Below are 67,523 nucleotides of genomic sequence, written 5' to 3'. Positions count from 1 at the left end.
GGACCGACGCCAACATGCCTCCAAAATCCTGCTTTATTCAGACTTTTGAGGAGCAAACCAATCCTGCACGCTTGCCTCAATACCTCCAGGACGTGTGATGCCACCAGCCGCACCGACTGAAGCGTTCACAAGTGTCAGTGACAGATCCGGGGACAGGAATCGGAGGCCTACCGGACAACATTGGGATGCTTCAGCTCCTGCAGCAGGGACACCTCTCTGACGGCGGTGCTCGGAACCCCCTCTTCTTCACTCTCCAGACGGATCTTCTTCATGGCCACCACCTGGCCCGTGGTCTTGTGCCTGCCCTTGTAAACCACCCCATAGGTACCTGCAAGAAACCTACAGTCCGTCACCTGGAAATGAACATTTTATGTTCGATCAACCTCGAGCTGCACATCTGAAACTTTAAGACCAACCTTCACCAATTTTCTCTATTTTCAGGTAGTCCTCCATGATTTTCTGCGGGGAAGAATGCAAATGAGGAGTTTACATTGTTGCGTTTAATATGCTGCTAAATAGTGGCCCTTTAAAAAGACGTCAACAGGAGGTTTGAGCGTTAAATGTGTTATAGCATTTGGACCCAAATGACTTAATGTAAAGAAACGTTAATGCAACTGTTCATCAGCAACACTGAGCAATGTGGACGCTTCTTCTAAAGCGCCTGAGCCTGGTTCCGAGGCTCCATAATTCCGATATCCAACATCCAGGGGGACGCAAGTGTCACCCCCTGTTGGCCCTCGACACTAACCCAGAGTTTTAGCTCAGTCGGTGTTGGGCTCGTTAACGACAGCTTAAGCACAACATCCACGACTGCGATGACCAGGAGGTTTTAGACCAACGAGCTCCATGAACCATAAAGAAGTAGGACTGTTACCTGAATAGGCTTCGCTTCGGATCCCGTGTCTCCAGAGCACAAGCAGCCGCTAAAAGCTACAACTTCTTTTGAATCAAGCGCAGCGCAGCAACCGTTTAAAATCACCCAATGAGCTCCGGTAAAACACGTTTAAATCAACCAATCACAGGGCCGCATCTTGGCCTGAGCGGGAGAGGTTGAACCGGAACACGTCCCGGGATGCCCCTCCCCCTCCGCCCGTAGTTAGGTTGAACCCAACTTTACTTAATGGCCCGGTTAACCCACGGGAGCCGACGGGTTTGTTTGCGTTTCGTTGACAAGAGACCGGTGGACGGAGGAACCCTCACGCTTTGGAAACCGGGCCTCAGAGTGAAGCGTTTTGAAAATGTTTCTCTTTTCGCCCCCGTACAAACAGGAAGCGCCAGTTTGAATGAAAACGGTGACGCGTGGCGCATGCGCATTACGCTTAGGCGAGGTAGCGCCCGCCCGAGGATCAACAACGACCGCTACCGAGCAACATGTGCCGCTAAATGCTACGTTTGTTGTCGCTGCTGCAAGAAAATGTGGACTTGCTGTGTCAATACTCTCTTTTTAATAAAAGGACACGGTCTATATAAACAGGTGCCATATAAATAAAGATTAATGGATACTAGATACCACTACTGCAACAACTAATACTGAACATGGAATATCGCCACCTACTGGCCCGGCATGCTCGCTACAGCGCCTTCAGTCGTGAACGCGCCTGAGTTTTCCATTGAAAGGAAACGCTTTTATATTTCTGGTAACAACTTTGTCGTGGAAACGAGGGAAAGAAACAACAATAACAATAAGAAATAAACCAAAGAACCAGGGAATGTCAGGAAAATTTCAATCAAAATAAAAGACTGAGCAGTTGTTGTTTTTTAGCAGAAGTGATGGATAAAAACACAGTTCCAGAACGTTCCCAAAACAGGTTCCACTCTGGTAAACTTACATTTGTTAAGGACAGAGGTTTTTTAAATCTCAAAAGAACAAAGACATCAGGTGACAAGCGGTGGATAACTGTTGAACCGAGAAGGAGAAGACAGATATATTCATAATGATGAGGATTCAGAGGAGTGCATGAGAATGTACCTAAGACAGATGGAGCTTGAGTTATTAGGGAATAAAGTGAAGTGTCTATGAGGTCGGGGATACCTGTAGATGATACAGAGAGAGGCAACAGAAGCACATGGCTCCTGGGGGCCGTGGTCTGGGTCCTTTGGTCTTGGTATGTGGTGGCCCTCAGGTCGGGGGGTCTGCCCTCTTGGCCTTGTGGGGCCTCCTGTGCTTTTGTCATATCTGAGATTTATTTCAGTTACCTCTGAACCTTTTAGAAGGTTCCTATGATTGGAATGGGATGTTGCCCTTTTCTCTCCTCTTGTCTTCTGTCTTGGAGCAGAAGCCACCAGGAGGCCTCTGATCCTGAGAAGATTCTCCTGGAGGAACGTGGGCTCCTCAGCCTCCATGAGCTGTAGTTTTAAAGGTTCTGTGGGTCACTTGTAGAACCTCATCTCCTTTTCCTCATGGTTTTAACACACAAGTAACAATTATGCTCTTTCTTCTATCAGAGATTTCAAGTATAAAACTTTAGGATCAAAGATCAAAAAATACTTTTCATGCCTTCTTTTGATAGGATTTCCTCCATTAAAAACAGCTCAAAGGGCAAGAATGGTCAGACCGTTCTGAGCAGAGATGATGCTTTTATTGCATTTCAACATTTAAATAATTTCAGTAGATTTGTATGTATGTGTCGCCTGTTACAGGAACATTTCTAGATCTGTCATTAAAGTGTTTGTGAGAGCAGAAATAAAAACAGCAGAACTTGATTCCTCATTTTTCAACATTCCAGACACAAAAATTGAATAAACCTTCAAAACATAGTGAGATTCACCATCTAAATCAGCAGTATTTCACCACCTTTTATTAACGAGGACATTTTAAAGCCTTTTCATAATCCAGGAGTAAGAAGGGAAAAGCTTCTGTCACTGTGCTTCACGACTCCCCGATGCTCTTATGTGCAGATACATATATCCCACATATGCACAAAAGCTTTAAAATCCATTCATTTCTAAAATATATTAGCCAAACATGTATTTCTGTTAAAATATGTGAAGCAAACATCATTTTATAATGTGGCGCTCAAAACCATTATGTATATTTTACACTATATAAAGTAGTGATGCATAAGTTATTTTGTTAAGTATGACATAATTAAATTATGGCTCCTGTCTCTTTCAGAACCAGCTGTAGCTCTGGAGACCAATATCACCAACAAACCAATCCTTCCTGACAGCATTTATGCTGTAAAACATTAAAGCAAAAGGGAGCTTTCAGGGAAAATCCAAGCTACGAAACTTAGCATAAATATATCATTAGTCCCCTTGATCCTACCAAGACCCCCCATTTAGACCTGCATACACCAGAAGGCTGGACTGCTCCTGAAGGCAACATTGAGGCTCTGCAAAGAGACCAATAAGAGGCCTTACAAGCATTAAGCAAACACTAGTGCCAACACAAAGCAAAGGGCTTCAGGCTTGTTGGAGACAGACACACTTCTAGTGAGACGGTCAGATCACTTTTACTAGACGCCCAATAAACACCGATTATAATGAGTATCACGATTAACAGGCTACTGCAAACAGAGCCACAGTTCTAATATCACATCATCACCTGAAAATTCTCATTTTATAAAGAGATTCCGTTTCATTTAAATACAACAGGATTGACCAATGACAGGAAGTGACCGCAGGCAGCCAGCAGAAGGCGGGTGTGGTGAGAAACCCAAAACACAACCTGAACGACTCTTTTAAAGTTCTCCTTTCTGTCAGTTTTCACTTTTATGTGCTTGAGAAAACATCTTTGGTAAATTAATGCCACATATTAGGGTCTGGTGGTAAACTAGGGCAATTAAATCTCATCAAAACCAACACAGTAGGTTATGACTAGTTTATAACTGTCATAGCCGCCAGTTATAAACCAGTCATAGTCTACAGTTATAAACCAGTTATAGCCTACAGTTATAAGCCAGTTATAGTCTACAGTTATAAACCAATTATAGTCTACAGTTATAAAGCAGTTATAGCCTACAGTTATAAGCCAGTTATAGTCTACAGTTATAAACCAATTATAGCCTACAGTTATAAACCAGTTATAGCCTACAGTTATAAACCAGTCATAGCCTACAGTTATAAACCAGTCATAGTCTACAGTTATAAACCAGTCATAGCTTACAGTTATAAACCAGTTATAGTCTACAGTCATAGCCTACAGTTATAAACCAGTTATAGTCTACAGTCATAGCCTACAGTTATAAACCAGTCATAGCTTACAGTTATAAACCAGTCATAGTCTACAGTTATAAACCAGTTATAGTCTACAGTTATAAACCAGTCATAGTCTACAGTTATAAACCAGTCATAGCCTACAGTTATAAACCAGTCATAGCCTACAGTTATAAACCAGTTATAGTCTACAGTTATAAACCAGTTATAGTCTACAGTTATAAACCAGTCATAGGTTATTAGCCAGTAATAGCCACCATGGTCACCATAAGTAATTATAATGTTTCCCCTGTTTGTTACTTTTATTCACAATGGTTGATACAATTTGGATTTAGATTTGGGAAAAAGCACGATAATTAATGAAAAAAGACTGAAATTAGAATAAGTGTTGGCATAAATATTCAGCCCCTTCAGGTCAGGGGTGTGTGTGTGTGTGTGTGTGTGTGTGTGTGTGTGTGTGTGGTGTGTGTGTGTGTGTGTGCGCATGTGTGTGTGTGTGTGTGTGTGTGAGAGAGAACCATTTCTTTTAACTGTTTGGGGTCGTAGCCAGAAAATAAACCTCCTCCAGGTCCTGGGTCTCTGCAGACTGAGTCAGATGATCCTCAGGATATTAGTGAGCATTGGTGGTTCTCCTGTACTCCTACAGGACCTTCTGCTGACCCGACCCCAGAGCCTGCACCATCTGTGGGGCACCTTTACTGGCCCTGTGACCGTTCTTCTAGTCTCGGTTCCAGCCTCAGCCCAGGCCTGCAAAAATGTCCACGTCCTTCAATAACGAGTCTTTAGCATAAATCATGGAGCACTCGTCCTGATCTGGTGTCAGGTCACATGATTCCAATGTGAGAACATAGTCTGAAACCATTTTATTAACTTTGTGTCAGCAATAATGTGGTTTTAATGCGTGGTTTGAAACCCGTGTGATCATATTCCCCTCTGCTCCTGCTAGGATGAGTTATTTGCTGTGTAAAGTACTTTTGCCTTCTTGTCATTTTGCTCTACTTTCATTACCAACACAATGATGAAAAAGATCATCAGGAACAAGCAGCTTCCTGATAATCATCAATGATATGCTTTGATGTCTTTTCATCTCACACAAATGACTAAATCAGAGCGTTGGAATCCACATTAACTACAGATGCACAGTATTTACAGTAGCTTAAACAATAAGGTCAAAACATGAGAAACCTCCAGATGTGACATCACGAATGGCAGATTGTCTCCTACATACGTGTCTCTGGTGACCTGAGGAAGATCTCATCAAAGCACTACAAGTGAGATGAGGTGGAGAAACACAACTTCAGTGTGTACGGGTTGGATCCATCTGAGAGCAGAGAACACAGAAGAAAATAATGGGACAGATGCAGCAGAACCCTCAGGCACTGATGTTCTCCTACCCCTCCAGCTTCTCCAACCTTTTCCAACCCTTCAAACAAACCTCTGAGCTTGTGAGTCCAGCAGCAGAAGCTGGTTCCTGGTTCTTGGCAGAAGAGACACTGAGGTGCATCTAACACACAAAGGCTAAAGCTCCTCTGGAGACCTCTAATTTAAACCTGCTTATAAAACTGCCTCCACACCTGTGTGTGTGTGTGTGTGTGTGTGTGTGTGTGTGTGTGTGTGGTGTGTGTGTGTGTGTGTGTGTGTTGTGTGTGTGTGTGTCTGTCTGTCTGCCGAAAATCTACCAGATCATAAAGATATATAGATTTTATAAAGCTGTGAACTGGTGTGAACAGGTGTGAACAGGCGTGAACAGGTGTGAACAGGCGTGAATAGGCGTGAACAGGTGTGAACTGGTGTGAACTGGTGTGAACAAGTGTGAACAGGTGTGAACAGGTGTGAACAGGTGTGGACAAGTGTGAACAAGTGTGAACAGTGTGAACAGGTGTGAACAGGTGTGGACAAGTGTGAACAGGTGTGAACAGGTGTGTGAACAGGTGTGAACAGGTGTGGACAAGTGTGAACTGGTGTGAACAAGTGTGAACAGGTGTGAACAGGTGTGAACAGGTGTGGACAAGTGTGAACTGGTGTGAACAGGTGTGGACAAGTGTGAACAGGTGTGAACTGGTGTGAAGTGGTGTGGACAAGTGTGAACAGTGTGAACAGGTGTGAACTGGTGTGAACAAGTGTGAATTGGTGTGAACAGGTGTGGACAAGTGTGAACAGGTGTGAACTGGTGTGGACAAGTGTGAACAGGTGTGTGAACAGGTGTGAATCATTGTGAACAGGTGTGAACAGGTGTGAATCGGTGTGAACAGGTGTGAACAGGTGTGAACAGGTGTGAACCGGTGTGGACACGTGTGAACAGGTGTGAACTGGTGTGAACCGGTGTGGACACGTGTGAACAGGTGTGAACCGGTGTGAACTGGTGTGGACAAGTGTGAACAGGTGTGAACAGGTGTGAATCGGTGTGAACAGGTGTGAACAGGTGCGAACTGTTGTGAACAGAGAAGACTGGAGTGTTGCTACTGGAACTTACTGGGTATCCTGATCTGGTAATGGTTGAGCACAGTGAGAACTTCCACAGCTTCAGTCTTACTGTCAAACTCCAACAAGCCAGAGATGGTTTTAGAGGAGGCTGAGAGATAAAAGGGAATTTAGGAGAGGAAGAAAGATGAAAGCACAGGACAGGCGACAGATCAACACATCCACTGTCTACGTCTGCAGATGGAAACCATCATCAGAAAGAATCGGATATTAATCTTCACTTACGTTTAGCATCAAACATCTTGAATTTGACAAATCCAGGCACGTCGTGCTCCGTGCACAGCTGAAAAACAACAGCAGATATATCACCATCGTTTCAGCAGGTCAGGAAGTGGACGCGTGGACTGGTGTCCACATCTGCTCCTCCTACAGCAGCACCGGCTCCTAAGGCCAACCCTAACCCTAACCCCTGCTCCTAAGGCCAACCCTAACCCTAACCCTAACCCTAACCCCTGCCCCTAAGGCCAACCCTAACCTAACCCCTGCCCCTAAGGCCAACCCTAACCCTAACCCTAACCCCTGCCCCTAAGGCCAACCTAACCCCTGCCCCTAAGGCCAACCCTAACCCTAACCCTAACCCCTGCTCCTAAGGCCAACCCTAACCCTAACCCTAACCCCTGCCCCTAAGGCCAACCCTAACCCTAACCCTAACCCCTGCCCCTAAGGCCAACCCTAACCCCTGCCCCTAAGGCCAACCCTAACCCTAACCCTAACCCCTGCTCCTAAGGCCAACCCTAACCCCTGCCCCTAAGGCCAACCCTACCCCTGCCCCTAAGGCCAACCCTAACCCTAACCCTAACCCCTACTCCTAAGGCCAACCCTAACCCTAACCTAACCCCCTGCTCCTAAGGCCAACCCTAACCCCTGCTCCTAAGGCCAACCCAAACCCCTGCTCCTAAGGCCAACCCAACCCTAACCCTAACCTAACCCTAACCCCTGCCCCTAGGCCAACCCTAACCCTAACCCCTGCCCCTAAGGCCAACCCTAACCCTAACCCTAGCCCCTGCTCCTAAGGCCAACCCTAACCCTAACCCTAACCCCTGCCCCTAAGGCCAAGCCTAACCCTAACCCTAGCCCCTGCTCCTAAGGCCAACCCTAACCCCTGCCCCTAAGGCCAACCCTAACCCTAACCCTAGCCCCTGCTCCTAAGGCCAACCCTAACCCCTACTCCTAAGGCCAACCCTAACCCTAACCCTAGCCCCTGCCCCTAAGGCCAAGCCTAGCCCCACCAGTCCTGAAGTGCCACCACCGTATGAGCATTAATAAGTGAAAGGTAGCCACCCTGAGTAACTGCTCCTGTGATATGCACGGAGGAACGTTGTAGTAGTGCAGCACGGCCGATGGAGGCTGGATTATGTTCTTGGAGGCCTGGCCAGCACTGCTGAAGCGGTTGTTCCTGGTCATGGCGAAGTCCTTATAGCTACTGCTTCCATCGTCCAGCTCGAACACCTGACTGGGAATGACTGCATGCTGCTTGGAGACGCTGGACACAAGAAAAGCCAATAAAAGCTGTCGGTTCTACGGTCCCAACCTCTCAAGCTCCCCCTGAGATCAGCTTAGAGCTGCCACTTCTCACTCAACATTGAGAAAAGACTAATATTACCTGAATTAAGTGATTAAAGTAACTCTCAGTTCATAAAGCTGCCGCCCAACAAGCTCAGGCTGTTGCCCCGGAAACAGTCTTCTACCCTTCTCCTGCAAGCAGCCTGGCTCTGGCCGCTGCCTACAGCCCCCCATCACCAGACCTGAGGCCATGCTGAGACCGTGTCTAAATGTGAGCTGTCTGTTCATGTCTGGGGACGGAGGCATCTGCTCACAGGAGACCATGCAGCTGGCCTCGCTGGGGGCGGGACACCTGTGGAACACCTGTGTCACTGTGGAACACCTCCGTCATGCCGTCTGTCTCTGTCCAGGGTCTGAACGAGGGTACGAGATCCAGACTCATGTCAGGGGTGGTGTATCGAGCTGACCTGAAGCGTGTGTGTGTGTGTGTGTGTTGTGTGTGTGTGTGTGTGTCCTACCACACGTTGAGCCTCTTGCCGAACACCTTGATGCTGTTCAGGTGTGTGATGGCTCTGTCCACAGCGTACTCGTCTCCCATCTCCACCAGCGCCGTACCAGGAACGCTCTTCATAAACTTCACCTGCCAACACGGGAAAGCAGCCCAGTTAATGTCGCTGTACAGGTTTACGTGAGAAAGGCGGACCCCTGACCCCTGACCCCTGACCCCTGACGTAGCCCTGACCGTCACCAGGTCTGAACACTCAAATAGTCATAACAAAGTGAGGACATTTTGGTAGTAGAATGTGGACACACACACACACACACACACACACACACACACACACACACACACACACCACACACACACACACACACACACACACACACACAGTTACCTTCTCAATGTTTCCATAAAGGCAGAAGAGGTTGAAGATGCGGGTGCAGTTCATCTTGGATGGATGGAGGCCACTCACCATGGCAACGGAGCTGGGTATGTGTCCAGAGTAAGAATAGGACGAAGACTGGGGCAGAGGGTAGGACACCATGTCGGGAACGTCCAAGGAGGCCAGCTTGTACCTGGTGTTACTGGGCAGAGGCAGCAGGGGGCAGGGTGGACCTGGGGCAGCGCACAGTTGAAGACAGTGGTCAGGAATCAGGGAGACACTCATCAAAAGCAACAATCTGGACAAGCTTGAGGGTCCTAATGAACCCACATCCTGAAGGCCCATCTCACCGTATCCGTTTTCACTGTAGGACGATGGATGTTCTCCCAGAATGGCTTGTCTTTGCCTCCCTTTACCACGGTCTGAACACACACACAGGGACAGGGACAGGGACAGGGACAGGGACAGGGACAGGGACAGGGACAGGGACAGGGACAGGTCTTAGGTAACTGTGGTCTGCAGCGGTTCGATGCTGAAGACTGGACCTGGTGACAGAGCAGCCAGAGCACCTCCAGGCAGGAGCTCCAGGCAGGAGCCTGCAGGCAGGAGCCTCCAGGCAGGAGCTCCAGGCAGGAGCCTCCAGGCAGAGCACCTCCAGGCAGGAGCTCCTGCCTGGAGGTGCTCTGGCTGCTCCGTGTTCCCTCTGAGATGATGTAGCTGGATGTTTGTGTGGGTGTTCCCTGTTTCTCTGGTCAGAACACTGTAAAAAATGATAGTTTGGATTCCAAAGTGTTTTTGTCCAACAAACAAACCATCAAATCAAAGACAATCATAAAAAACTCTCCTGTCATGGAGTTTCTCTTCCAAACAGGTTTTCATCTATCTGTTAGCTTGGTTAGCATCACTTTAGAGACGTGTGTGATCAATACAATAAAACAGACACTTCCATGATGGCGTTCTCCCGAAGAGCTGAAGAAGCTGTTGCCGTGGTTACGTCTCCAGCGACCAACGCTGCTGCTCTTTCCTCCAACCTCCTCTCCTGCTTTAAGAACCCTTTTACAAGTTTTGGACCTTCACGTTTGCCACACGAGCAGCTTCTTCAGCTCTTCTGACAGCAGATTTCTCTCAAATTACAGAAAATATGGGAGGCCTCAAAACTGAGACTCTCCTTCAGCATGGCAACGTGCACGTGACGTGCACGTTATGATCCATAATGGAGTTGTTCTTCCTTTCAAATGAGTCAAAGAAACGCTACAGTCCACCAGCAGAGCATGAAGAGAGGAAGCTAACGATGAGGAAATGACTAGCAAACCATTGGACTGTGACAATCGGTGGTTTTACAAACCACTTTATCAAAAAAAAAACCTACATTGTAGAATTAGTGGTGGGGATGGAGGTGGTGGAGTGTCAGGAGATATGAGACACAGTACCTGTGGCGCATCAACCTTTGCCTTTTGTTCTCCTTCAGCACGTAAGAACATCAACCTGCATTACATCACCATCATAACAGTGAAACATTACCATCACATCAACACACAGCACAGCGCGCCCGTCCACAGGCGGCTCACGGCGCCGTTCAGCCTGTGGCCCGTCCACAGGCGGCTCACGGCGCCGTTCAGCCTGTGGCCCGTCCACAGGCGGCACACGGCGCCCTGCAGCCTGTGGCCCGTCCACAGGCGGCACACGGCGCCCTGCAGCCTGTGGCCCGTCCACAGGCGGCACACGGCGCCCTGCAGCCTGTGGCCCGTCCACAGGCGGCTCACGGCGCCCTGCAGCCTGTGGCCCGTCCACAGGCGGCTCACGGCGCCGTTCAGCCTGTGGCCCGTCCACAGGCGGCTCACGGCGCCGTTCAGCCTGTGGCCGTCCACAGGCGGCACACGGCGCCCTGCAGCCTGTGGCCCGTCCACAGGCGGCACACGGCGCCGTTCAGCTGTGGCCCGTCCACAGGCGGCACACGGCGCCCTGCAGCCTGTGGCCCGTCCACAGGCGGCACACGGCGCCCTGCAGCCTGTGGCCCGTCCACAGGCGGCTCACGGCGCCCTGCAGCCTGTGGCCCGTCCACAGGCGGCTCACGGCGCCGTTCAGCCTGTGGCCGTCCACAGGCGGCACACGGCCCCGTTCAGCCTGTGGCCCGTCCACAGGCGGCACACGGCGCCCTTCAGCCTGTGGCCCGTCCACAGGCGGCTCACGGTGCTGCTGCCCACCGGAGACACGCTGACGCCACACAGCAGCAGCTTGTGGAGGCCAGAGCGCAGCAATGCTGCTCTGCAGCGCCACGGCTTCAGCCAACAAACTGGAGGTGTAGAGCAGCAGCGTGCCTCCAGTCAGACCAGTACAGGCTGCAGACCACTTCACATCAGAGGTTGGAACCAGCTCAGCGGGTCCCCTTAGGAACCATCACAAGTGTTAACCTGCACACGAGCAGGACCTGCTGCAGGACCTGCTGCAGGACCTGCTGCCGGACCTGCTGCAGGACCTGCTGCAGGACCTGCTGCTGGACCTGCTGCTGGACCTGCTGCAGGAACCACTGATGTCCTCTGACAGAGGAGGGTCAAAAGAATCCCGAACCCTTAACATGCTGGAACATGTATGAGATATATGACATAAATGAGAATTACAGTATTGGCCCGAATATAAGACGGTGTTTTCTGCTTTGAAATAAGACTGAAAAAGTGGGGGTCGTCTTACATTCGGGGTCTAGACGTCAGACCCATTCCCAACGCTAGATGGCGCCAGATAGCTTTAAAGCGAATGCTGAACTTAACTCCCCAGGCCAAAGCGAACCCCTGTCACGAAGAAGAAAAATAAAAAAGAGAAAAGAGAAGAAAATAGAAGAGATAACAGTTTTTTCAAACTTGAGTCTTGAAAAAGAGGGGGACGTCTCATAATCAGGTCGTCTTATATCCGGGCCCATACGGTCCATCACAAAACAATTCAACATCTCATCAATAGTTCATCATGACTGAGTTTGGAAAAAAACATTCCCGAAAACGATGTGTGTGTGTGTGTGTGTGTGTATGTATGTGTGTGTGTATGTGTGTGTAGGTCTATGTGTGTGTGTGTGTGTGTATGTATGAATGTGTGTATGTGTGTGTAGGTCTCTGTGTGTGTGTGTGTGTGTGTGTGTGTGTAGGTCTATGTGTGTGTGTGTGTGTGTGTAGATCTATGTGTGTGTGTGTGTGTGTGTAGGTCTATGTGTGTGTGTTGTGTGTGTCGATCTATGTGTGTGTGTGTGTGTGTGTGTGTGTAGGTCTGTGTGTGTGTGTGCGTGTGTAGGTCTATGTGTGTGTGTGTGTGTAGGTGTATGTGTGTGTGTGTGTGTAGGTCTATGTGTGTGTGTGTGTGTGGTGTGTGTAGGTCTTGGTGTGTGTGTGTAGGTCTATGTGTGTGTGTGTAGGTCCTATGTGTGTTGGTGTGTGTGTGTAGGTCTATGTGTGTGTGTGTAGGTCTATGTGTGTGTGTGTGTGTATGTGTATGTGTGTGTAGGTCTATGTTGTGTGTGTGTAGGTCTGTGTGTGTGTGTGCGTGTGTAGGTCTATGTGTGCGTGTGTAGGTCTATGTGTGTGTGTGTGTAGGTCTATGTGTTGTGTGTGTGTGTGTGTGTGTGTGTGTGTAGGTCTTGTGTGTGGTGTTGTGCGTGTGTAGGTCTATGTGTGTGTGTTGTTTGTGTATGGTTGTATGTTTTTGTAGGTGTCTGTGTGTGTGGTTTTTGTTTATGTCTATTTGTGTGGTGTTTTGTTGTGTGTGTATTCGTGTGGTGTGTGTGTGTCGTGTGTAGGTTCGATGTGTGTGTGTGTGGTGTGTAGGTTTATGTGTGTGTATGTGTATGCGTGTGTCTATGTGTGTGTTGTGTGTGTTGTGTTCTATTTTCTGATGTGTGTGTGTGTGTCTATTGGTGTTGTGTGTGTGTCTGTTCTATTTGTGTGTTTGTGTTCTGGTTTTGTGTGTGTGGTGTGTTGTAGGTCTATGTTGTGTGTGGTGTGTGTGTTTGTGGGTAGTCGGTGTGTTTGTGTTTTGTGTGTAGGTCTAGGTGTGTGTGTGTGTTGTAGGTGTATTGTGTGTAGGTCTTTGTGTGTGTGTGTGTGTGTAGGTTCTATGTTGTGTTTGTAGGTCTATGTGTGTGTGTTTTTTAGGTCTATGTGTGTTGTGTGTGTTTAGTTCTGTGTTGTGTTTTGTGTGTGTGTGTAGGTCTATGTGTGTGTGTGTGTGTAGGTCTATGTGTGTGTGTGATATTGTGGGCAACAATCACAGATGAAAGCAGACCTGACAGCAGGAGCCCTGCAGGTTTTGACGTCTGGTCCACCAGATTAAAGGTCCACATGCTCCCAATCAGAACCTTTGATCCAAGGCAGCAGGAGGCAGAAGGTGCCCCAGCAGGAGGCAGAAGGTGCCCCAGCAGGAGGCAGAGGTGCCCCCAGCAGGAGCAGAAGGTGCCCCAGCAGCAGGATGCTCCTCTGGTGGACTGTGTGGACCAGACCTCAACCTGCAAGACTCCTTCAACTGTGAGTCAGTGGGACTGGAGAAGATGTGAGTGGGGTCCTGCAGGCGGGGGGGCTGGGGCTCCTGGGCATGTTGAAGAAGCAGCTGCATGGTGGTCAGAGGTGCCGCTCTCCTCCTCTCTGTGCTGCACGGGGTGAAGATGGAAGAGAGCTGCTGTGCATGGTCAGCCTGCGGTCCACGGCTCTGCGCTACTGTCTCTGTCCCTCAGTGTTTCCCAGGTGCAGGGCCATGAGGCCCATGGGGCCCATGGGGCCATGAGGCCATGAGCCCATGAGCCATGAGGCCATGAGCCCCATGGGGCCATGAGGCCCATGGGGCCCATGGGGCCATGAGGCCATGAGGCCCATGAGGCCATGAGGCCATGAGGCCATGAGCCCCATGGGGCCATGAGGCCCATGGGGCCCATGAGGCCCATGAGGCCCGTGAGGCCATGAGGCCCATGAGGCCCGTGAGGCCATGAGGCCATGAGGCCCATGGGGCCATGGGGCCCACGGGGCCCATGAGGCCCACGGGGGCCATGGGGCCCACGGGGCCCATGAGGCCCATGGGGCCATGAGGCCCATGGGGCCATGGGGCCCACGGGGGCCATGAGGCCATGGGGCCATGAGGCCCATGGGGCCCATGAGGCCATGAGGCCATGAGGCCGTGACACCGTGCGTGGTAGAGGAGACTGAAGATGCTGAAGCAGGAGTGCGAGAGTCTTGGTGGGAGAGAGGTCTGCAGTCCAGGCTGTTCACCAGCGCTGATTGATGGCAGTATGTGCTGCGCTGTTTCCCCAGATGTGTCTGATGCTGCGTCAACAGTAGCAGCAGCAGTAGCAGCAGCAGCAGCAACAGTAGCAGCAGCAGTAGCAGCAGTAGTAGCAGCAGCAGCAGCAGCAGCAGTAGCAGCAGTAGCAGTAGCAGCAGCATAGTAGCAGTAGCAGCAGTAGCAGCAGTAGCAGCAGCAGTAGCAGCAGCAGCAGCACAGTAGTAGCAGCAGTAGCAGCAGTAGCAGCAGCAGTAGCAGCAGCAGTAGTGCAGCAGCAGCAACAGTAGTAGCAGCAGTAGCAGCATAGCAGCAGCAGTAGCAGCAGCAGTAGCAGCAGTAGTAGCAGCAGCAGCAGCAGCAGTAGCAGCAGTAGCAGCAGTAGCGCAGCAGTAAGCAGCACAGCAGTAGCAGTATCAGTAGCAGTAGCAGCAGTAGCAGCAGCAGTAGCAGCAGCAACAGTATAGTAGCAGCAGTAGCAGCAGTAGCAGCAGCAGCAGCAGCAGCACAGCACCAGTAGCAGCAGTAGTCAGCAGCAGCAGCAGTAGTAGTAGCAGCAGCAGCAGCAGCAGCAGTAGCAGCAGTAGCAGTAGTATAGCAGCAGTAGCAGCAGCAGTAGCAGCAGCATAGTAGCAGTAGCAGCAGTAGCAGCAGCAGTAGCAGCAGCAAGCATAGCAGCAGTAGCAGCAGCAGTAGCAGCAGCAGTAGCAGCAGTAGCAGCAACAGTAGCATCAGCAGCACAGTAGCAGCAGCAGCAGTAGCAGCAGCAGCAGCAGTAGTAGCAGTAGCGCAGTAGCAGCAACAGTAGCAGTAGCAACAGCAGCAGCAGTAGTAGCAGCAGTAGTAGCAGCAACAGTAGCAGCAGCAACAGTAGCAGCAGTAGCAGCAACAGTAGCAGTAGCAGCAGCAGTAGTAGCAGTAGCAGCAGTAGTAGTAGCAGCAGCACAACAGTAGCAGCACAACAGTAGCAGCAGTAGTAGCAGCAGTAGCAGTAGCAGCAGCAGTAGTAGCAGCAACAGTAGCAGCAGTAGTAGTAGCAGCAGCAGCAACAGTAGCAGCAGCAACAGTACCGTAGCAGCAGCAGCAACAGTAGCAGTAGCAGCAACAGCAACAGTAGCAACAGTAGCAACAGTAGCAGCAGCAGCAGTAACAGTAGTAGTACCGGTACTACTACTGCTGCTGCTGCTACTGTTGGTGCTGCTACTGCTACTGTTGCTGCTGCTGCTACGGCTACTGTTGCTGCTGCTACTGTTGCTGCTGCTGCTACTACTACTGCTGCTACTGCTACTACTGCTGCTGCTACTGCTACTGTTGGTGCTGCTACTGCTGCTCTGCTACGGCTACTGTTACTGCTGCTACTGTTGCTGCTGCTGCTACGGCTACTGTTTGCTGCTGCTACTGTTTGCTGCTGCTACTACTACTGCTGCTACTGCTACTACTGCTGCTGCTACTGCTACTGTTGCTGCTGCTACTGTTGCTGCTGCTGCTGCTACTGCTACTGCTGCTACTGCTGTTGCTGCTGCTACTGTTGCTACTGCTACTGCTGCTACTGCTGCTACTACTGTTGCTGCTGCTGCTGCTATTGTTGCTGCTGCTGCTGCTACTACTGCTGCTACTGCTTGCTGCTGCTGCTACTGCTACTGCTGCTACTACTGTTGCTGCTGCTACTGTTGCTACTACTGCTGCTACTACTGCTGCTACTGTTGCTGCTGCTGCTACTGCTACTGCTGCTCTGCTGCTACTGTTGCTGCTGCTGTCTACTGTTGCTGCTGCTGCTGCTACTGCTGCTGCTGCTGCTGCTACTGCTGCTACTGTTGGTGCTGCTACTGCTACTGTTGCTGCTGCTGCTGCTACTGTTGCTGCTACTGCTGCTACTACTGCTGCTACTGCTGCTGCTGCTGCTGCTGCTACTGCTGCTACTGCTGCTACTACTGTTGCTACTGCTGCTGCTACTGCTGCTGCTACTACTGTTTCTGCTGCTGCTGCTACTACTGCTGCTGCTGCTACTGCTGCTGCTGCTACTACTGTTGCTGCTGCTGCTGCTGCTACTACTGCTACTACTACTGCTGCTACTGCTGCTGCTGCTGCTGCTGCTGCTACTGCTGCTGCTACTACTGTTGCTGCTGCTACTGCTGCTGCTGCTGCTACTACTGTTGCTGCTGCTACTGCTGCTGCTGCTGCTGCTGCTGCTACTACTGCTGCTGCTACGGCTACTGTTACTGCTGCTACTGCTGCTGCTGCTGTCCTCCCAGGCTACTCAGACCTGGTTATAGAGCTACACCCACTAGCTGCATGCTGCTCTGCTGTTAGGTTGGGGTTGTGTTGGTGGGGGAATCAGATTGTGGTCACATGATCACATGAATGTGAGCGTTTCACTCACCACCTGCTAATCTCACCTGTTGCTACGTGTGAGCAGCCCGTAGCCGGAGGAGCAACATTATTAGCTATCACTGCAGAACTGACCCCACGTCAGCTTCTGTTGGGTTCTTAGTGGTGTAGAAGAGAGGAACGGAGATGTCCTACCTCGTCTGACCAGGTACGGTTTAGTGTAGTCCCAACTCTCGTTGTCGTTCTTGATCACATTCAGGCGTGTGGGCTGTAGGAACACAGGCAGCATCGGTCAGACTGGGCCCAGTGGATTCTGGGCTCCATGCCGGTTCTGGGCCTGTCGGGCCGCTACCGCCACGTTTTAATGGCATGTTCAGCAACTGTTAGCGGACCAAGGAAGATGTTGGCGATGGTGCCGATTCTGGAGGGACCTGGGCCTTTGCTAGGGGCCGGGGGCCAGGACGGGGGCCAGGGGCCGGGGGCCAGGGACTAGGGGCCAGGGCCCAGGGACTGGGGGCCAGGAGCCAGGGGCCAGGACTGGGGACCAGGGGCCGGGGCCCAGGGACTGGGGGCCAGGGGCCAGGGCCCAGGGACTGGGGCCAGGGGCCAGGGACTGGGGGCCGGCCCAGGGACTGAGGGCCGGGGGCCAGGGGCCAGGGGCCAGGGACTGGGGGCCAGGGGCCAGGGACTGGGGGCCGGAGCCCAGGGACTGAGGGCCGGGGGCCAGGGGCTGAGGGCCGGGGGCTAGGGGCCCGGGCCCAGGGACTGGAGGGGTTTGACAGCGTGAAGTTGCCTCTAGAGTCAAGAGTGCTGTGGTGTCGTCCTCACCACCTTCACCCCCGTCTATCATGATCCGATACCAAAGCTCTGTCCAGGTACAGGTGCCCCCCCGACCAGAAGGGAGCTGCTGGGTTCCAACAGGTCGTGTTAATGGGGCTGAGGGACACCTCGTTAGAGCCTGTCCTGAAGCCAGGACAGAGAACGCCGGCGCTCCGGGCCCCAGCAGGAGGTGCCGGAGATCTGGGTTTGAGGATGGGGCCGGAGAGAAATAAAGATGTGCTAAAGGTCTCTCTGCCTGCCAGCACCTGCAGGGGTTCTGTGGGCCTGCGGTGGTTCTGTGGGCCTGCGGTGGTTCTGTGGGCCTGCAGGGGTTCTGTGGGCCTGCGGTGGTTCTGTGGGCCTGCGGTGGTTCTGGGGCCTGCAGGGGTTCTGTGGGCCTGCGGTGGTTCTGTGGGCCTGCAGTGGTTCTGTGGGCCTGCAGGGTTTCTGTGGCCCTGCGGTGGTTCTGTGGCCCTGCGGTGGTTCTGTGGGCCTGCGGTGGTTCTGTGGGCCTGCAGGGGTTCTGTGGGCCTGCGGTGGTTCTGTGGGCCTGCGGTGGTTCTGTGGGCCTGCAGGGGTTCTGTGGCCCTGCGGTGGTTCTGTGGGCCTGCGGTGGTTCTGTGGGCCTGCGTGGTTCTGTGGGCCTGCGGTGGTTCTGTGGGCCTGCGGTGGTTCTGTGGGCCTGCAGGGGTTCTGTGGGCCTGCGGTGGTTCTGGACTCACCCTGGCGTACTCAATCTTCAGGGTGCAGCAGCCAGCATAGATGTCGGCTCCATTCAGGGCAGCTTTGGCCTTCTGAGCACAATGAACAGACTCAAACCTGCAGAGACCAGAGTCAAGGAAACCACCTCCTCCACCTCTGACACCTCCTCCCCTCCTCCTTCACCTCCCCCCTCCCCACAGCTCCCTCCACCTCCCACCTCCCTCCATCTTCCCCCAGCTCCCTCCACCTCCCCCCAGCTTCCTCACCTCCCCCCACCTCCCTCCAGCTCCCTCCACCTCCCTAGAGCGCTCCCTCCACCTTCCTCCACCTCTGACACCTCCTCCATCCTCCTCCAGCTCCCTCCAGCTCCCTCCACCTCCCTCCACCTTCCCCACCTCTGACACACTCCTCCATCCTCCTCCAGACCTCCAGCTCCCTCCACCTCCCCCACCTCCCTCAGCTCCTCCCCACCTCCCTCCACCTCCCCCCAGCTCCCTCCAGCTCCCTCCACCTCCCTCCACCTCCCCCACACCTCCTCCACCTCCCTCCACCGCCTCCACCTCCTCCAGCTCCCCCCACTCTCTCCACCTCCCCCCAGCTCCCTACAGCTCCCTCAGTCCCTCCACACACCCACCACCCTCCCTCCTCCCCCAAGCTCCCTCCACCCTTTTCCCCACACATTCCCCCCACCTCCCCACACCTCCCTCCGCCAGCCACCTCCCCCCCTCACCTCCTTCCACCTCCACCAACCTCCCTCCAGCTCCCTCCTCCTCAACCTCCCCCCCACCTCCCTCCACTCCCCCACCTCCCTCCACCTCCCCCCACCTTCCTCAGCTTCCTCCACCTCCCCCCCCTCCTCCTCCCCCCAAAACCTCCCTCCACCTCCCCCCACCTCCTCCACCTCTCCAGCTCCCTCCACCTCCCCAGCCCTCCACCTTCCTCCACATCCCCCACTCCCTCCACCTCCCTCCACCTCCCTCCACCTCCTCCAGCTCCCCCCAGCTCCCTCCACCTTCCTCCACCTCCCTCCACCTCCCCCCACCTCCCTCCACCTCCTCCAGCTCCCCCCAGCTCCCCCCAGCTCCCTCCACCTCCCCCCAGCTCCCTCCACCTCCCTCCACTCCTCCAGCTCCCCCCACCTCCTCCAGCTCCCTCCTCCTCCACTCCCCCAACTTCCCTCCTCCCTCCACCTCCCCCCACCTCCTCCAGCCCCTCCTCCTCCACCTCCCCCACCTCCCTCCACCTCCCTCCACCTCCCCCCACCTTCCTCCAGCTTCCTCCACCTCCCCCAACTCCCTCCACCTCCCCCCACCTCCCTCCACCTCATCCAGCTCCCTCCAGCTCCCCCCAGCTCCCTCCACCTCCCCCCAGCTCCCTCCACCTCCCTCCACCTTCCTCCACCTCCTCCAACTCCTCCAGCTCCACCCACTCCCTCCAGCTCCCTCCTCCTCCACCTCCCCCCACCTCCCCCCACATCCCTCCACCTCCCCCCACCTTCCTCCAGCTTCCTCCACCTTTCCACCTCCTCCACCTCCCTCCTCCCCCCACCTCCCTCCACCTCCCCCCACCTCCCCCACCTCCCTCCAGCTCCCTCCTCCCTCCACCTCTCTCCACTTCCTCCCAGCTTCCTCCACCTTCCTCCACCTCCCCCCACCTCCCTCCACCTCACCCCACCTCCCTCCACCCCCCAACCTCCCTCCACCCTCCACCACCCTCAAACTCCCTCCACTTCCTCCACCTCCCTCCACCTTCCTCCACCATCCTCCACCTTCCTCCACCTTCCTCCAGCTTCCCCCACCTCCCTCCACCTTCCTCCAGCTCCTTCCAGCTCCCCCCACCTCCCTCCTCCCCCCACCTCCCTCCGCCCTCACACACAGGTCAGGATACTCCACCATTGCCTGGATTCCGTTCCGTTTAAAGATGACGATCCTCAGGACGTTCCCGATGGGGTTGCACACGGTGTAGAGAACATCCTGGAGCAAAGGGATCAAACCAAATCATAAATTACAACAACAACAACTTAGTTTTGTGGGAGACTAAAAGTGACCCGTTAAACTCCAGAGAGTCCGGTACGGGTGCTAGCGTAGCAGTGGGAGGCTGACAGCATGTGGTTTGTCATCAACATATGCATATCAACGAGTGTTGCCATGGTTACCGTGGTTATTGGATAGAGGGGGTTCTGTATGGACAGGAGGAGGACCTTGTTTCCACTGTTGGGGTTGTCAGCGTTGGTGGGCCTGGTGATCCTCTTGGATGTCGAGTAATTAAAGTACGCTTGCTGGCCTGGTGAACAGATGAACACACGCACGTTGGTGTGTGCACGTACAGACGACAGACTCCTCAAGGTGGTACCTGCGATGTAAACGGGCTCCTTGGCTCCACAGGAGACGCAGCGATCAGCACTCTGGAGCTCCGAGAACTCGACCAGGGCCTGTCGCTTGAAGGGCATCATCATCACATAACTAAGAAGACACCAACGGAAGCATTCAGGGCTGGAACATCAGCTCAGGTACAGAGGAACCATTGCTGTGGTTCCACCTCAGTGAGGTCACTAGAAACGGCTTCACTTCTTCAGTCAGACGTTCGTGGACCAGGGTCCCGACACAGAAATGAGAGCTCATATAAGAGCTTCAGACAAGGGGTCCGACGGGCGGACGCAGTCTCACCATATGGGTCCAAACTTCTCCAGAGCATCTATCAGGTCTGCCTCCACCACAGCCTCACAGAGACCTCGGACGTGCACCACGGGGCTGGGAGAGATCCGGTGGGAGTCTCCATCATTGTCCTGCAACACACACAAAGGTCTCTCACACACCGCTGTCACAGTCACATCGAACGCCGGGGTTTCCTCAGGAATGAAACCGCCAATGACACCAACGCCGTCTGTTTACCGTCGGCAACTTAAATCGACCTGAGGGTAAAAGAACAACCGGATGGGAGGTTCTTCAGGTCCAACAGCTGTGAACCCCTCGCTCACAGTAGTCAGAGCCTTGCTGGAAAACCCTCACATTATCCAGATGGAAACCACAGACCCACACCCAGCCTTCCTTTTACCTCCATGGTTCTGGAGAAGGTGCTGGAGAAGGTGCTATGAAGGCAGAGGTAACAGAACAGTCAGACAAACTTTAGGTTGCTCTTAAAGACAGACAGTCTGACCACCTCAGACCTCCTTGTTCTCCTTCCTTCAGACCAAACTGAGGTGATTGTGATCAGATCAGATGTTCTCCTGACTGCAGGATCATCTCTGTAGTTTGTCTGGGAGGAATGTTGGAGTGACCCCCGACCTGGATCTGACCTTGAACCCTCATTTCATAGGTCTCCAGGAGCACCTTTTTAAAGCGTGTACCATCACTCTTTGGTCCTGGTAGGAGGAGCTTTTGGTGAGCTGTTACATCTACGACAATGCGTTGGCGGAGAAACGCGTGTGAGCTTGTTTCTGATGCCGTTCCCCGAGTCCAAATATGGCGTGAGGCCACAGCAGCAGCACGTGCGAGAAGGTAGCCCTCGTGCAACAGCTCGCAGCTAGTAGCATTGGGTTTTGTATATTTATGGTTCCAAAGTCTCAATCCAAACGTCAGACAGGAAACGTTTTTAGGTTTAAACTGCTTAGACAGGAAGTGAGACTGGAGCAGAGTCGGCGTGACGTTGGGTGACTTAAACGGTGAGTCGACCACAAGGCTGCGAAGCTGCAGAGGCTTCAACAAACAGCTGGCGAAACACGTTGAGGAGAGATAACGTTAGTAGGCCAAAGCTAGTCCGGCTGTAACAACCAAGTCAGGCTGCCAAGTTCCTGGTGCAGGAACTTCAAGGTCGACATCAGTGACACTGAGGGCTTCGTTAGTGGAGGACGAGCTCACGCTTAAATGTGTCAAGAATTGGAGAAGGTTCCTCACGTGTGTCAGGCTGAAACCTCTCAGGTTTCCACTGTTAGGTTAGGGTTAGTTGGTGACCTGGGTATGAAGGTGGTGACCTGGGTATGAGGTTGGTGACCTGGGTATGAAGGTGGTGACCTGGGTATGATGCTGGTGACCTGGGTATGAAGGTGGTGACCTGGGTATGAAGGTGGTGACCTGGCTATGAAGGTGGTGACCTGGGTATGAGGTTGGTGACCTGGGTATGAAGGTGGTGACCTGGGTATGATGCTGGTGACCTGGGTATGATGTTGGTGACCTGGCTATGATGCTGGTGACTGGGTATGAGGTTGGTGACCTGGGTATGAAGGTGGTGACCTGGGTATGAAGGTGGTGACCTGGGTATGATGCTGGTGACCTGGGTATGATGTTGGTGACCTGGGTATGATGTTGGTGACCTGGGTATGAAGGTGGTGACCTGGGTATGAGGTTGGTGACCTGGGTATGAGGTTGGTGACCTGGGTATGAAGGTGGTGACCTGGGTATGAAGGTGGTGACCGGGTATGAAGGTGGTGACCTGGCTATGATGTGGTGACCTGGCTATGATGTTGGTGACCTGGCTATGATGCTGGTGACCTGGGTATGAAGGTGGTGACCTGGGTATGAAGGTGGTGACCTGGGTATGATGCTGGTGACCTGGGTATGAAGGTGGTGACCTGGGTATGAAGGTGGTGACCTGGCTATGAGGAGTTGAGGCTTCTGGAAACACACAAACCTGTTGGAGAGCAGCTAAGGGGGTGACCACAGACTCAAAGAAGGGACGGTGCAGCACCCCACCTGCGACTAAGAATGAGGAACTAGGAACTAGGAACTAGGAACTAACCTCAGAGCACCTACAGACGCACCTTCAGCTCATAAGGAGCAAAGTTTCTTTATATTCACTCACAATATACGGAAAAGTGCCCAGTCATCACTCTGAGTTCCTTCTGCAGGCTGGAATTGAGCAAGTGAAAACACCCAGCAACCCTCTGTAGGAGGAAGCTGCAATACCTGCACGCAACAGACGCGCGCGCGCGCGCGCACGCGCCAGACAACTTCGACGTAAGCCTTATTCGGAGACATGAATACAGAAATGCGCGGATGCTGCTGGGAGGTAACCTGATGGACACCCTCCTTACCTTGCGCCCTCCGCGGTACTGGCTGCCGGTCCACGGGCCCGGTGGTCCACGGCTGGTTCTCCCTCTCCAGGAAGCGACCCGGAGTCCGAGTCCTCCCCCTCCTCCAGCTCATCCTCCCCCTCCTCCCTTTCTTCCGTCTGCCGGACCGCTGTTTTCAGCCTCTTGGACGGTCTCCGGTACTCCTCCTCGTCCTCACCGTCGCTGTGCGGAGGTGCTGCGGCCGCCGACATGCTTCAGCCTGCGGGGATGAGGTCTGCGCTGCTGAGCCACTGACGAAGCGTCCGCGTCCGTCTGTCTGTCCGTCGGTTTATGCGACAACACAGATTTTCTGTGGAGGTGTGACATGTCCCGCCCCTGCTGCTCGCTGATTGGCTCGTGCGGGTCTGCGCCTGCCAGAGGCGACCTGTGATTGGTCGAGTGGACGCACTAACAGACGCGCTGCTGAGGAGCTGGAAGGATGGAGGAGGAGGAGGAGGAGGAGGAGAAGGGTGATGAGGAGGAGAAAGGTGATGAGGAGGAGAAAGGTGATGAGGAGGGTGATGAGGAGAAGCAGGGTGAGGAGGAGGAGAAGGGTGATGAGGAGGAGGAGGGTGATGAGGAGAAGCAGGGGTGAGGAGGAGGAGAAGGGTGATGAGGAGGAGAAAGGTGATGAGGAGGGTTGATGAGGAGAAGCAGGGTGAGGAGGAGGAGAAGGGTGATGAGGAGGAGAAGGGTGTGATGAGGAGGAGGAGGTGATGAGGAGAAGGAGGATGAGGAGGAGAGGAGAAGGGTGATGAGGAGGAGGAGGGTGATGAGGAGGAGGAGGAGGATGAGGAGGAGGATGAGGAGGAGGAGGAGGAGAGGAGAAAGAGGAGGAGGAGGAGGAGGAGAGGATGATGAGGAGGAGGAGGATGAGGAGGAGAGGAGGAGGAGGAGAAGAGTGATGAAGAGGAGGATGAGGAGAGGAGAAGGGTGATGATGAGGAGGAGGAGGAAGGTGATGATGAGGAGGATGATGAGGAGGAGGATGATGAGGAGAAGGATGATGAGGAGGAGGAGGAGGAGGAGGAGAAGGGTGATGAGGAGGAGAAAGGTGATGAGGAGGAGAGGATGATGAGGAGAAGCGGGTGAGGAGGAGGAGAAGGGTGATGAGGAGGAGAAGGTGATGAGGAGGGTGATGAGGAGAAGCAGGGTGAGGAGGAGGAGAAGGGTGATGAGGAGGAGGAGGGTGATGAGAGAAGCAGGGTGAGGAGGAGGAGAAGGGTGATGAGGAGGAGAAAGGTGATGAGGAGGGTGATGAGGAGAAGCAGGGTGAGGAGGAGGAGAAGGGTGATGAGGAGGAGGAGGGTGATGAGGAGGAGGAGGGTAATGAGGAGGAGGAGGATGATGAGGAGGAGAAGGAGGAGGAGGAGGAGAAGAGTGATGAAGAGGAGGATGAGGAGGAGAAGGGTGATGAGGAGGAGGAGGAAGGTGATGATGAGAAGGATGAGGAGGAGGAGGATGATGAGGAGAAGGATGATGAGGAGGAGGAGGAGGAGGAGAAGGGTGAGAGGAGGAGAAAGGTGATGAGGAGGGTGATGAGGAGAAGCAGGGTGAGGAGGAGGAGAGGGTGATGAGGAGGAGAAAGGTGATGAGGAGGGTGATGAGGAGAAGCAGGGTGAGGAGGAGGAGAAGGGTGAGGAGGAGGAGGGTGATGAGGAGGAGGAGGGTGTGATGAGGAGGAGGAGGGTAATGAGGAGGAGGAGGTGATGAGGAGAAGCAGGGTGAGGAGGAGGAGAAGGGTGATGAGGAGGAGAAAGGTGATGAGGAGGGTGATGAGGAGAAGCAGGGTGAGGAGGAGGAGAAGGGTGATGAGGAGGAGGAGGGTGATGAGGAGGAGGAGGGTAATGAGGAGGAGGAGGATGATGAGGAGGAGAAGGAGGAGGAGGAGGAGAAGAGTGATGAAGAGGAGGATGAGGAGGAGAAGGGTGATGAGGAGGAGGAGGAAGGTGATGATGAGGAGGATGAGGAGGAGAAGGGTGATGAGGAGAAGGAGGATGAGGAGAAGGGTGATGATGAGGAGGAGGAAGGTGATGATGAGGAGGATGATGAGGAGAAGGATGAGGAGAGGATGATGAGGAGGAGGAGGAGGAGGATGAGGAGGAGGATGATGAGGAGGAGGAGGATGAGAAGGGTGATGATGAGGAGGATGATGTGGAGGAGGATGACGAGGAGGAGGAGGAGGAGAAGAAAGATGGTGAGGAGGAAGGTCATGAGGAGGAGAAGGATGATGAGGAGGAGGATGAGGAGGAGAAAGATGGTGAGGAGGAGGGTGATGATGATGAGGAGGAAGATGAGGAGGAGGAGGAGAAAGATGGTGAGGAGGAGGGTGATGAGGAGAAGAAGGAAGGTGATGAGGAGGAGGAGGAGGAGGAGGATGATGATGAGGAGGAGAAAGATGGTGAGGAGGAGGGCGATGAGGAGGAGGATGATGATGAGGAGGAAGGTGGTGATGAGGAGGAGGAGGAGGAGGAGGAAGATGATGAGGAGGAGGAGGAGGAGAAAGGTGATGAGGAGGAGGAGGGTGATGAGGAGGAGGATGAGGAGGAGGAGGAGGATGATTGGGGGAGAGGAGAGGAGGGGGGAGAGAGAGGAGAGGAGAGGAGGAGAGGGGGAGGGGAGGAGAGGAGGAGAGGGGAGGAGAGGAGAGGAGAGGAGAGGAGAGGAGGGGGGAGGAGAGGAGGGGAGGGGGAGGAGAGGAGGAGAGGGGAGAGGGGGAGGAGAGGGAGGAGAGGGGGAGGGGAGGAGAGGGGAGGAGAGGAGAGGAGAGGATGGGGGGAGAGGCAGAGATCATGATGATGATGATGAGGGCAGACAGTCAGTCTGAGGTCAGAGGGGGTCACAGCTGTGCAGTTTGTATTCCTGACCTTTGACCCCTCAGCCCTGTCTAATTTCAGACCTGTTGCTAAGCTACCAGCTCCATCTGAGGCTGTAGAAAGACATTTTTTCCTGCTCCTTCCGTTGATGGAACATTCCAGGCAGGTCTGGAACCGCTCCACCTGGCGGGGTCGTTCTCGCCGAGGTTCTGAACGACCCAGGAAACTCTGCTGTCCTGCTTCTCCTTCAGCCAAATGATGCGTTGGATCCCGGAGGTTTCCTCCCTCAGCTGTGTTGGTTCTGGTTCTGAACTTTCATGGTTTCAACGCTGCCGGAGCGATCAAATCCACCTCCGGGGGCCCCCCAGGGCCGGCTCCTGGCCCTGTCCTCTTCCTACTACATCCTTCCTCCAGGCCCCTACTGTCATTTCTAGCTTTAAAGTGTGATGACTCTCATTAAAGATTGGAAAGTTTGGAAGGACAAAAGGTCCTAGAGCCTGATGGCAGCGCTCCAATAAACCCTCGACCCTCGACAGCACCTTTAAACTGGACTCCGGGTCAGTCCTGTTCTCTCCAACCAACCAGAGGTTAAAGGTCACCTAAGGTCTCCCCCATGACATCACGGCTCCATTGTTCCCTGTAAGCCCATCCTGACTTCCTGACCCGTTCCTGGTTCATTAGCTGCTGGAGTATTTTGGGATTGATTTTAAAATGGCGTCTTTGTAAAGCTTCACACATAGACCAGTATTTACCCGAACCTTTATGTTCCCAAACATCTGTTGGGGGTAGGGGGGTAGGGGGGGTTGGGGTTAGCTCGGACCAGGCTGAGGTCTGAAGGAGGCTGAGCCTTTAGCGTAGCCGCTAGCTACCACATTCGTCTGTGAGTGTGTGTATACATAGAGACGGACTGTGTTTATTGTATATTTTATTGAAGAATAATCCCCAGAAACACAGGAGAGAAGAAGAGGAATGATTAGGTGTTGGTGCCAACTGGGTCTCTGCCCCCTGGCTCACGGGGCTGTAGTGAAGCTGAGCCGGGTCACGTGATGGTACTGCTCACCAGCCTGCAGGAGACAGTTGGGGAATGTGGGCTGAACACACAGACAAGGAGGGCAACATTAGCGTGTGGTTCCACCCTACTTCATGCTGACAAGACCACTGAGATCCTCATGAGGGTTACGAGTCCCCGTGGGTCGGCTGCCGTCACAGTTGCCGGGCAACAGACCCGGGTTCAGGGTACAGCGTTCCCTACCAGCATACCTGGTTGACGGCATCAGGCCAGTTCTGAGTCTCCAGACAGAAGGAGCTGTGCTTCCCGTATGGAACCCCTCCCTTCCCCACCACGGAGCCATCCAGGTAGTTGGCTGTGTAGAACTGGAGCCCTGGCTGACTGGTCCAGACCTCAAGCACACGTCCACTGGCTGGATGAACCACTCTGAGACACACACACCAAAGCCAAGATATCAGTCCAGTCCTGCACGATCTGTGGTGCCTGGTGGGTCTGAAGACCTGATCCAGGTACCAGGGCACGCCAGGGTTAGGGTTGGGGTTAGCATTAGGGTTAGGGTTAAGGTTAAGGTTAGAGGGTTAGGGTTAGGGGTTAGAGGGGTTAGGGGTTAGGGTTAGAGGGTTAGGGTTAGGGTTAGGGTTAGAGGGTTAGAGGTTAGGGGTTAGGGTTAGGGGTTAGGGTTAGGGTTAGAGGGTTAGGGGTTAGGGTTAGAGGGTTAGGGGTTAGGGTTAGAGGGTTAGGGTTAGGGTTAGAGGGTTAGGGGTTAGGTTAGAGGGTTAGGGTTAGGGTTAGAGGGTTAGGGTTAGGGTTAGGGTTAGAGGGTTAGGGTTAGGGTTAGGGTTAGAGTTAGAGGGTTAGGGTTAAGGTAGGGTTAGGGTTAGGGTTAGGGGTAGGTTAGGGGTTAGGGTTAGAGGGTTAGGGTTAAGGTTAAGGTTAGAGGGTTAGGGTTAAGGTTAGGGGTTAGGGTTAGGGTTAGGGGTTAGGGTTAGGGTTAGAGGGTTAGGGTTAGGGTTAAGGTTAGGGGTTAGGGTTAGGGTTAAGGTTAGGGGTTAGGGTTAGGGTTAGGGGTTAGGGTTAGGGTTAAGGTTAGGGGTTAGGGTTAGGGTTAGGGTTAGGGCTAGGGTTAGGGTTGGGGTTGGGGTTGGGGTTACTCTGGACCTGAGCTGGGACCCACCTGGCAGCACGCCGTTCCTTCCAAACGTCTTTAGATGCACACAAGCAGAAATTGTGATCAAATCCTGGACCAGGGAGTTCCTTCAGTCGGGGACCAAGCAGGACAGGCTTCCTGAGGTCAAACAGCGTCCCCTCTACTGGTCTGATGTCTCCTAGCAACAGAGGAACATGTAGACGAAGATGACTACACTGCTGAAGGTCCTCTGAGCTGAGACAGCGTGATGCTCATGGTTCACCTGTAGGAATGGAGGTGTCATCCACGGGGAGATACCACTGAGCACTGATGGACACCTGATGGTCGTAGATGTCTGGAGCACCCTACAAAATACAAAGGGAAGGAAATCCACCTGCATTAGTGGCCCTTCTGCTCAAGGACAGGCTGGAAGAAGGTGCCAGGACCCTCCTGAAGACCAGACCAGACCAATGTGTCAGTGCTTTAGCATTTAGCTTTAGCCGCAGGGCAGAGACTTCTACAGTCTACGCTGCTCTCTGTGCTTCTCTCAGGGTTCTGTGGTTCTCAGGGCTCTGTGGGTCTCTCAGGGCTCTGTGGGTCTCTCAGGGCTCTGTGGGTCTCAGGGTTCTGTGGGTCTCTCAGGGCTCTGTGGGTCTCAGGGCTCTGTGGGTCTCAGGGTTCTGTGGTTCTCAGGGTTCTGTGCTTCTCTCAGGGTTCTGTGGGTCTCTCAGGGCTCTGTGGGTCTCTCAGGGTTCTGTGGTTCTCTCAGGGTTCTGTGGGTCTCTCAGGGTTCTGTGGGTCTCTCAGGGCTCTGTGGGTCTCTCAGGGTTTTGTGGGTCTCTCAGGGTTCTGTGGGTCTCTCAGGGTTCTGTGGTTCTCAGGGCTCTGTGGGTCTCTCAGGGCTCTGTTGGCTCTCAGGGTTCTGTGGGTCTCAGGGTTCTGTGGGTCTCAGGGTTCTCCTGAGGACCGTTGCATGATGGGAAGGCTGGAGTGTGGGTCTCTGTAACCTTACCTGCCCCGCCAGGTTAAAGTAGGCGTGGTTGGTCAGGTTGATGGGGGTGGTTTTGTCCGCCTGGGCTCTGTATTCGGCCGTTAGCGTTCCCTCCTGAACCCACAAAGCAAATTTCAAACCATCAACCTAAAACCAAATCAGGCCCATTTAAATCTGCAGATGCTGGTTTTAGTGGCCGTCTTTAAAACTTCCTCTTCACGGTTCATTTATCATGTAGATGCAGCACTAATATACGTTTACGCTAATATCCGTCTATGCTAATATCCGTTTACGCTAATATCCGTCTATGCTAATATCCGTTTACGCTAATATCCGTCTATGCTAATATACCTTTACGCTAATATCCGTCTATGCTAATATACCTTTACGCTAATATCAGTTTATGCTAATATATGTTTACGCTAATATACGTTTACGCTTATATACATTTACACTAATATCCGTTTACGCTTATATACATTTACACTAATATCCGTTTATGCTAATATACGTTTTCGCTAATACTCGTTTACGCTAATATATGTTTACGCTAATATACGTTTACGCTTATATACATTTACACTAATATACATTTACGCTAATACACGTTTACGCTAATATACGTCTATGCTAATATACGTTTACGCTAATATACATTTACGCTAATATCCGTTTACACTTATATACATTTACACTAATATCCGTTTCCGCTAATATCCGTTTCCGCTCTGAGGTCTGATCAAAGCTTTCTGAGAAGAGTCAAAAAGTTCTGGTTGCCTTTAAAGTGTACGTGAGCGAAACCTGCAGCTCTCCAGGATAGCCTTGGTCCCCATCAGGGCTCGTGAGACTCAGCTGGACACCAGCGTCCACAGCTTCAGCGCGCCAGAGGGCCTGAGGACACACAGACACACACTCACCATGAGTGCAACCCTGCAGGATTGACAACAACAACACAACAACAACAACAGTTGTGGTGGAGAGCAGAGCAGAGAAGATGGAGAAGCAGCGACACAATAGTGATGCCATGTTTCCTTTGACCACTCTGAACGTGCACTGTGCACATTCACCCCTAACACTCGTGCACTGAGGGCAACAGCCGTTCCAGAGACATAAAGACACGTCCACACTGTGGAGACGCTGCCTCCAGGACTCTGCTGGGTTCTGACCCACTCAGGTGTCCTCTGGGTTCCTCAGGGGGCACCTGGATTCATTCAGAGTGCTGTTTTTCTCTCGGTGGGCAGCTGCTGGGAGCTTTCAGATCTATCCCATAATATGGGCCACATCAGACTGGGAGCCTTCCAGCAGCACCTATCAGGTCAGGAGGGGCATCAGGACTGACCTTGCTGAAGCCCTGCAGCCCCCCGTGGATGGCGTTGGGGCCATTGTTGGTGTCCAGCTTGTACTGGACCCCATCCACCACGAAGAGTCCCTTTGCTATGCGGTTAGCCACACGGCCCACGGTAGCTCCGAGATAGCGTCGATCTGAGAGGTAACCTGCTAAACACAAGGCAGCTGTTGGAGAACCAGCCCATCCTGCTTGGATGAAACCGCCACCAGAACAAAACCCAGACGAGCAGAACCGACACCAGGCCCTGAGGCGGGTCGGAGAGGCCGCCAGACGGTTCCCGTCTCAACAGAAATAATAATGTAGCAGCACGTTGGGGAGGGCCAGCTCTGCTCTGGGAGTCCACCTGTGTCCCTGGGTCACCTGGGTCACCTGTGTCCCTGGGTCACCTGTGTCCCTGGGTCACCTGTGTCCCTGGGTAACCTGGATCACCTGGGTCACCTGTGTCCCTGGGTCACCCGTGTCCCTGGGTAACATGGATCACCTGGGTCACCTGTGTCCCTGGGTCCCCTGTGTCACCTGTGTCCCTGGGTAACCTGGATCACCTGGGTCCCTGGGTCACCTGTGTCCCTGGGTCACCTGTGTCCCTGGGTCACCTGGGTCACCTGTATCACCTGTGTCCCTGGGTCACCTGTGTCCCTGGGTCCCCTGTGTCACCTGTGTCCCTGGGTAACCTGGATCACCTGGGTCCCTGGGTCACCTGTGTCCCTGGGTCACCTGGGTCACCTGTGTCCCTGGGTCACCTGGGTCACCTGTATCACCTGTGTCCCTGGGTCACCTGTGTCACCTGTGTCCCTGGGTAACCTGGATCACCTGGGTCCCTGGGTCACCTGTGTCCCTGGGTCCCCTGTGTCACCTGTGTCCCTGGGTAACCTGGATCACCTGGGTCCCTGGGTCACCTGTGTCCCTGGGTCACCTGTGTCACCTGGGTCACCTGTGTCCCTGGGTCCCCTGGACCACCTGTGTCCCTGGGTCACCTGTGTCACCTGGGTCACCTGTGTCCCTGGGTCACCTGGGTCACCTGTATCACCTGTGTCCCTGGGTCACCTGTGTCCCCTGGACCCCCTGTGTCCCCTTACCCTGCAGGTGGTCGTAGCCCAGGACCACATCAGCACTCCGGCCGTCTCTGCCTCTGCTGAACACGGACTTGATGGTGGCGCCGAGCGTCAGAATCTCCACCTGCAGCTGTGGTGACTGCAGGAGCCACAGGTGGACCACGCCCTGTCCAGGGACCTCTCCCCACGGCGCCTGGCTCACCTGTGTCATCTCAGATAGACTCAAGCATTAATACTCGAGGAGAAACGCCGCGCGCGCGCGCACGCGTGCACGGATACTAGCCGCGACAGTGACCGCTTTAGCTCCGGGTACAGTAACGCTAACGTTAACTTTATTCCAATAAATCGATGGCGTGAAGTTTGTTCCCGAGTTGACACGTGAAGACATGATGGAGCCTCGCGGGCAGCTCTGGTGTCACGCACGCGTAAACGGAGCAGTTTGCAGAAACATCAGGACAGTTCTCACCTCAGCTCAGCTTCCAGACTTCCCCTGTCAACACAACTCTTCCGGTACGCTGACCCTCAGACACGTGACGACGGTCAGCCAATCACAGCGGCCAGGAGGGAACGCCCACTTTTCTGGTTGACTTCCTGTCAGAATAACAGCCAATCACAGCGGTCAGGGCGGGAACGCCCCTTTTCCGGTTGACTTCCTGTCAGAAGTTTCTTCTTCTTCCGCCTCAGTGCTGCCTCCCACCGGTGAGACCCCGCAACCACCCGGTGAGCAGTCGGAACCGTCCCGATAAACCGGGTAACAGAATAAATAAAAGTCCATCATAATTAATAATAACAAGAAGGTTTTTTCATTTTTACAAACACACTTTATGTTTCGCAGGTCTCACAAGACATTCTAAAATTACTGAAACGAACAAACAAACAAACAAACAAATAAACAAACAAACACTGGGAGGAGCTCCAGCAGACTGGGAGGAGCTTCGGCAGACTGGGAGGAGCTTTGATTCTCTTTGATGATGCTAATATTGCTATTTTTGCTTCTTTCATGGTGAAGGATAAGAGTGAATAACTGGTCCTTAAATTCCTGCTTTAAAAACAATATTTCACATGATTTAGTTTAAAATGAAATGTGCTTGACTTGACTCATAAACGTTATTCAGTGTGAATCGTTTGACTATAATTCACTTTTCAATCCTTCATTCATATTGTTGAAATATTATTAATAAATCAAGTTCTTTATTAAATAAATATAGTAAATATAAACAGTAAATATAATGATGCCATGTGAATCTAAACCCATTTAATTGTTTTATTTTGCTTTTCCACCTTAATGAATGAACTTCTGTCCCTAAACCAGCTAACTAACCAGCTAACGCTAACTTTGACCAGCATTCGTCCTGAAACAGGACGTCCAGATGTGGACGTGAGGGAAGAACTCCAACATAATTCCTTTAAAAATCCATTTAATCTGCGATCGTGGTGACACATTGTTCATCTGGACGAACGTCCAGAACGCTGAGACGAGCATCCGTCATGATTCGCGACGTTGCCATGGAAACCGGGAGATGTACACGTCTCAGCACTTCTAAAGTGGGTCAGGACCGTCCATCAGGGTCCAGCTCAGTCCCCAACCATGATGAACATCTAGCTGAAGAAGAAAAGGTTTAAAAGCAACGCTCTGACTAACCAAGTCCTCCGTCTCTCTACCCGTCCCCAACCTAAGCTAGTAGCTCTGTAATGCTACAGTAGCTTTTCTACGCTAATTTTACAGAATACTTTAATCAGCTGTTGCCGTTTTAGGGTTTTTTTCCAGAAGAGTCAGTATGGAGGCGGCCTGAGAGGAGATGTTGCTATTGCTGTGGTCCAGCAGCTTGGAGAGCCTCTCCTGGATGCTGCCAGAGTCCAGCTCCTCCTTCATGGCCCCTGCAGCACAGCAGAGACGGAAGAAAGATGAGCGGGTCGGCCCAGACGGAACAGAACCACCAACCAGCTCCTCTGGAGACCAGATACTTACTGGAGTTAGCAAGACTGCCGAGCAGCCCCAGAACACTCAGCTGGACCTCTGGGAGCAGCTCAGGGTCCTGGAGCAGGCTGCCAAGCACAGGCAGCAGCTGGGACCCTCTGGAGACCTCCGTCATGCTCTCTGAAGGGTTCGCACACGTGCACGCACACATGCACACACACGTGCACACACACACACACACACACACACACACACACACACACACACACACACACACGGAGCTGAATCTGCATATGCACCAATCATATTCAGGTATACGGTGTTATAAGCCCCTCCCCTTCCTGTACCAAGGTCAGTGGCAGCTGCTATCGTCAGGGCAACCAAGGCTTCATTTTGCATGATGACGTGTTCACTTGTTGCCATGGAGATCAGGTGCTGCACGCCCCCTCCATGAAGGACAGCCCTCACGACGTCCTGTGGGAGAGACAGACGTGCAGTCAGTAAGCTAACGTTAGCTAACAGACAACGTTGTGGCCGATGTGACTGACGGGGCTCCGGCTGTGGCGGATCAGGGCGGCCAGCAGGCGACAGGCTTCTCCTCGGACCCCCGCGTGGTCCTTGGCCTCACACCACTCCATGACCCGGGCCAGAAGGACCGGGTCTCTGCCCAGGATCAGGGTGGCTTCCTCTGACACAGGAACAGATCAAATATTAACAGAGCGATACTGAAAGATGGCTGGCTGGCTGGCTGACTGACTGGCTGGCTGGCTGGCTGGCTGGCTGGCTGCTGGCTGGCTGGCTGGCTGGCTGCTGGCTGGCTGGCTGGCTGGCTGGCTGGCTGGCTGGCTGGCTGCTGGCTGGCTGACTGACTGGCTGGCTGGCTGGCTGGCTGGCTGGCTGGCTGGCTGGCTGACTATTATTTCATTATTCTATTTTAATGCATTTTTTCTCCATCATGGGAGGACTAACTATCTAACTATCTAACTATCTAACTATCTAACTATCTACCTGTCTGACTCATTCCCAGGACCTTGTTCCCTCAGAGTCCTCAGGACCGGTCTTAGTCTCTGGAGGCTTCATTGAAGCCCCCTCAAGGTTCCTGCTCTGTATGTTGGGATTTCTGGGTTGTGTCTGTCTTTGGCCTGCAGGGGGCACCTGTGGGCAATAACCCTAACCCTAACACCTGTGGGCAATAACCCTAACACTAACACCTGTGGGCAATAACCCTAACCCTAACACCTGTGGGCAATAACCCTAACCCTAACACCTGTGGGTAATAACCCTAACCCTAACACTGTGGGCAATAACCCTAACCCTAACACCTGTGGGCAATAACCCTAACACCTGTGGGCAATAACCCTAACCCTAACACCTGTGGGCAATAACCCTAACCCTAACACCTGTGGGCAATAACCCTAACACCTGTGGGCAATAACCCTAACCCTAACACCTGTGGGCAATAACCCTAACCTAACACTGTGGGCAATAACCCTAACCTAACACCTGTGGGCAATAACCCTAACACCTGTGGGTAATAACCCTAACACTAACACCTGTGGGCAATAACCCTAACACCTGTGGGCAATAACCCTAACCCTAACACCTGTGGGAATAACCCTAACACTAACACCTGTGGGCAATAACCCTAACACCTGTGGGCAATAACCCTAACCCTAACACCTGTGGGTAATAACCCTAACACCTGTGGGCAATAACCCTAACCCTAACACCTGTGGGCAATAACCCTAACACCTGTGGGCAATAACCCTAACACTAACACCTGTGGGCAATAACCCTAACCCTAACACACTGTGGGCAATAACCCTAACACCTGTGGGCAATAACCCTAACCCTAACACCTGTGGGCAATAACCCTAACACCTGTGGGCAATAACCCTAACCCTAACACCTGTGGGTAATAACCCTAACCTAACACCTGTGGGTAATAACCCTAACCCTAACACCTGTGGGCAATAACCCTAACACCTGTGGGCAAAAACCTAACCCTAACACCTGTGGGTAATAACCCTAACACTAACACCTGTGGGCAATAACCCTAACACCTGTGGGCAATAACCCTAACCCTAACACCTGTGGGTAATACCCTAACAATAACACCTGTGGGCAATAACCCTAACACTAACACTTGTGGGCAATAACCCTAACACCTGTGGGCAATAACCTAACCCTAACACCTGTGGGCAATAACCCTAACCCTAACACCTGTGGGCAATAACCCTAACACCTGTGGGCAATAACCCTAAAACCTGTGGGCAATAACCCTAACCTTAACACCTGTGGGCAATAACCTAACCCTAACACCTGTGGGCAATAACCCTAACACCTGTGGGTAATAACCCTAACCCTAACACCTGTGGGCAATAACCCTAACACCTGTGGGCAATAACCCTAACCCTAACACCTGTGGGTAATAACCCTAACACCTGTGGGCAATAACCCTAACACTAACACCTGTGGGCAATAACCCTAACCCTAACACCTGTGGGTAAACCCTAACCCTAACACCTGTGGGCAATAACCCTAACCCTAACACCTGTGGGTAATAACCCTAACACTAACACCTGTGGGCAATAACCCTAACACCTGTGGGCAATAACCCTAACCCTAACACCTGTGGGTAATAACCCTAACACTAACACCTGTGGGCAATAACCCTAACACCTGTGGGCAATAACCTAACCCTAACACCTGTGGGTAATAACCCTAACACCTGTGGGCAATAACCCTAACCCTAACACCTGTGGGCAATAACCCTAACACCTGTGGGCAATAACCCTAACACTAACACCTGTGGGCAATAACCCTAACCCTAACACCTGTGGGCAATAACCCTAACCCTAACACCTGTGGGCAATAACCCTAACCCTAACACCTGTAGGAGAAGGTATGAGGCATTGGGTCATACGGTTTCTTGTCGGGTCAGGGTTCCAGGGATAGGTACAGGGAGCCCACACGTTGGTCCGTCACTCTGGTGCTCTGCCCCAGACAGAACACTGGGGGAGGACTCTCTTTACTCCCTGGTGGATCTCTCCCGGCAGGTTGCCAGGTTCTGTGAGGTTCTGCCAGGTTCTGTGAGGTTCTGCCAGGTTCTGCCAGGTTCTGCGAGGCTTTGCTCGGCGGTCCTGCTACGTTGCCCCTCGTGAGCTTCGCTAACGCCCTGACTGAGTTAGCAGTTGCTAATGATTATGTTTAGCAGGTGGTTTTAGGCTTCTGCTCATGTTTGTATTTACATTAAGCACAAAGGTTCATTGGTTTAGTTTATGAGTTTAGGAGTTTAAGAGTTTAAGAGTTTAAGGTTCCGCCGACACAGGTGAACAACACCCACCTTGTCCATCCACCATCATGCGTAACGTCCCCAGAAGTTTGAACTGGACCGGCGGCATGTCGGAGCGCAGCAGCGTCTTGATCCTGTCGGTCACCCCATCGTCCAGCATTCGCACTTTGTTGGTGGCTGAAAGACACAACTCATGTGAGGACATGTCCTGCCCAAGGACCATGTCCTGCCCCAGGACCATGTCCTGTCATGTGAGGACCATGTCCTGCCCCAGGACCATGCCCTGCCATGTGAGGACCATGTCCTCCCCCAGGACCATGTCCTGCCCAAGGACCATGTCCCGCCCAAGGACCATGTCCTGTCATGTGAGGACCATGCCCTGCCATGTGAGGACCATGCCCTGCCATGTGAGGACATGTCCCGCCCAAGGACCATGTCCTGCCCCAGGACCATGCCCTGCCATGTGAGGACATGTCCGCCCAAGGACCATGTCCTGCCATGTGAGGACATGTCCTGCCCAAGGACCATGTCCTGCCATGTGAGGACCATGTCCTGCCCCAGGACCATGCCCTGCCATGTGAGGACCATGCCCTGCCATGTGAGGACATGTCCTGCCCAAGGACCATGTCCTGCCCCAGGACCATGTCCTGTCATGTGAGGACATGTCCTGCCCAAGGACCATGTCCTGCCCCAGGACCATGCCCTGCCATGTGAGGACCATGCCCTGCCATGTGAGGACATGTCCCGCCCAAGGACCATGTCCTGCCCCAGGACCATGCCCTGCCATGTGAGGACATGTCCTGCCCCAGGACCATGTCCTGCCATGTGAGGACATGTCCTGCCCAAGGACCATGTCCTGCCATGTGAGGACCATGTCCTGCCCCAGGACCATGCCCTGTCATGTGAGGACCATGCCCTGCCATGTGAGGACCATGCCTGCCATGTGAGGACCATGCCTGCCATGTGAGGACCATGCCCTGCCATGTGAGGACCATGTCCTGCCCCAGGACCATGCCCTGCCATGTGAGGACATGTCCTGCCCAAGGACCATGTCCTGCCAAGGACCATGTCCTGCCCCAGGACCATGTCCTGCCATGTGAGGACATGTCCTGCCCAAGGACCATGTCCTGCCCCAGGACCATGTCCTGTCATGTGAGGACCATGTCCTGCCCAAGGACCATGTCCTGCCCAAGGACCATGTCCTGTCATGTGAGGACATGTCCTGCCCCAGGACCATGTCCTGCCATGTGAGGACATGTCCTGCCCAAGGACCATGTCCTGCCATGTGAGGACCATGTCCTGCCCCAGGACCATGCCCTGCCATGTGAGGACCATGCCCTGCCATGTGAGGACATGTCCTGCCCAAGGACCATGTCCTGCCCCAGGACCATGTCCTGTCATGTGAGGACATGTCCTGCCCAAGGACCATGTCCTGCCCCAGGACCATGTCCTGTCATGTGAGGACCATGCCCTGCCATGTGAGGACATGTCCCGCCCAAGGACCATGTCCTGCCCCAGGACCATGCCCTGCCATGTGAGGACATGTCCTGCCCCAGGACCATGTCCTGCCATGTGAGGACATGTCCTGCCCAAGGACCATGTCCTGCCATGTGAGGACCATGTCCTGCCCCAGGACCATGCCCTGCCATGTGAGGACCATGCCCTGCCATGTGAGGACATGTCCTGCCCAAGGACCATGTCCTGCCCCAGGACCATGTCCTGTCATGTGAGGACATGTCCTGCCCAAGGACCATGTCCTGCCCCAGGACCATGTCCTGTCATGTGAGGACCATGCCCTGCCATGTGAGGACATGTCCTGCCAAGGACCATGTCCTGCCCAAGGACCATGTCCTGCCCCAGGACCATGTCCTGTCATGTGAGGACATGTCCTGCCCAAGGACCATGTCCTGTCATGTGAGGACCATGTCCTGCCCAAGGACCATGTCCTGTCATGTGAGGACCATGTCCTGCCCCAGGACCATGTCCTGCCCCAGGACCAGTACCTGGGATGGCCAGATTCCTGAGTGCGCTCAGGCCAGCATGCTGGACGGACACGTCTCCTTCGTCCACGTGTTGCTCCAACATGGTGAGGATGTGAGGAACCACCCCGAGGTCCAGCATCTTCACGCAGTTGCTGTCTGAAACCAAAGCAGGAACATCTCATGAGGCGACTTTAGCCCCACACGTCACGGGAGGGTTGGTTTTAGTTATAGGTCGGTTAACTACAGGTAGGTTAACAGTTTTACTGAGAGGGACCCCCCCACCCGTTGTGGACCCTCCCCGTGACCCAAGAGGGATGAAGAGGTTGAGAAGAAGAGATGAACCAAGTTACCAGTTCAGTGTTGGACAGTCATTAAGCTGGTTAAAGTGTTGACTAGTATCTTACCGTTCCTAGCAAAGTTAGCGATAGCCAGCGCTCCAGACAGCTGCAGCTGAGTGTTGGAACACTGCAGCCAGGATATGACATCACGATACACCGGGCCAGAACCCTCAGCAAAGCACTTCTGCATGGATTCATCTACAACACAGAACCAGATCAGACACAGACGGTCCTCCATGAGGGGGCACACAGGTGACCCACCTCCCAGCAGCAGGTGACCCACCTCCCAGCAGCAGGGACACGATCAGGTTGGAGGCTATTTTGATGCTGCACAGGTCGTGGGGATCGGAGCCCCCCTGCAGGTCCTGGATCATCTCAGACAGAGCCTCCGGGACCGCCGACTCTGAGAACTGCAGCTTCAGAACATCTGACACACAGTCACAGGATGGAGCGTGTAGTAGCAGCGGTAGCATGAGCATTAGCATTAGCAGTGGTAGCATTAGCGGCAGCATTAGCATTAGCAGCGGTAGCATTAGCATCAGCGGTGGTAGCATTAGCATTAGCAGTGGGAGCATTAGCATTAGCAGCGGTAGCATTAGCATTAGCAGTGGTAGCATAGCATTAGCAGTGGTAGCATTAGCGGCAGCATTAGCATTAGCAGCGGTAGCATTAGCATTAGCAGTGGTAGCATTAGCATTAGCAGTGGTAGCATTAGCGGTGGTAGCATTAGCGTTAGCAGTGGTTAGTGGTAGTAGTAGCATTAGCATTAGCAGTGGTAGCATTAGCATTAGCAGTGGTAGCATTAGCGGTAGCATTAGCAGTAGTGGCAGTGGTAGCATTAGTAGCAACATCAGCAGCAGTAGTAGTAGCAGCGGTAGCATTAGCATTAATAGCATTAGCGTTAGCATTAGCATTAGCGGTGGTAGCATTAGCGGTAGCATTAGCAGTAGTAGTAGCATTAGCATTAGCAGTGGTAGCATTAGCGTTAGCAGTGGTTAGTGGTAGTAGTAGCATTAGCATTAGCGGTGGTAGCATTAGCAGTGGTAGCATTAGCGTTAGCAGCGGTAGCATTAGCAGTAGCATTAGCAGTAGCATTAGCAGTAGTGGCAGTGGTAGCAATAGTAGTAGCATCAGCAGTAGTAGTAGTAGCAACATCAGCAGCAGTAGTAGTAGCAGCGGTAGCATTAGCATTAGCAGTGGTAGCATTAGCGTTAGCATTAGCATTAGCGGTGGTAGCATTAGCAGTGGTAGCATTAGCGTTAGCATTAGCAGTAGTGGTAGTAGTAGCATTAGCATTAGGAGTAGTAGCAGTGGATCATCATAGCATCATAGGCCGCCTATAGTCAGCTGAGGGTTCTTGGTTCCAGCCCCAGTGCAGACAAATAATGTTAGTTCTGGTAGTGGGGGGAGGTGCCAGAACACCTTCTGAGCACTGCCCGGTACCCTTGCAAGGTACTGAACCCTAAATGCTGATATAGGGCCCGGTGACCCATGAAGGGGGACCTGCCTTCACCCATTGTGGACCCCCCCATGACCCTGAAGGTGTAAAAGCCTGATTCCTCTGGTGGGTTAGGGTTGGGGTTAGGGTTAGGGTTGGGGTTGGGGTTAGGGTTAGGGTTGGGGTTAGGGTTGGGGTTAGGGTTAGGGTTGGGGTTGGGGTTAGGGTTAGGGTTAGGGTTAGGTTGGGGTTAGGGTTGGGGTTGGGGTTAGGGTTAGGGTTGGGGTTAGGGTTAGGGTTAGGGTTGGGGTTAGGGTTAGGGTTAGGGTTGGGGTTGGGGTTGGGGTTAGGGTTAGGGTTGGGGTTAGGGTTAGGGTTAGGGTTGGGGTTAGGTTAGGTTAGGTTAGGGCTGGGGTTGGGGTTGGGGTTGGGGTTAGGGTTGGGGTTGGGGTTGGGGTTGGGGTTAGGGTTGGGGTTAGGGTTAACATTAGGGTTAGGGCTGGGGTTGGGGTTAGGGTTAGGGTGGGGTTAGGGTTAGGTTAGGGCTGGGGTTGGGGTTAGGATTAGGGTTAGGGTTGGGGTTAGGGTGGGGTTGGGGTTAGGGTTGGGGTTAGGGTTGGGATTAGGGTTAGGGCTGGGGTTGGGGTTAGGATTAGGGTTAGGGTTGGGGTTGGGGCTAGGGTTAGGGTTAGGGTTAGGGTTGGGGTTAGGGTTAGGGTAGGGTTAGGGTTAGGGTTAGGGTTGGGGTTAGGTTAGGGTTGGGGTTAGGGTTGGGATTAGGGTTAGGGCTGGGGTTGGGGTTAGGATTAGGGTTAGGGTTAGGGTAGGGTTGGGGTTAGGGTTAGGGTTGGGGTTAGGGTTAGGGTTAGGTTAGGTTAGGGCTGGGGTTGGGGTTAGGGTTAGGGTTAGGGTAGGGGAATGTACCCTGCCTCCCATACGAGACAGGGAAAGCACGGTCCTTCCTCCCAACCGACCTCCCATAACCCTGAAACCCTTGTTGGTGACGATGGGCACGCTGGCGACCCCTGCCATAGCGCACCTCCGTCCAACCCGGCTCCATAAATTAAGGTAAGTTATTTATTTCAGAAAGTTTTTTGAACTAAAAGCGCTTTCCAAAAAATAGGAAAGGAAAAAGGTAAGTATTTTAATGTTTTTTTAAAGGGTAAGTATTTTTTTCTTTTTCTTAAAAGGTAAGTAAAATAAAACCAAAATTCAATAAATGTATTAAATAACTAAGGAAGAGTGTGCCAAAAAACGACGTTTCGACCCCCTATGGGTCTTCTTCAGGTAGGGCACACTAAATAACCAGAAGCTGGCTCGCTGTATTGGCTGTGGACGATGTGTTCCGTACGCTGGTTGAAAAGCAAATGGTCCCTTTTTGCGAACTCGCGTCCCTTATATAGCGCCTGCTGTGGCATCGCTTTTTTAAAAAAACGCGATATACGCGATGTTTTTCCTTTTTTCCAACCCTGCCATTTTAACCCCCTAAATGCCAAATTAAATTAGCTTGATATCAAATGTAATATTTAATAATTGGGTTAGGATTTAGGGTTAGGGTAGGATTAGGGGTTAGGGTTAGGGGTTGGGGTTGGGGTTGGGGTTAGGGTAGGGGTTGGGGTTAGGGTTGGGGTTGGGGTTAGGGTTAGGGTTGGGATTAGGGTTGGGGTTAGGGGTTGGGGTAGGGTTAGGGTTAGGGTTAGGGTTGGGATTAGGGAAAGGGGTTGGGGTTAGGGTTGGGGTTAGGGGTTGGGGTTAGGGTTAGGGGTTGGGGTTAGGGTTAGGGTTAGGGGTTGGGGTTAGGGTTAGGGGTTGGGGTTAGGGTGGGGTTAGGGTTAGGGTTAGGGATTAGGGAAAGGGGTTGGGGTTAGGGGTTGGGGTTAGGGGTTGGGGTTAGGGTTAGGGGTTGGGGTTAGGGTTAGGGATTAGGGAAAGGGGTTGGGGTTAGGGTTAGGGATTAGGAAAGGGGGTTGGGGTTAGGGTTGGGGTTAGGGGTTGGGGTTAGGGTTAGGGGTTGGGGTTAGGGGTTGGGGTTAGGGTTAGGGTTGGGGTTAGGGTTGGGGTTGGGGTTAGGGTTAGGGTTAGGGATTAGGGAAAGGGGTTGGGGTTAGGGTGGGGTTAGGGGTTGGGGTGGGGTTAGGGTTAGGGTTAGGGGTGGGGTTAGGGTTAGGGTTAGGGGTGGGGTTAGGGGTTGGGGTTGGGGTTAGGGTTAGGGATTAGGGAAAGGGGTTGGGGTTAGGGTTAGGGATTAGGGAAAGGGGTTGGGGGTTGGGGTTAGGGGTGGGGTTAGGGGTTGGGGTTGGGGTTAGGGTTAGGGATTAGGGAAAGGGGTTGGGGTAGGGTTAGGGATTAGGGAAAGGGGTTGGGGGTTGGGGGTTGGGGTTAGGGGTTGGGGTTAGGGTTAGGGGTTGGGGTTGGGGGTTGGGGGTTGGGGTTAGGGTTAGGGTTGGGGTTAGGGTTAGGGGTTGGGGTTAGGGGTTGGGGGTCTTTAAGTGAGGGTTAGTGTTAGGGTTAACCAGGGTTAGTGTTAACCAGGGTTAGGGTTAACCAGGGTTAGGGTTATCAGCGTGACTGGGGTGTAATGTCTTTAAGTGAGGGTTAGGGTTAACCAGGGTTAGGGTTAGTGTTAGGGTTAACCAGGGTTAGGGTAACCAGGGTTAGTGTTATCAGCGTGACTGGGGTGTAATGTCTTTAAGTGAGGGTTAGTGTTAGGGTTAACCAGGGTTAGGGTTAACCAGGGTTAGGGTTAACCAGGGTTAGGGTTATCAGCGTGACTGGGGTGTAATGTCTTTAAGTGAGGGTTAGGGTTAACCAGGGTTAGGGTTAACCAGGGTTAGGGTTAGGGTTAACCAGGGTTAGGGTTAGTACTAGGTTTAACCAGGGTTAGGGTTAACCAGGGTTAGTGTTATCAGCGTGACTGGGGGTGTAATGTCTTTAAGTGAGGGTTAGGGTTAACCAGTGTTAGGGTTAGTGTTAGGGTTAACCAGGGTTAGGGTTAACCAGGGTTAGGGTTAACCAGAGTTAGGGTTAACCAGGGTTAGGGTTAGTACTAGGTTTAACCAGGGTTAGGGTTACCAGGGTTAGGGTTATCAGCGTGACTGGGGTGTAATGTCTTTAAGTGAGGGTTAGGGTAACCAGGGTTAGGGTTAACTAGGGTTAGGGTTAGTACTAGGTTTAACCAGGGTTAGGGTAACCAGGGTTAGTGTTATCAGCGTCACTGGGGTGTAATGTCTTTAAGTGAGGGTTAGGGTTAACCAGGGTTAGGGTTAGGGTTAGGGTTAGTGTTAGGTTAACCAGGGTTAGGGTTAACCAGGGTTAGGTTATCAGCGTGACTGGGGTGTAATGTCTTTAAGTGAGGGTTAGGGTTAGTGCTAGGGTTAACCAGGGTTAGTGTTAACCAGGGTTAGGGTTAACCAGGGTTAGTGTTATCAGCGTGACTGGGGTGTAATGTCTTTAAGTGAGGGTTAGTGTTAGGGTTAACCAGGGTTAGGGTTAACCAGGGTTAGGGTTAACCAGGGTTAGGGTTATCAGCGTGACTGGGGTGTAATGTCTTTAAGTGAGTGTTAGGGTTAACCAGGGTTAGGTTAACCAGGGTTAGGGTTAACCAGGGTTAGGGTTATCAGCGTGCCTGGGCCTGGGTGCCTGTAATGTCTTTAAGTGAGGCCTTCATTTATTTGGCTTCATGCTGTCCTGCCAACATTTGTAGACACGGTAAACACACCGGTCTTTCCTCGTCTCCCACCGTAGTCGCAGTGAAGCCAAGCGCTATAAAGGCTTCGTCAGATTTCCTCGTCTGAGCTTTCGGGAGACTTTCGTTTGTCTCATTATCTCCGTCTCTCTCCGCCTTTCTTTTCATCACTGTTAAGTATTTTTTCATGGTCTCTTGAGGGTTTGTTCACTGCACTTCATATCTCTCTGTGCTGCTCTGTGCTGCTCTGTGCTGCTCTGTGAGGCTCTGTGCTGCTCTGTGCTGCTCTGCGCTGCTCTGTGCTGCTCTGCTCTGCGCTGCTCTGTGCTGCTCTGCTCTGTGCTGCTCTGTGAGGCTCTGTGAGGCTCTGTGCTGCTCTGTGCTGCTCTGTGAGGCTCTGCGCTGCTCTGTGCTGCTCTGTGAGGCTCTGTGCTGCTCTGTGAGGCTCTGTGCTGCTCTGTGAGGCTCTGTGCTGCTCTGTGAGGCTCTGTGCTGCTCTGTGAGGCTCTGTGAGGCTCTGTGCTGCTCTGTGAGGCTCTGTGCTGCTCTGTGCTGCTCTGTGCTGCTCTGTGCTGCTCTGTGAGGCTCTGTGCTGCTCTGTGAGGCTCTGTGCTGCTCTGTGCTGCTCTGTGCTGCTCTGTGAGGCTCTGCTGCTCTGTGCTGCTCTGTGCTGCTCTGTGAGGCTCTGTGAGGCTCTGTGCTGCTCTGTGAGGCTCTGTGAGGCTCTGTGCTGCTCTGTGAGGCTCTGTGAGGCTCTGTGCTGCTCCGTGAGGCTCTGTGCTGCTCTGTGCTGCTCTGTGCAAAGTATTTTTTCATGCTGTCTCTTGGTGGTTTGTTCACTGCGCTTCCTATCTCTTGCTCTGTGGTGTGTGCGCGCGGGATGTGCAATTACACTTTATTCTAGTACGGCAAAAAAAACAAAAACATGTTCTCCGGGGTAACCCTGCCCCACTATTTGAGAAGCGCTGGGTTAGGGTTAGGGTTAGGGTTAGGGTTAGGTTTAGGTTAGGGTTGGGGTTAGTGTTAGGGTTAGGGTTAGGTTAGGGTTAGGGTTAGGGTTAGAGGTTAGGGTTAGGGTTAGAGGGTTAGGGTTGGGGTTAGGGTTAGGGTGGGGTTGGGGTTGGGGTTAGTGTTAGGGTTAGGGTAGGGTTAGGGTAGGGTTAGGGTTAGGGTTAGAGGGTTAGGGTTAGGGTTAGGTTAGGGTTGGGGTTAGTGTTAGGGTTAGGTTAGGTTAGGGTTAGGGTAGGGTTAGGGTTAGAGGGTTAGTGTTAGGGTTAGGGTAGGGTAGGGTTAGGTTAGGGTTGGGGTTAGGGTTAGAGGTTAGGGTTAGGGTTGGGGTTGGGGTTGGGGTTAGGGTTAGGGTTAGGTTAGGGTTAGGTTAGTGTTAGGGTTAGGGTTAGGGTTAGGTTAGTGTTAGTGTTAGGGTTGGGGTTATGGTTAGGGTTAGGGTTAGGGTTATGGTTAGGGTTAGGGTTATGGTTATGGTTGGGGTTGGGGTTGGGGTTAGGGTTAGGGTTATAGGGTTAGGGTTAGGGTTGGGATTAGGGTTAGGGTTAGGTTAGGGTTAGGTTAGGGTTAGGAGTAGAAAGGCCATTTTGCCCACTCAACCCCTTCTTACCACTTTCACTCAGTGAACCGAGGATTTCCAAGATGACGTGTCTGCGTTCAGCATCTGCAGCTCGTTTCAGCTGGAACATCAGAACATCTGCAATGCCCACCTCCGCCAGCGCCTCTCGCGAGGACTCTGCACACAGAATCAGAAAGGAAAAGGGGCTCAGTAGCTCAGGGGGCTGGTGGTTCCAGTTCCAGCTGCAGACCAACTCTTGGAACGTGACGTTATTGAGTCAGTGGAAGGAATTCAAGGGTTACCCAGGTCCACCAGGTTACAGAGGGCCAGCAGACACACGTTGATCAGAGGGTCGTTCTCTGGATAGGCTGTGATGATGGACACCAGCCTCGGGATCACGCCGCTCTGGACCAGCTGCTCTTGTTGCTGTGCTGAAACAGGCAACACAGTGTTGGTGTGGTGTTCCTCGTACTGGTTAGGGTTAGGGTTAGGGTTAGGGGTTAGGGTTAGGGTTAGGGTTAGGGTTAGGGGTTAGGGCTAGGGTTAGGGTTAGGGTTAGGGTTAGAGGGTTAGGGTTAGGGTTAGGGTTAGGGTTAGGGGTTAGGGTTAGGGTTAGGGTTAGAGTTAGGGTTAGGGTTAGGGGTTAGGGTTAGGGTTGGGGTTAGAGTTAGGGGTTAGGGTGAGGGTTAAGGTTAGGGTTAGGGGTTAGGGTTAGGTTAGGGTTAGGTTAGGGTTAGGTTAAGGTTAGGGTTAGGGTTAGGGTGGGGTTAGGGTTAGGGTTAGGGTTGGATTAGGGTTAGGGTTAGAGTTAGGGTTAGGGTTAGGGGTTAGGGCTAGGGTTAGGGTTAGGGTTAGAGTTAGGGTTAGGGTTAGGGTTAGGGTTAGGGTTAGGGGTTAGGGTTAGGGTTAGAGTTAGGGTTAGGGGTTAGGGTTAGGTTAGGGTTAGGTTAGGGTTAGGGTTGGGGTTGGGGTTAGGGTTGGGGTTGGGGTTGGGGTTGGGGTTAGGGTTAGGGTTAGGGTTGGGGTTAGGGTTAGGGTTAGGGTTAGGGTTAAGGTTGGGGTTAGGGTTAGGGTTAGTACTGGTTAAACTGGAACGATGCTACAGAGATATGCCTGTCTTTGCTTTTTCTTGCAGTAACAGTAAGAAAACTGAAGAATAAAGCCTCATTATCTCGTGGCTGTTTGCCACTCGGCTCACTAAAGCTGTGACCGACTGTCAGTGACCGACTGTTGCTTACTGTTGTCGAAGCAGATTCTTCCAATGGCTCTGCCCGTATTCAGCAGCATCTCTGGATTATTACTGTTCAGATGGGGAACCAAAGCCTTCACCAGTCCTGCATCGATGCACAGCTCTCTGACAGCAGCTACACACACACACACACACACACACACACACACACACACAGATAGAGAGGGTTCTGTTACTGCTGTTAGGGCTAGGGTTGGGGCTGTCCAAGGAGCCGGCTGTCCCACCTTCTCGGGCCATCTCTGCCACCAGCAGAGCCACCTGACAGTGCAGGTTGCTCTGGGCCTGGAGGACCTGGGCCAGGCTGGGCAGGATGCCGCTCCTGCTGATGTCAACGGCAGCATTATTCCCTGGGAAATGAGAAGCAAAGCAACAGCAGAAGCACGATCAGGCAGGTTTAGACGTGGCGTCCCGGGTTTAGCATTAGCTGTAATGTTAGCGTTGAGGACGTGCTATGGGCTAAAACAGCGTTCACCTCACAGGACACCACTGGTGAATAAACGTGCACGAGCACTAACGGTTAGCTGCAGTATACATGCCGGGGCAGCAGGGGGCGGTGAGGAGCCGACCGTGCATCCAGGAGCAACTTATGTGGGTAAAGAACAAAGTTCTGCTGTTGCTGAGGTAGGGGGGCAGATGTTCTTCTTCTATGCCTACGTAGACACTATTTTGACTATTAATGTCACCCCCACACCGTGACCCCCACACCCTGGCCCCCACAGCGTGGCCCCCACAGCGTGGCCCCCACACCGTGGCCCCCACACCCTGGCCCCCACACCGTGGCCCCCACACCCTGGCCCCCACAGCATGGCCCCCACAGCGTGGCCCCCACACCATGGCCCCCACAGCATGGCCCCCACACCGTGGCCCCCACACATCGCTCCCACCTCCCTCAGCTCCTCAGACTGGACTCGGCTGGACCCTACCTGCCCCCTCTGGTGGTCCCCTCTTCCCTCCTCTACCTCACCTGTATTCTTCCTCTTGGCCCCATAGCTTAATCACTGTAATGAGCCAGGAGGGTGGTGGCCCTCCCCTGGGCCATGTTGTGCCACAACATCAGCTAACTGGGACGAATCCAAGAAAGGAAAACTTTAATGAAATACATTCATCATGTACAGCAACATCAGGGTTCCAGGATATGAAGGACAGAGAAGGTGCGCAGGTCCGTGAGCTACTCAGGTGGCCTGAAGAAGCTAATGGTGACCCAAATATCCCACTTTCCTCTGCAATGTCTGATTCTGGGGATTTCAGTGTCCCTCAGCGAAGGATGCGCAGCTCTAAAAGGGAAACGACTTTATTAGCAACTGGATCAGGAAAAAAAGAAAAACATCTAAAAACATCCAACCGGTCCAACACATAAACCTGAGAGAATCTTTCAGGCTTTTAACATATTTTCTGCTCTTAGTTCAGCCAATTTTAATCAAAATGTTATTGTTATTATCACACTTTCTCCTAAGAAAGGTCAATTCAAGCAACGTAGAAATAACTTGTATAAATAAAATAATTATAAATAAGTAGTTTTAAATAATTTAAACTCCTCACAATCCTGTTGAGGCTAATGAAACAATATTTAGAATAGAACCAAAGTCCATCCCTGGGCTAATAAGAGTCATTTCCTCGCTCAAAAGCTCAAAGAGCAGAGGTGCATTTGGTCCTATTAGTGACTTTTAAAGCCCCATTAAGAGTCTGAAATCTATCCATTAAACAGGGACTCAACAGGGAGCGTTGCTGGGCTCCCCGGCCATATTAGTGCACCCACCCTTTAAGGCTGGGGACAAGACAGACTCCGAGAAGTATCCACCACTCCGGATCTTCCCTAAAGTTTCCAAAGTAGCCCAGAAACGGCGCACCACAAAGCTGCCAAACACTTAGAAATGGTGGTTCCACACTTCAGCCAACAACAGCCCAACAGAAACAAACACCTTTTATGTCCTAGGGAACTTAAATAGCTAGTTGGATCAGGACGGCTACGCTAAGCTCTATTTCTTGATTTGAATCATGCATCGTTATGAATCGGCGCCATCTTCACACCTCATTAGTTCTGCTGGAGTGCCACAGGGCTCAATACTGGACCCTGTTTTATTCAGCCTTTATGTCAACAACCTACCAAATGTCTGTAAATATAGAAACGCTGACGACACTGTCGTATAGTGTCATGGCAACTCACAACAGGAAGCTGCTGCAACACTCCTGGGAGCTATGGGGTTAGCATTGGTGGTGCATGAGGGACAGCAACCATCAGTCTTTGTGGGTGGAGGGAGACTTGACGAGATGAACACGGTCCAGGGGAAAAACCTCGATACAGCGTGGTTGCACGTGGCTCAGGTGAACTCCAAAACTTACTCTTTTCCAGCAGAGAGGCCAGAACTGTGTCCAAGTGAGGCTTGAGTTCCTCTTCAGTCAGTTCTGTACTGACTGTGATAGCGTTGAGTGAGGCGCTCAGAGAGTCTGCACACACACAAACACACACAATACCGACAACACTTAACAGACTATAGTCACGGCCTTAATCCTCATTATTACTCATTATTTATTACCACCACCTTCTGCTCATCACATGGTCTCAAGTGTCATGTGACCAGGACGAAATCTAGCTGCATAAAATAGGCTTGAACTGGGTTGTTGTCAATGTAAACACACTCACACACACACACACACACACACCACACACACACACACACACAAGAGCCTATGTAGAAGAGTGAAAGCTCTCCGATGGTAATCACCTATGCTAATCAGCTCAGTTAATCCGTTGTACCTCAGATGAAAATAGCCTGAATGGAGAGGCAGCAGGAGGTAAATATGGAGGTGCTGCTCTGCTTTATTCTACGTTTCTAACGTGCACAGAGCAGAGCAGGATTCAGAATCCAGAAGATCTCCAACCTCCAGCTCGCATCGTTCTCATGCTGGAGGTGAAGACTTCTCAGAATGCTGATGTTCTCATTCCAATACAACCATTAAAGAAATAACCATCCATCCATCCATCCATCTATCCATCTATCCGTCTATCCGTCTATCCATCTGTCTATCTGTCTATCTGTCTATCTATCTATCTATCTATCTATCTATCTATCTATCTATCTATCTATCTATCTATCTATCTATCTATCTATCTATCTATCTATCTATCTATCTATCCCCACATGCACAGTTCCCTTCAAATCAATCATTTACATCATAGATTATGTGATCATGCACACACACACACACACACACACACACACGTGCGTGTTTAAAATGTAGCTACTCACCGATATCTGTCATGGCTGCAGGTCTACAGGCTCTCTGGCTGCTTCATCTGCTCCGTTACGCCCGCCTCCTCTGCGTTTGTGTGGATGTGTGTGTGTCTGCGTTTGTGTGGATGTGTGTGTGTGTCTGCTTGTGTGCTTCTGTGTGTGTGAGAGAGTGAGTGTGTGTGTGTATGTGTGTATGTGTGTGTGCCAGAGGAGGTAGTACAATACCGTTTTAAGGCCAAATATGCCCTGTGTCTCTCAGTGTTTCTTTTAAGCTCATCTCATTTCATTCCTCCAATCCGTTAATCCATGTGTGTGTGTGTGTGTGTGTGTGTGTGTGTGTGTGTGTGGTGTGTGTGTGTGTGTGTGGTGTGTGTGTGTGTGTGTGTGTGTGTAATTGGATGTCACGGTACTCTACCGACTGTTCTTCCTTTGAAATGAGTAAATATTTCCTTTGATTAAACTGACCAACATTAATCAGCAATAACATTAATAATAATAACGTATTCTAACCTCAGAACTGGTTACAGGCAGCTTTTTGTGCTGAATGTGAGGAAAAACAAGAAATCCAGAGTTGCTGTGATCAACAAATGTGGTTGGACAGCGATTTTCGGTGAGGCTGTCAGTGGTTGTAGCTTTAATAACAGTGTTCATAGCAATGGTGTTGTCCGTGTGTGTGTGTGTGTGTGTGTGTGTGTGTGTGTGTGTGTGTGTGAACATGTAACCAGTAATTAAACGGGTGAAGATACATTTAGCTTTTCCACAGGAGTCTGTAGACTTGTGTTTCAGGACTTCCTCCCTGTCCAGAACCAGATCAGATGTTTCATCAGGTGATGATTATCTCTTCTCGGGGTATGTAAGTGGCAGTATCTTATAACATTTTTCAGAAGCTAGCAGCTAGGTCCTGACATTTAAACATATAAAACGTAAATCTGAAGCCTTAGCTTTAAGGCAGAGAGCTTAGCCGGATGTTTGGGTGTTTTGGATGGCGTTAGCATGTATAAATGACTAAAAAATGAATAGAAGTTAATGTTAAGGTTCAAGTATAAGTGTGTGCGTGCGTGCGTGCGTGTGACATGATAACTTTCATTCCATGAATAATTTTGGAGGAAATATTTCCCGCGCTTCTTTATGCGCATTGTTATAACAACAACTGTATAACGGTGAGGATCGGGGGCGTTCCTGTTCCTAAAAAGGGGCGGACCTGTCACGAAAAGAGGGCGGTCTCCTTTGGAAGACGCCAATGAGCCACACAAATACTGACGGCGGACTTGCGTCAACAAGGAACGCCCTGTTTGGACTAAGAGCCAATCACAGCCTCACGTTTGTCCTGGTTTGATGACGTTGTGAGGGAGGAGGAGGAGCCAGAGTGTTGGAAATGGCGGCGCAGGGAGGCGGAATTGTGTTCCAGGAGAAGGTCAGCAGGCTGTTGGCGAGAGGGAACGGGAGGCCGGTGCTGAAACCCAACAAGAAGCTCGTCTTGGGGGACTCGGTGGCGAACCGCAGGCTCGGGAAAGGGGGTAAGAATCGAGTCATTGTCACCCAGCACGTGTAAGGTCCCATAGCAGGTTATTACCCGTGTGGTAACAGTCCCCTCTCCAACCACAACAATAAATTAGAGGGACAGTGGTTCACCTATCCTGCTCTAACCTACCCTAACCTGCTCTAACCTACCATAAACCTACCCTAACCTGCTCTAACATATTCTAGCCTATGCTAAACCTACCCTAACCTGCTCTAACCTACGCTAAACCTGCTCTAACATATTCTAGTCTATGCTAAACCTACTCTAACCTGCTCTAACCTAAGCTAAACCTACCCTAACCTGCTCTAACATATTCTAGCCTATGCTAACCTACCCTAACCTGCTCTAACCTACCCTAACCTGCTCTAACATATTCTAGTCTATGCTAACCTACTCTAACCTGCTCTAACCTAAGCTAAACCTACCCTAACCTGCTCTAACCTACCCTAAACCTGCTCTAACCTACCCCAACCTGCTCTAACCTACCGTTAAACCTACTTTAACATATTCTAGCCTATCCTAAACCTACTCTAACCTACCCCAACCTGCTCTAACCTACCGTTAAACCTACTTTAACCTATTCTAGCCTATGCTAAACCTACTCTAACCTGCTCTAACCTATTCTAGCCTATGCTAAACCTACCCTAACTTACCCTAACCTATTCTAGCCTATGCTAAACCTACTCTAACCTGCTCTAGCCTATCCTAAACCTACCCTAACCTGCTCTAACCTATTCTAGCCTACCCTACACCTACTCTACTCTACCCTAACCTGCTCTCACTCATAGAACCTCGTCTTCACCGCTACCCTTTGGGCCGTTTACCACAGTGCAACAACAGTTGACTAGTTGCCACGGTCAGAGGGGGCAGAGTTGAACTCCCACTCACCTTTTCCAAATGTCAGTATTGGGATTCAGGGACGGCTGTCTGCTGCTAAACTAGTTAAACTAGCGGGAGCTCATTATGGATCTGGAATCATGGACGTTCAGATGTTAAACTACTGCATGTTTTGTGATTCACAGCAGCTGTTGTATTTATTTTTCAGTATGATGGAATTCCCTCTGGTGACCTGCTGGAGCCTGGGTTAGCACTAGGTTACCAGCAGTTACTGGTTGGAAAGCTTCTGTCTGCAGGTCAACCAAGTCTCAATGAGATGTAGCACAAGTGCAGATCAGAGACCTGCTCCAGGTCCAGGGGCTAGAGCGGGACACCTCTGGGCCCATTGTGGCCCAGCTCCAGCGCCGCCTGCTCTTAATAAAACCAAGGGTCGGTCCCCTGGCGCTCTGCCCCCCCCCATAGTGCACGTGCACACTAGGTGACCGCGTGTTGTTTGTTCCGGCCTGAAATGGAGCCCCCCCCATATGGAGGAGGTCATGGCCTGATGGTCTTTGTGGTGTGTTCTCAGAGGCCACCTGTATCACAGAGATGTCCGTCCTGATGGCCTGCTGGAAGCAGAACAACTTTGTGGACAGCCTGTGCTTCAGAGAGATGACGTCCTTTTACACCTGCGTCAACAAGGCTCAGGTGAGTCCCCACTGACCCGGGGCTCCTGCTCCCAGCTTCCTCAGGTCCCAGACCCTGGAGGCCACGACAGGGGCTCATGAGGTGGCCTGAAGCCGATGACGGTTTGTGTAATTATAGTTTGGTTGGTATTGAATAGCATTTATTAAAAGGTGAGATGTGGAACGAGAGGAGGTCTTTAACAAACGAGCCACAACAGTCATCAACCATAGTTGTGTGTTGTTTGATTTCTACTCAAGTTTTTCATGGTTGTCTAATTTCTGATTCGATATAATTAAATTTTGCCACTATTAAGAAACACGTCGTCATCCTATTGATGCTGCTTGATGGGTTAACCAAGTTAAGGCTATAATAAACCCGCTCGAAACGGTTCTGAACCCTGGACCGGGACTGACGTGTCTGTTTTTGACAGGCTGCCGTGAAGAACCAGTCCAGCCTGCAGGGGGGGCGTCTGCCGCCCAAACAAGTCAACACTCTGCTCAAAAGATTCCCCAACGTGACCTCTGAGATCTGACGAGTGGATCTCTGAGGACGGCTGAGTTCTGAGCGTCTGGACCGCTCGGTCCCGAACTGCTGCCACACCCAAAGACTGCTCCTCGTTCCGGACTTTATTTATTGTCACGTTTGTGTTCTCCATGTACGTTGGAATAAGATCCGACTCTTTGTTTGTCCCGAGTTCCCTCTGAAATAGTTAACAAGGTGATGTCTGAGCGTGGCCTCACCTCGGCACGTTAGCTGCGGCGGCTAACGGGCTAGCTGCGGCGGCTAACGGGCTAGCTGCAGCTGCTAACGGGCTAGCTGCGCGGCTAACGGGCTAGCTGCAGCGGCTAACGGGCTAGCTGCGCGGCTAACGGGCTAGCTGCGGTGGCTCATGGGCTAGCTGCGGCGGCTAATGGGCTAGCTGCAGCGGCTAATGGGCTAGCTGTGGCTGCTAACGGGCTAGCTGCGGCGCCTGCCTGGTGGAGCTCCAGAGGGGGGGTGGCCCCCCTGCACGGTCGTCCGGTTTCTGAACCATTACAAGACGGGTCAAAGGTGGACGACGAGGGACGGGCTGGGAAAGCTGAGCGTCATTTCCTAACGGCTGCCTCAAACACAAGGTCTCAGCTCTGCACGCGTAGCGGTCCCAGTCTCCTTCTGCCCCCGCCCTGGGTTCCTGCCCCCGCCCAGAACGTGCACGCTAGGTTGTCCCTGTAGGCAAGTGTGTTGGTGACTGGTGCTAAATGTCCTGGATTGTCCCCCCAGAGCATGGACATGGACCCAGGCATGGACCCAGGCATGGACCCCGGCTCACCTTAGGAGGCTCTGCAGGAGATTGACCGTTCATCCAGATGTGCAGATGTGCAGAGCTCGGAGCATCATTGTCCAAAGGACCGGCAGCCGGAGGACTCGGGACAGGGTCCTTGTATTAACACAGACTCTTCTTTTTCAATAAATGTGTCCAAAGTTCTGTTGTGGCGTTGTCATTCTGGGGTTCTGAGCGCTGGTTGATGGAGAATAAGGTGGAATAACAGGATGGAAATGAAAACCTTTGGAGAATCCAGCACATTATTATGGTTGGACCTTGGGGCCCGGTGAGGCTGAGCCGGTCCTGATGGTGTCATCAGAACCAGGACCAGGGGTGCTGCTAAACAGGCAATGATGTCACTTCCACGGGGTTCTGGCCCGGACCTTCAGCCCAAGATTCCGTTTGAGGTAACAGCCTGTCAGGGTAATAACCTGTCAGGGTAACAGCCTGTCAGGGTAACAGCCTGTCAGGGTACCAACCTGTCAGGGTAACAGCCTGTCAGGGTAATAACCTGTCAGGGTAACAGCCTGTCAGGGTACCAACCTGTCAGGGTACCAGCCTGTCAGGGTACCAGCCTGTCAGGGTAATAACCTGTCAGGGTACCAGCCTGTCAGGGTAACAGCCTGTCAGGGTAATAACCTGTCAGGGTAACAGCCTGTCAGGGTAACAGCCTGTCAGGGTAATAACCTGTCAGGTACCAGCCTGTCAGGGTAATAACCTGTCAGGGTACCAGCCTGTCAGGGTAACAGGCTGTTATATGGACAGGCTGGTACCCTGACAGGTTATTACCCTGACAGGCTGGTACCCTGACAGGTTATTACCCTGACAGGCTGTTACCCTGACAGGCTGGTACCCTGACGGGTTATTACCCTGACAGGCTGTTACCCTGACAGGTTATTACCCTGACAGGCTGTTACCCTGACAGGTTATTACCCTGACAGGCTGTTACCCTGACAGGCTGGTACCCTGACAGGTTATTACCTGACAGGCTGTTACCCTGACAGGCTGTTACCCTGACAGGTTATTACCCTGACAGGCTGGTACCCTGACAGTTATTACCCTGACAGGCTGGTACCCTGACAGTTATTACCTGACAGGCTGTTACCCTGACAGGCTGGTACCCGACAGGTTATTACCCTGACAGGCTGGTACCCTGACAGGTTATTACCCTAACAGGCTGGTACCCTGACAGGTTATTACCCTGACAGGCTGGTACCCTGACAGGTTATTACCCTAACAGGCTGGTACCCTGACAGGTTATTACCCTGACGGGTTATTACCCTGACAGGTTGTTTTATGGATTATATTGATCATTTGGAGGCTGCTTGCATCACTAGACAGCGCTGATCAGGCAGCACCATCAGACACATCACACCCAGACATGCCGAGTGTTGTTGTTGTTGTTGTTGTCAACAAGGCCCGGTATCGGCACCATGGTGACAGTACCGCTGGACAGAACCCCCCCCCCCCCCCCCCCCCCCCCCCCCGGGCGCTAAAGATGGATACTCGAACTCTGATTAGCAGCTCATCCTTTATTGCCAAGTCCTTCTGAGGAGTCCTCGGAACGGGAGGTGATCGCGTGCCGATCCCGCCGCGTGCTGCACACCAGCCGCTGAAGCCGGAAGCTGTGATCAGCTGATGGAGGAGGTGCGCTAGCAGAGGTGAGACACCTTCAGCCGGCAAAGCGACCGTAAAAACGGACAAAAATCGGGCTTCCGCGTGGCATGTCAGGTAGAAACGGCAGTATCTATCGGCCAAGGCGCTGACGGCCGGGGGGCAGGACAACTATGGACGGATGAGACTTTGTCGAGCAGGCGGTTGTCTTTGAGCAGCTGTTAGCATTAGCAGAGCTCGGATACAAAGAACGGAAAACACTCGGCTAGAAGCGCGGATCCCCGGCGGTGCGCGGCTTTACACGGGCTGACAAATGTCCACAACAGTGCAGGGAGAGTCCGGGAAGGCAACCGCGAAGCTCACGGCGCTGGTTCATGGAGAGAAATAGCGAAGAGTTCGAGTTAGCAGCGCACGGTTAGCTTCGGTGGCTAGAGGAAGCTAACGCGCAGCCCTCAGAAGCTAACCCGAAGTGAGCGGACCTGTTGTTGACTTCAGCTACATTTTAGCACAATCTTAAGCACCTTCGGTCGATGACAGCTTTTTATTCCCACTATGCAGCTATCGAGAAAGTTAGCCGTCAACCTGCCGCGGCTCGTCAGCTCGTTTAGCGGGGAGAGGAGAGGCTAAAGACGGCTTGGGAACGCGGCGAGCTCTCGTCAGGCGTCCACTCCGCTACCGCATCCTAATCTCGGGTAATCCACGGGAATACCCCGCGATGGCCGGAACACAGCCTCCCTGGCGGAATTAAACCGCACTTAATGACGTCACGGCGGCTCTGTGCGGTTCATTATCGGCTCGAGCGTTTTTGGAAGCAACATTGAGTCCGTTCGGGAGCGACGGGAATGACGCCCGGACGCCCGTAGACGCTGCAGTGTAGCTGTGTTGTGCAGCAGCAGCAGCTGTGTGTGTGTGCGTGCGTGCGTGCGTGCGTGCGTGAGCGTGCGTGAGGGCCCAGCGGTAAGCCTCTCAGCTGTGTGTCTCCCCTCCCCCAGCACAACTCCTCACTTTTCCCGACTATCGGGCACTTTTGTGTGTTCGGTCCGTCGCTTTCGCCTCTCGGAAAAGGCTGAAACCCGCTGGAAACGTGGATGTGATGGAACTTATGTTCGCCGAGTGGGAGGACGGGGAGAGGTTCTCCTTCGAAGACTCGGACCGGTTCGAGGAAGACTCCCTGTGCTCGTTCATCTCCGAGGCCGAGAGTCTGTGTCAGAACTGGCGAGGCTGGAGGAAGCAGTCCGCTGGACCCAACTCCCCGACCGTCCGGAACAAAGGTAGGACCTCCGGGCCCGAGCATCAGCACCTGTTGATCCGAACCCGCCTCTGTCTCCGGGTCACCTTCTGAAGGTCCTTGTGAAGGGCTAAACCCGGAGCAGGGCTGTTATCGGACCGAGACGTGAGAAGGTTCCGTTGGAAAATGATTCTAGAATTCCAAAGCTGTTGAAATGCCGACCAGACACTAATAATTCCTCCGGTTAAAGAAAAGAGTCAGTTTCTCTCTCTGGGTCAGAAACAGGGTCCCTGGAGGTGGTGGTTCTAGCTGTGGTTCTAGCTGTGGGCCTCGCTCCGTCCCCCTTTAGGGGGGAGGGACGCTAGTTTGGTGCTGGAGCTGATTTGGAGCTGCCTTGCTCCTGGGCTAGGGTTAGGGTTAGGGCTCTGGGAACGTCTGACAGCAGCCCAGACTGGCTGGAATGGTGGCGGTGGACCCCCCAGGCCAGGCCAGCCCCCGCTGCCTTTATCTGGTGGGGGTGGGGGGGGGGGGGGGTTAGGCGAACCCTAACCCTGAGATCAAGAGTGTCTCCAGGAGAGTTGCAGGAAGCCGCGGTCGGACTCCCAAACCGGCGGCTTCATGCAACATTCAGCCTTGAACAGGAGGAAACCTGTAGCAGAACCAGCCTGATGACTGACTGGGGGAGGGGGCATCATACAGAACAACCACAGTGTTGCACTGACTGTGGGTAAAGACACTGGCTGCAACTAGTTCTAGTTAGTGGTCGAGGTGAAAACTTTAACCTTAAATACAGGTGCTCCAGGGTCCTTGGGTGTGAGTCCAGGTCCAGTTCAGTGACCCCCTCACTTCCTGGTCCACACCTTTTGGTCCGTCTCAAATTGGTCCCCCCCATAGCCCCCCCGATCTGAACCGCCCTCATCACTGAGGGCCTGGTCACCCTTCACACCCTCTCCACCACTCCATGTGACCGCCATCAGGCACACCCTCAGGCCAGAACCACCGGCACACAACATTGACAACAAATGTTTCATTCCCCCTACCAGAACCACTGGGAACAACAGGAAGTGTTCAGGAGTGGTTCTGATGTGGGTCAGGATTGGTTCTGATGCGGGTCAGGAGTGGTTCTGATGCGGTTCTGATGCCTGTTTTTCTGTGATGACTTTGAACTGTTCAGAAAGTTGTAAATATGTCTGTTGACCTCTGCCCTGTTTAGGGCACAAAGTGAAGTCTACCCACCCCTCCCTCTACCCCTCCACCCGTTCACCCCCATCCACCCCTCTACCCCTCTACCCCTCCCTCCACCCCTCCACTCACCCTTCCCTCTACCCCTCCACCCCACCCCCCCTCCACCCCTCCCTCCACCCCCCCTCCACTCACCCTTCCCTCTACCCCTCCACCCCTCCACCCCTCCACCCCACCCCCCCTCCACTCACCCTTCCCTCTACCCCTCCACCCCACCCCCCCTCCACCCCTCCACCCCCCCCCCCCTCCACCCCTCCACCCCTCCCTCTACCTCTCCACCTGTCCACTCCCTATCCACCCATCCACCCCCCCCTCCATCCCTCCACCCCCCTCCCTCCACCTCTCCAAGACCTCCTGATGGTGTCAGATTCCTGCCCAACCTTCCTCTTTGCCTCTTTGCTTGTGTCCCTCAGATGGTCACGTGATCCCACTGGTGGAGTTGTCAGCCAAGCAGGTGGCGTTCCACATCCCGTTTGAGGTGGTGGAGAAGGTCTACCCCCCTGTCCCAGAGCAGCTGCAGCTCCGCATCGCCTACTGGAGCTTCCCAGAGAATGAGGAGGACATCAGGTGAGAGCTCTTCTGTAGCTTCAGGTCTCAGCTCCTGTGATGAAGCTGAGGGTTCAGGTGTCTGCAGCACCTTTTCCTAAAATCAGGAGAACATGCTTCCATAAGGAACCCATGCAGCTCTTTCCAGATGTGGGGTCCTCGACATGCAATGCAGCCTGGCTGATGCTCAGATCCTTCAGGTGGTGGGAAGCTGCTTCTGGCCTGAATAGAGCAGCTGAGAGTTGTTCCCTAATGTTCATTGAAGCCCATCCTGGTCCCAACCAACCCTCAGGACCAGGAATGCTACTCAAGCTGGAAGCTTCTGAAGGTGCTCTGGCTGTGCACGTGTGTGCATGAACTCTACACAGCTAGCATCTACACGCTGATCCAACAACCTTCGGAGGAGCTGCAGTGACTCAAGGATACTTGAGCTGCGACCACAGACGCCCGCGGCCGCAGAAGGCCCTTCCTGTCTCTGGACCTCCTGTCTCTGGACCTCCGGTCTCTGGACCTCCTGTCTCTGGACCTCCTGTCTCTGGACCTCCGGTCTCTGGACCTCCGGTCTCTGGACCTCCGGTCTCTGGACCTCCTGTCTCTGGACCTCCGGTCTCTGGACCTGCGGTCTCTGGACCTCCTGTCTCTGGACCTCCTGTCTCTGGACCTCCGGTCTCTGGACCTCTCCGGTCTCTGGACCTCCATCCCTGGACCTCCTATCCCTGGACCTCCTGTCTCTGGACCTCCTGTCTCTGGACCTCCGGTCTCTGGACCTCCGGTCTCTGGACCTCCTGTCTTCCTCCCACAGCTGCTCCACTGCTACATGTTCCATTCTGAACTCCTCCAGCCAAAGACCTCAGCACCACTTGGGCTGTGTCCTTGTGTTCTGCTGCCCCATGTGCACGCACACACCAACTGGCTGGTAAACGGGTCCTGCATAAGTGCAGGTACCATCCCCAGAACCATCATGGACAGCAGGTGGTCATAAAGCCCATCAGGAGGTCTTCCTGTCCAAGAGTGAGGCCATCGTGTCCTGCATGTCAGAGGGTCGTGGGGCTGAAACCCATGTCCTCCTCTGCTGTAGGGTATATAAACCCATGTCCTCCTCTGCTGTAGGGTATATAAACCCATGTCCTCCTCTGCTGTAGGGTATATAAACCCATGTCCTCCTCTGCTCTAGGGTATATAAACCCATGTCCTCCTCTGCTGTAGGGAATATAAACCCATGTCATCCTCTGCTCTAGGGTATATAAACCCATGTCCTCCTCTGCTGTAGGGTATATAAACCCATGTCCTCTGCTCTAGGGTATATAACCCATGTCCTCCTCTGCTCTAGGGTATATAAACCCATGTCCTCCTCTGCTGTAGGGTATATAAACCCATGTCCTCTGCTCTAGGATATATAAACCCATGTCCTCCTGCTCTAGGTATATAAACCCATGTCCTCCTCTGCTGTAGGGTATATAAACCATGTCCTCTGCTCTAGGATATATAAACCCATGTCCTCCTCTGCTCTAGGGTATATAAACCCATGTCCTCCTCTGCTGTAGGGCATATAAACCCATGTCCTCTTGCTCTAGTATATAAACCCATGTCCTCCTCTGCTCTAGGGTATATAAACCCATGTCCTCCTCTGCTGTAGGGTATATAAACCCATGTCCTCCTCTGCTCTAGGGTATATAAACCCATGTCCTCTGCTGTAGGATATATAAACCCATGTCCTCTGCTGTAGGGTATATAAACCCATGTCCTCTGCTGTAGGATATATAAACCCATGTCCTCCTCTGCTGTAGGGTATATAAACCCATGTCCTCTGCTCTAGGGTATATAAACCCATGTCCTCCTCTGCTGTAGGGTATATAAACCCATGTCCTCCTCTGCTCTAGGGTATATAACCCATGTCCTCCTCTGCTGTAGGGTATATAAACCCATGTCCTCTGCTGTAGGATATATAAACCCATGTCCTCCTCTGCTGTAGGGTATATAAACCCATGTCCTCCTCTTCTGATCTAGGATATATAAACCCATGTCCTCCTCTGCTGTAGGTTGTATTCCTGCCTGGCTAATGGGAGCCCAGACGAGTTCCAACGTGGAGAGCAGCTTTACAGGATCCGAGCAGTCAAAGACCCCCTTCAGATCGGTAGGTCTAAAGTCGTCTCATGTCTGAACCTCCTGACAGGTGCGTCCACCTTTCCCCACGCCCAGCCCCAGACTAACCGCAGCCCCGGGCTAACTATGTTCCCAGGCTAACTCCAGCCCCAGACTAACCCCAGCCCCAGGCTAACTATGTTCCCGGGCTAACTCCAGCCCCAGGCTAACTATGTTCCCGGGCTAACTCCAGCCCCAGGCTAACTATGTTCCCGCCTAACCCCAGCCCCAGGCTAACTATGTTCCCAGGCTAACTCCAGCCCCAGACTAACCCCAGCCCCAGGCTAACTATGTTCCCAGGCTAACCCCAGCCCCAGGCTAACTATGTTCCCAGGCTAACTATGTTCCTGGGCTAACCCCAGCCCCAGGCTAACTATGTTCCTGGGCTAACCCCAGCCCCAGGCTAACTATGTTCCTGGGCTAACCCCAGCCCTAGGCTAACTATGTTCCTGGGCTAGCCCCAGGCTAACTATGTTCCCGGGCTAACTCCAGCCCCGGGCTAATTATGTTCCCGGGCTAACTCCAGCCCCAGGCTAACTATGTTCCCGGCCTAACCCCAGCCCCGGGCTAACCCCAGCCCCAGGCTAACCCCAGCCCCGGGCTAACTCCAGCCCCGGGCTAACTATGTTCCCGGCCTAACCCCAGCCCCGGCCTAACCCCAGCCCCGGCTAACTCCAGCCCCGGCTAACTCCAGCCCCGGGCTAACTCCAGCCCCGGGCTACCCCAGCCCCGGGCTAACCCCAGCCCCGGCCTAACCCCAGCCCCGGGCTAACCCCAGCCCCGGGCTAACCCCAGCCCCGGGCTAACCCCAGCCCCGGGCTAACCCCAGCCCCGGGCTAACTCCAGCCCCGGGCTAACTATGTTCCCGCCTAACCCCAGCCCCAGGCTAACCCCAGCCCCGGGCTAACTCCAGCCCCGGGCTAACTATGTTCCCGGCCTAACCCCAGCCCCGGGCTAACCCCAGCCCCGGCCTAACCCCAGCCCCGGCCTAACTCCAGCCCCAGGCTAACCCCAGCCCCGGGCTAACCCCAGCCCCGGGCTAACCCCAGCCCCGGCTAACCCCAGCCCCGGGCTAACCCCAGCCCCGGGCTAACTCCAGCCCCGGCTAACCCCAGCCCCGGGCTAACCCCAGCCCTGGGCTAACCCCAGCCCCGGGCTAACTCCAGCCCTGGGCTAACCCCAGCCCCGGGCTAACCCCAGCCCCGGGCTAACTCCAGCCCTGGGCTAACCCCAGCCCCGGGCTAACTATGTTCCCGGCCTAACCCCAGCCCCGGGCTAACTATGTTCCCGGCCTAACTCCAGCCCCGGGCTAACCCCAGCCCCGGGCTAACTATGTTCCCGGCCTAACCCCAGCCCCGGGCTAACCCCAGCCCCGGGCTAACTATGTTCCCGCCTAACCCCAGCCCCGGGCTAACCCCAGCCCCGGGCTAACTATGTTCCCGGGCTAACTCCAGCCCCGGGCTAACTCCAGCCCCGGGCTAACTCCACCCCGGCTAACTATGTTCCCGGCCTAACCCCAGCCCCGGGCTAACCCCAGCCCCGGGCTAACTATGTTCCCGGCCTAACCCCAGCCCCGGCCTAACCCCAGCTCCGGGCTAACCCCAGCCCCGGGCTAACCCCAGCCCCGGGCTAACCCCAGCCCCGGGCTAACCCCAGCCCCGGCTAACCCCAGCCCCGGGCTAACTCCAGCCCCGGGCTAACTCCACCCCGGCTAACCCCAGCCCCGGGCTACCCCAGCCCCGGGCTAACTCCAGTCCAGTCCAGTGCTGTGCTGCTAAGCAACACTTGTGTTTGATGTGGGCAGGTTTCCATCTCAGCGCCACCGTGGTGACCAACCAGTCGGGCCAGTCCAAAGGAGCGTACAACGTGGCAGTCATGTTCGACCGCTGCCGCATCACGTCCTGCAGCTGCACCTGCGGCGCCGGGGCCAAATGGTGCGCCCACGTGGTGGCCCTCTGCCTCTTCCGGATCCATAACGTGAGCAAGTGTTGGTCGGCGGAGGTCAGTGCTGCGCCTGCGGCGTTGCTCATGAAGGTGTGTGTGTCCAGGCTTCAGCGGTGTGTCTGAGGGCTCCGGTCTCCGAGTCCCTGTCCCGGCTGCAGAGAGACCAGCTCCAGAAGTTTGCTCAGTACCTCATCAGTGAGCTGCCACAGCAGGTGACGTCCACGCCACATGTCCACGTGTCCACATTCCCCGTCCTCTGGATCCAGGGGACGGTCCTAATCCGCTCTGCCTCCACAGATCCTGCCCACGGCCCAGCGGCTGCTGGACGAGCTGCTGTCCTCCCAGTCCACCGCCATCAACACTGTGTGTGGAGCTCCAGGTAGGCGGCGCCACCTCTGGGTCAGACCGGTGTGGAGGTGGAGCTGGGGGTTGTTGGGACGACTCTCAGCAGATGTCTGTGCTTCCCCCCAGACCCCACCGCGGGCCCGTCCGCCTCGGACCAGAGCACCTGGTACCTGGACGAGTCCACGCTCAGCGACAACATCAAGAAGACGCTGCACAAATTTTGTGGCCCCTCACCTGTTGTGTTCAGGTAAGAAGCTGAAGGCCTCGGCCCGTTGAATGGATGCGGGAGCTGCTCGCGCACGTGTGACCTGTGCCACGTGCACGGCCGTGGAACCCTCTTGATGTGTTCTGCTGGCGGTGAATGGTTCTGAAACCAGATCTCGTTTGGCAGTGACGTGAACTCCATGTACCTGTCGTCCACCGAGCCGCCCGCCGCCGCCGAGTGGGCGTGTCTCCTGCGACCTTTAAGAGGGCGTGAGCCAGAGGGCATCTGGAACCTTCTGTCCATCGTCAGGGAGATGTTCAAAAGACGAGACAGCAACGCGGCGCCGCTGCTGGAGATCCTGACCGAGCAGTGTCTCACCTACGAGCAGGTAGGGGAGGGGCCACTTCTAGCGCTGGTGCTTGGGTCCAGACCCACCAGAACATTCCCGACCATTTAGACGGTTTTATTTCAGTCCCTTTTCAAACGAGTCCTGCCTAGCTAACCAGCTAACCAGCTAACCAGCTAACCACCCAGCCTTCGGGGGCCCAGCTCCCATCACTCACCTTGGACCAGTTTGCTTTTGGACCCACTCCAAGGGTTACTGAGCAGGAGCACGCATGCGTAGCGGTTCCGTGTCGGACGTCCTTGTTCTATAACCACGTGTCTCTGGACAGATCATCAGCTGGTGGTACAGCGTTCGGACCTCGGCCTCCCACAGCAGCGCCAGTGGTCACACTGGGCGGGGCAACGGCCAGTCGGAGGTGGCCGCTCACGCCTGTGCCAGCATGTGTGATGAGATGGTGGTGCTCTGGAGACTGGCGGTGCTGGACCCCACCATGAGTCCCGGCAGGTGAGCTGTCCGTCTCTGCAGGTGGAATGTCCTGCTCCTGGTTCCCTCGCCTGCGGCCTGCTCAGGATCGGTCTCCGTGCTCTCTTCCAGGCGTCTGGAGTTGGCGGGCCATCTGAAGCAGTGGCATCTGAAGGTCATCGAGATCGTGAAGAGGGGGCAGCATCGCAAGTCCTTGGACAAGCTGTTCCAGGGCTTCAAACCTGCCGTGGAGTCCTGCTACTTCAACTGGGAGGTTGCGTACCCCCTGGACGGCATCACCTACTGCAGCGCCGATAAAAAGAGCTCCACCTTCTGCTGGTCCAGGGCGGTCCAGCTGCAGAGAGGGGCCAAAGGTGCTGCGGGGCTCATGGGAGAAGGTTCCGACTCAGGGGGCGCTGCCCGAGCTGAAGGCTTTTCTGGGGGCGATTATAAAGGCAGGGGAGGCACTTACGCCTCCCAGCAAGAGGTGGCGGTGCGACCCAAGGAGACCAAACGCAAGGGTCTGTCCATGAGCGGCGGAGGAGGGGTGCTGGTCCGGCTGGGTGGCACCATGTCTCTGACCCTAGAGGATGCAGGAGCAAAGTGCATGTACAAAGGTCCCAGCCCATCATTCGGAGGAAAGATGAAACTGCCCCAGGGGGGCGGTAAGGGGTCCTCCGCCGCAGGTCCTGGAGGGGCCATGGCCCTGGCTGGGGCTAAACATAGCAGCACCAAGAGGAGGACAGCAGCGAGGACAGCTCTCTGGAGCCGGACCTGGCTGAGCTCAGCCTGGACGACGGCTCCAGCCTGGCTCTGGGCGCCGAAGCCAGTAACACCTTCGAGTTTCTCCCCCCCCCCACCAGAGATGCTGCCCTCTCTGAGTCCTCTGCTGCGAGACTCCCATAAACACGGCTGCAACGGTGGGGGCAGCAAGATGTTTGACACCAAATGTGCTGGACACTCCCCGCCCACGCTCCCTCCTGCTGAGCCACATCCTCCCAGCTTCCATCCCAAGAGGCCGTCGGGAGCGCGGGAGCACGCCTGCCGCTGCGGAGAAGGAGGCTGACCTGGAGGAGGTGCCTGCCGAGAGCAGAGAGGAGGACCTGGACTCCACCTCCACCTCCACAGCACGCTCCAGCACCACGGAGAAGTTTGCTAAGCCCGCGTCCAACTACGAGCAGGTCCCAGTAGGCAGCAGGCCAGAAGCTGGACCAGCTAACAAAAGCAAGGAGCTGCAGGAGGAGCTGCAGGAGGAGGCTGCAGGAGCAGCTGCAGGAGGAGCTGCAGGAGCAGCTGCAGAGGAAGGGGTTGAAGAAGCCGTGGAAGAGGAGGTTGTGGGTGAGGATGACTACCAGGCGTACTATGTGGGTGTGGCCTCAGAAGAGGGCGTGGACCGACAGATGGCTGACAGCCTTCATCAGGAGGAGGAGCCAGACATCTTTGCTGGAATTAAGCCACTGGAGCAAGAGAACCGCATGGAGGTGAGGAAAGGTTCAGCCCTGGGGTTTAGGTGAGACCTCCTTGAGTTCTGAGCACGCTGTCTTTAAACCAGGTTCTGTTCGCGTGTGCTGAGGCGCTTCACGCTCACGGCTACAGCAACGAAGCGTGTCGGCTGGCGGTGGAGCTGGCCAGAGACCTGCTGGCTAATCCGCCAGACCTGAAGGTGGAGCAACCTCAGACTAAGGTAGGTCACTGCACGCCGTCTGAAACCCCGGGACCTCCTTCTGATCGACCTGCTGGGTTTAGGGGAAGAAGAGCAAAGTGTCCACCACCCGGCAGACTCAGGTAGCCACCAACACTCTATCAAAGGCTGCGTTCTTCCTCACCGTCCTCAGCGAGCGCACGGAGCTCCACAACCTGGCCTTCAACACCGGCATGTTCTCCCTGGAACTCCAGAGACCACCAGCATCCACCAAAGCTCTGGAGGTACACACACGAGCTTCCCCGCTGCCCCCCACCCTTCTCAGGCTAACGCTAACAGAACGCGCGGGCCGTATGCTCTTGGGCCGGCAGGTGAAGCTGGCCTACCAGGAATCGGAGGTGGTGGCCCTGTTAAAGAAGATTCCTCTGGGGGTGGTGGAGATGTCGGCCATCAGGGAGCGAGCGGAGCAGCTCCGAGACGGGAGCTTCTGTGATTATAGACCGGTGCTGCCTCTCATGCTGGCCAGCTTCATCTTTGATGTTCTCTGCACACCAGGTACGGCCTTTGTTCACGCCTCGTTAGCTCAGGTGCTGGCTAGCCTCATGCACATTTCTGCTCTGCTACCTTTCAAGGGCTTTTTAACGCCCCTCTTCCATATCCCCGGGCAGTTGTATCACCAACAGGTTCTCGTCCACCGAGCCGAAACCGCAATACTGAAATGCCCGGTGATGAGGAGCTTGGGTTTGAGGCCGCTGTCGCTGCTCTTGGTGAGGACGGGTCCTGCGTTTTGATCCAGCTGTGTCGTCCAGGACTAGACCAGGGTTCATGCTGTGTGTGCAGGTATGAAGACCACTGTGAGTGAAGCAGAACATCCGCTCCTCTGTGAAGGCACCAGGAGGGTGAAAGGGGACCTGGCCTTGGCTCTGATGATCACCTACAAGGACGACCAGTGCAAGCTGAAGAAGGTAAAGCACAGCTGCTCCCTCTGGGCCCCACATGTGGGGAGATCAGCAGCAGGAGGGGGGCAGTGGTGGTCCACATCCAGGATCAGCCTCGCTGAGCAGTTAGCAAACATGTCAGTCAGTGCGTTAGCGTTAGCCGGACGCAGGATGATGACATCATTCAGGTCCCTCGAACGTTTATACCGTGGATCTCCTGAGCAACGGCAGCGTGAGCCTGGTCACACTCCTTTCCAGCACTCTCTGCTCCCTCCCTCCATCCTCCTCCCCCCTCCCTCCATCCTCCCTCCTCTCTCCATCCTCCC

General features: G+C 53.6%; 6 protein-coding genes and 1 long non-coding RNA gene across 10 annotated transcripts in view; 2 read left to right on the top strand and 5 right to left on the bottom strand.

Moving 5' to 3' along the window:
- cdk1 (cyclin dependent kinase 1) overlaps window positions 1–988 on the bottom strand; it is a 3,398-nt gene extending 2,410 nt beyond the window's left edge. Inside the window, exons 1-3 of the mRNA XM_057023396.1 lie at window positions 875–988; window positions 417–459; window positions 172–328 (exon numbers count right to left, since the gene is read on the bottom strand). Coding sequence (XP_056879376.1) covers window positions 172–328; window positions 417–453 — 194 coding nt within the window. The 5' untranslated portion in view covers window positions 454–459; window positions 875–988. The remainder of the gene's footprint in view (window positions 1–171; window positions 329–416; window positions 460–874) is intronic.
- Window positions 989–2,557: 1,569 nt separating this feature from the next.
- LOC130519808 (heterogeneous nuclear ribonucleoprotein L-like) lies at window positions 2,558–23,498 on the bottom strand. Its single transcript, XM_057023395.1, is given in 15 exon segments — window positions 2,558–5,479; window positions 6,632–6,730; window positions 6,865–6,922; window positions 7,921–8,122; window positions 8,661–8,782; window positions 9,039–9,259; window positions 9,377–9,448; window positions 16,797–16,869; window positions 18,143–18,239; window positions 20,010–20,095; window positions 20,278–20,405; window positions 20,475–20,584; window positions 20,789–20,907; window positions 23,152–23,186; window positions 23,189–23,498. Coding segments are annotated over 15 exon segments (1,671 nt in total). The 5' UTR covers window positions 23,382–23,498; the 3' UTR covers window positions 2,558–5,423.
- Window positions 9,681–12,605, bottom strand: LOC130519810 (uncharacterized). Its single transcript, XR_008948479.1, has 3 exons — window positions 11,715–12,605; window positions 10,457–10,511; window positions 9,681–9,786 (listed from the first exon to the last, which is right to left on the bottom strand). It is a non-coding gene; the product is annotated as an uncharacterized LOC130519810 (long non-coding RNA).
- A 3,394-nt stretch (window positions 23,499–26,892) lies between the features above and the next one.
- galm (galactose mutarotase) lies at window positions 26,893–32,114 on the bottom strand. 4 transcript variants are annotated; one of them, XM_057023400.1, is made up of 9 exons: window positions 31,977–32,114; window positions 31,535–31,721; window positions 30,450–30,607; window positions 29,888–30,001; window positions 29,132–29,224; window positions 28,403–28,484; window positions 28,168–28,318; window positions 27,245–27,419; window positions 26,893–27,075 (listed from the first exon to the last, which is right to left on the bottom strand). In XM_057023400.1, exons 2-9 carry the CDS (start codon window positions 31,719–31,721, stop codon window positions 26,995–26,997), a joined length of 1,041 nt encoding a protein of 346 aa, XP_056879380.1. In that variant the 5' UTR covers window positions 31,977–32,114; the 3' UTR covers window positions 26,893–26,994. The 4 variants fall into 4 exon arrangements, with proteins under 4 accessions (XP_056879380.1, XP_056879381.1, XP_056879379.1 ...); XM_057023401.1 differs by having other exon boundaries at window positions 30,450–30,604; window positions 31,977–32,113; XM_057023399.1 differs by lacking the exon at window positions 31,977–32,114 and having other exon boundaries at window positions 31,535–31,970.
- A 797-nt stretch (window positions 32,115–32,911) lies between these two features.
- On the bottom strand, window positions 32,912–50,489 carry si:dkey-191g9.5 (rap1 GTPase-GDP dissociation stimulator 1). Its single transcript, XM_057023398.1, has 15 exons — window positions 50,231–50,489; window positions 49,323–49,427; window positions 47,207–47,329; window positions 46,972–47,097; window positions 46,036–46,164; window positions 45,785–45,910; window positions 39,327–39,470; window positions 39,110–39,241; window positions 38,727–38,861; window positions 36,775–36,900; window positions 33,977–34,116; window positions 33,776–33,902; window positions 33,480–33,608; window positions 33,242–33,388; window positions 32,912–33,113 (listed from the first exon to the last, which is right to left on the bottom strand). The coding sequence occupies exons 1-14, from the start codon at window positions 50,241–50,243 to the stop codon at window positions 33,243–33,245; spliced, it is 1,701 nt and encodes a 566-aa protein (XP_056879378.1). The 5' UTR covers window positions 50,244–50,489; the 3' UTR covers window positions 32,912–33,113; window position 33,242.
- A 1,033-nt stretch (window positions 50,490–51,522) lies between these two features.
- Window positions 51,523–54,705, top strand: chchd1 (coiled-coil-helix-coiled-coil-helix domain containing 1). Its single transcript, XM_057023397.1, has 3 exons — window positions 51,523–51,732; window positions 53,143–53,261; window positions 53,671–54,705. The coding sequence occupies exons 1-3, from the start codon at window positions 51,591–51,593 to the stop codon at window positions 53,770–53,772; spliced, it is 363 nt and encodes a 120-aa protein (XP_056879377.1). The 5' UTR covers window positions 51,523–51,590; the 3' UTR covers window positions 53,773–54,705.
- A 1,392-nt stretch (window positions 54,706–56,097) lies between these two features.
- Window positions 56,098–67,429, top strand: zswim8 (zinc finger, SWIM-type containing 8; the record flags this gene model as incomplete). Its single annotated transcript, XM_057023404.1, is given in 18 exon segments — window positions 56,098–57,428; window positions 59,041–59,194; window positions 61,213–61,307; window positions 63,120–63,292; window positions 63,364–63,471; window positions 63,557–63,638; window positions 63,731–63,851; window positions 63,996–64,197; window positions 64,484–64,659; window positions 64,750–65,360; window positions 65,363–65,460; window positions 65,462–65,671; window positions 65,673–66,098; window positions 66,170–66,301; window positions 66,364–66,543; window positions 66,631–66,814; window positions 66,928–67,026; window positions 67,100–67,429. Coding segments are annotated over 18 exon segments (3,559 nt in total), but the record flags the coding sequence as incomplete, so codon positions are not given.
- Window positions 67,430–67,523: the final 94 nt, after the last annotated feature.

This window comes from Takifugu flavidus, unplaced genomic scaffold, assembly GCF_003711565.1.
Source record: "Takifugu flavidus isolate HTHZ2018 unplaced genomic scaffold, ASM371156v2 ctg212, whole genome shotgun sequence".
NCBI classification, from domain to species: domain Eukaryota; kingdom Metazoa; phylum Chordata; class Actinopteri; order Tetraodontiformes; family Tetraodontidae; genus Takifugu; species Takifugu flavidus.
Note: the sequence above shows the minus strand (reverse complement) of the source record. Positions and strands in the feature narration are given on the sequence as shown.

What these genes read in the sequence shown, in the direction of transcription:
- galm (XM_057023400.1), bottom strand. Translation starts at nt 31,721, where the DNA reads ATGACACAGGTGAGCCAGGCGCCGTGGGGAGAGGTCCCTGGACAGGGC. An exon ending in GGGCTACGACCACCTGCAGG is followed by an intron (nt 30,608 to 31,534) that starts GTAAGGGGACAC and finishes CCTTGTGTTTAG; the next exon opens with CAGGTTACCTCTCAGATCGA. An exon ending in AAGGAACGGCGTGCTGCCAG is followed by an intron (nt 27,420 to 28,167) that starts GTGGGTCCCAGC and finishes TGTGTGTCTCAG; the next exon opens with AGTGGTTCATCCAGCCAGTG.
- si:dkey-191g9.5 (XM_057023398.1), bottom strand. An exon ending in GGCAGAGATGGCCCGAGAAG is followed by an intron (nt 47,098 to 47,206) that starts GTGGGACAGCCG and finishes GTGTGTGTGTAG; the next exon opens with CTGCTGTCAGAGAGCTGTGC. An exon ending in AGCAGCTGCCACTGACCTTG is followed by an intron (nt 33,609 to 33,775) that starts GTACAGGAAGGG and finishes CGAACCCTTCAG; the next exon opens with AGAGCATGACGGAGGTCTCC.
- chchd1 (XM_057023397.1), top strand. Translation starts at nt 51,591, where the DNA reads ATGGCGGCGCAGGGAGGCGGAATTGTGTTCCAGGAGAAGGTCAGCAGG. An exon ending in CCGCAGGCTCGGGAAAGGGG is followed by an intron (nt 51,733 to 53,142) that starts GTAAGAATCGAG and finishes GTGTGTTCTCAG; the next exon opens with AGGCCACCTGTATCACAGAG. An exon ending in CCTGCGTCAACAAGGCTCAG is followed by an intron (nt 53,262 to 53,670) that starts GTGAGTCCCCAC and finishes TGTTTTTGACAG; the next exon opens with GCTGCCGTGAAGAACCAGTC.